Source organism: Lithobates pipiens, unplaced genomic scaffold (genome assembly GCF_037356315.1).
Source record: "Lithobates pipiens isolate NorthernLeopardFrog02 unplaced genomic scaffold, aLitPip1_a1.2 Scaffold_22, whole genome shotgun sequence".
Lineage (NCBI taxonomy): Eukaryota > Metazoa > Chordata > Amphibia > Anura > Ranidae > Lithobates > Lithobates pipiens.
This window is the reverse complement of record NW_027507784.1, coordinates 88,031,020-88,103,108: the sequence shown is the minus strand read 5'-3', so window position 1 is coordinate 88,103,108 and position 72,089 is coordinate 88,031,020. Positions and strand designations below refer to the sequence as shown.

General features: G+C 44.0%; 1 protein-coding gene across 2 annotated transcripts; it reads left to right on the top strand.

Moving 5' to 3' along the window:
- The first annotated feature begins 23,094 nt into the window (after nt 1–23,094).
- Nucleotides 23,095–69,934, top strand: DES (desmin). Of its 2 annotated transcripts, XM_077447847.1 has the most exons (10): nt 23,095–23,725; nt 46,972–47,032; nt 49,437–49,532; nt 50,378–50,539; nt 51,827–51,952; nt 52,038–52,258; nt 54,695–54,738; nt 55,169–55,254; nt 67,194–67,230; nt 69,607–69,934. In XM_077447847.1, exons 1-9 carry the CDS (start codon nt 23,190–23,192, stop codon nt 67,200–67,202), a joined length of 1,341 nt encoding a protein of 446 aa, XP_077303973.1. In that variant the 5' UTR covers nt 23,095–23,189; the 3' UTR covers nt 67,203–67,230; nt 69,607–69,934. The 2 variants fall into 2 exon arrangements, with proteins under 2 accessions (XP_077303973.1, XP_077303972.1); XM_077447846.1 differs by lacking the exon at nt 67,194–67,230 and having other exon boundaries at nt 23,096–23,725.
- The last annotated feature ends 2,155 nt before the right edge of the window (nt 69,935–72,089 follow it).

Below are 72,089 nucleotides of genomic sequence, written 5' to 3'. Positions count from 1 at the left end.
TGTTAATCTGTTGCCCCCCATTCCTGATGATCTGCAATCCTGACTTTTTCTCACTGAAATGGCAACCACACCAGACTGATGACCATGATTCTCCACCTTTCCCATACTGGGGATCTACAATTGACCCCTGGACTGTTAACCTTTGACCAAAAGGATTCCAAGACTGAACCTCTGACCACCAAATGACAACCATTCAATGAGCCCTCCCAAGTTTCCCTCAACCAACCCTAACCTAAGATAACAGCCCATGTCAACCAGTCCATCCAGCAACTGACAACCTGCAACCATTTGACCAAGCACATAAATCCTCCATCTTCCCCACCAAAAAGTCTTGTAGTGAGTAGATCCAAGAGTGTAAATGGAATAATTTCCATTGACATTGTGTTTACATATTCCACACTGCATTTTACTCAAGAGATGAATGTTATAAACACATTTGTAGGAAAGGAGCTTGCCATTAGTAAGACCACCCAATTAGGTCACTTTCATGGAGCTTTTACTGTGGAGATTGGGAGATAGAACATATTAGCTCACTTTTCTGGTATGCTTTGGCCATATAAAATCCATATTATATATCATCTGTTCTTTACCGTCTATAATTCTAGTTCCTTTCTTCTAAACACAGACACTTCAGTAAATTCCTTCCCATTTAAAGGCATACTGCTAACCCCTTACCATGCAATGGTCTATCAAACACTGGTTAGTATAGAAGAAATTTCACGTGCATACATTCTGTATTCTGGAAGGCTGATGCAACCTGGTTTGCTAAAAGGGATTATACATATTATGGAAGTCTGGAGTATTAGATCATGTATTAATATATCATGCATATATACGTATATACCCATATAAATAAAGTAAAGGTGGAAACACTATTCTTTAATTGTTCAAATGACTTTGCAAAGGGTTTACTAAGCCTTAATAGAGTACTAAAGTCATATTTATTACAGTACGTACTAAAGTGATTGTAAAGCTTTATTTTTTTTAAATAAAATAATAAACATTTCATACTTACCTTCTCTGTACAATGGGTTCGCACAGAGAGGCCCTATTCTTCTGGAGTCCCCAGTCAGCGATCCTGACTCTTTCTTATCGGCGATTTCCCCCATAGAAAGCTGCTTTGACATGCTGCATCTGACGGAAGGCGACAGTGGCAAGTAACAAGCTGCATATAGTGGCAGGCAATGGTGGCAAGTGGCACACTGCATCAGGTGGCAAGTGACAAGCTCAGGGTCCCCACTAATTCTGCATCATGGTGAGTTGAACAATTTCATTATATATTACAATGTAGTACAACACCAGCCATTCGCCCGACAAATCACCCCTGCTGCCGAATTCCCCGTCAAACCCAGAGACTACATTCCCCCAACCCCCCCATCTTTTTTTGGGAAGGGGGGTGTCCCTGAATGGCAGTTTGGAAATGTGGTCACCCTACATAGCGCCCCCCATTGATTTCACTGCGTTGCCCTATGCCCCACAAGCGTGACAAAGTAGCTCATGACGCGTTCCACTTTGTTTTATTTCCCACACATTTTGCCACATTTGTTGTATTGGGGTCTCACGTTTTGGGGGGACATTTACAATAAATGGCACTACAAGCGTGAGGCTCATATTTTTGCATGTTCCGGGATTGCGTGGAAACTTACATTTCTGTGCGCATTACGGGAACGCGCAGATGTGGCCGGAGACTGATATGGTGGAAAGTTGTCACCGCGGCATGCCGTGTTCCTCCATATTTCCATTTTGTATCGGCGACCACCATACAAAAATGTTTTTTTTAGAAGCGAGCAGACGTGTGTAAAGTGCACATGTTTTCTTTGGATGGAAATGTTGGAGGAAAGTTCTTTGTCTCCTTTACTCCGAAGTATGAAGAGCTGTATAATGTGCTGTGAATATGAGCAGACAGGGAATGTCTATGGCTCTGAACAATGAATACTGGACCTTCCTAAGATGAGCCCCCCGCAAACCACCAACCTTCCCAAGCTGCAGAAGACAGAACGAAAATGGGGGGAGGGGCACATTTTCTTAGAGGGGGCTCCCCACAACTTCTGGGTTATGGGGGCCTCAGTGTTGCTATGGAGATAAAGGGTCTCGCTGTGTAATTGGTGTCTCCACAGAGGGCCGTACAAGCCCAGAGGACCCCCGCCACCAACAAACCTGTCCAGGGGATTGGCAGGAAACCTGCAGGTATTGGCAACGGAGAAGAGGAGTCTGCAGAGCCAATCCAACAGGTAGGCCATGTGATAATGACCAGTCAGTAGAGGAGACAGTCAGTGGCGGCCCGCCCATAGGGGGCGCCCGGGCGCCGCCCCCCCTCTCCCTAGGTGTAAAAAAAAAAAAAGTTAAAAAAAACTGTGACAACTGGCGACTGTGACATCAACCCATGTGACCAACCCATGTGACATCAACCCATGTGACACCGCCCCATTGTCCCTATATAAGTAGCAGCGCAGCGCGTCCCTGGCATTCCGGCCAGGGAGATCGTCGAGGCAACATCTCCTGGAGAAGAAGAAGGAGAAGAAGAAGAAGAAGGAGAAGAAGAAGAAGAAGAAGAAGAAGAACGGGCGGCGGCGGCAGCAGAAGACCGGGCCACCGCCTCTAAAAGAGCTATAAGAAGGTGCGGTGGCCCGGCAGAAGAACCGAAGAGGGGGACAAGACCCCCGAAGTCGGGAGAAGAGGCCGGCGGCGAGGAAGAAAGCCGGACTCCTCCGCTAGCAAAAGAGCTACAAGAAGATAGCGGAGGAGTCCGGCGAGAAGACCCCCGAAGACGGAAGACCCCCGGAGCTGTGCAATAAAATATTTTAACCCTGTGTTGTGTTTTTTTTTTGTACTTTTTTTCACAGGTGAATGGGTAGGGGTACATTGTACCCCATACTCATTCACATAGGGTGGGGGGCCGGTATCCGGGGCCCCCTTATTAAAGGGGGCTCCCGGATTCCGATAAGCCCCCCGCCCGCAGACCCCGACAACCAACGGCCAGGGTTGTCGGGAAGAGGCCCTTGTCCTCATCAACATGGGGACAAGGTGCTTTGGGGTGGGGGGGCCGCACGCCCCCCCCTCCCCCAAGGCACCCCCCATGTTGAGGGCACGCGGCCTGGTACGGCTCAGGAGGGGGGGGGCGCCCGCTCGTCCCCACCCCCTTTCCTGGCCGGCCGGGTAGCGTGCTCGGATAAGGGTCTGGTGTGGATCTGGGGGGGACCCCCACGCCGTTTTTTCGGCGTAGGGGGTTCCCCTTGGAATCCATACCAGACCTAAGGGCCTGGTATGCTCTGGGAGGGGGAACCCACGTCAATTTTTTTTTCTGATTACATAAGGGGCGTGTTTTATGAGAAGTGGGAGGGGTCAAAATGGTGGGCGGGGTCATGATGGGCGGGGTCTGGCGCCCCCCCATCCAAAAACTTCACCAGCCGCCACTGGAGACAGTCATCTATTTCCATCCTGTATATTGTACAGTCACACCAGTCCCTGCCCCCAAGGAGCTTACAATCTAATCTCCCTAACTCACATTCATACACATACTTGGGCCAATGTAGCTCCCAGCATGTCTTTGTAGTGTGGGAGGAAACCAGAGTCCCTGGAGGAAACCCACGCAAGCACAGGGAGAACATGCAAACTCCAGCCAGGGGGCGCTGTGGTTGGGAATTGAAGCGACAACCCCGGTGCTGCCAGGCAGAAGAGCTAACCGCTTGAGGTGGGACTGCAGCTTCTTGTTGTATGTTTCTGTACAATGTAACAGCTCCTATGCTGCACTGCATGTGGATTATGCTGAACTCGTAGGAAGATCTTAGTCTGCCAAAGACAAGCAGTCACTCATTGGGCCATTTTATATTTAAATGTAATTTTATTAAAAAAACAAAAGAGAGAAATGAGAGTGAAAAGAGAATAGTTTGTATGGAGAGGGAGGATGGGGGGAGGAACGGCGGTGCTGGGGGAACTACTACCACCAAAACACTGATTTGGTGGTTTTTGGTGATAGAATAATGTGTGATTGGCCCAGAGGTCCTCAGGGTTCTGGTGGAGGGGCATTAGCACCATCACTGGCTGGGGAGCACTTTTTATATTGAATTTGAAGGATAAAAGCACGGGGGATGGGATGACGTTTGTGGGTGAACATTTTCAAGGACTGTTTTTTTTTTTTTTCACGTTTATAACAAATCTGGATATTGATTTCATCATGTAATGCACGGTGTTGTATCCCGTGTTTTATCTTCATATGTCTTTCACAAATGTGGATATTTATTTATGGTGGGGAATTATATGGAAATGACACAATTAGATATTGTTGGTAATATAGATCAGCAGTTAGTAGTGAGGAGGATCGGCGCCGACTTTATTTTGATTTTTTATTAATATAGTTATGCCGTCTATTTTACAGCTCAGGTTTGTAAACAAACCGGTTGCTATAACAACAGTGTTGTTTACATTTCTAGCTGATATATCTCATGCAGAGGCCCCCTATATTTCCTTCTAAATCTAAACAACCTTGTTGTCATAGCAACCAGTTTGTTTACTTGTTTACAAACCTAATAAATCCAGCGCGGTGCACGTCAGCAGATCGTTTCTCCACTCACTTCTGGGTCTCGCTGGCTTTGCCATTGGCTCCCAGTGCTGTCAATCAAAGCCAGTGACGACGGAGCTGGGGCAAAGCCGAGTCCCACTGTCTGTGTCAATGGACGCAGCAGAGGAACTCGGGTGCGAGCATGCACATGTGACCCCTTGGGAAGCGGCTTCTCATTGGGGCACTGGACAGAGAGGAGGGGCCAAGAGCGCCGGCGGGGAACCCAAAATAATAGGAGGTTCCTGGCCACTCTGTGTGATTCCATTGCACAGTGTAGGTAAGTATAGACATATTTGTTATTTAACCGCTTGGTGACCAGCCACCGCCCCGGAGCCAATGCGAGTGCCCAGCGGTCTCGATGACTGCGGGCTCCCGCGGTCGCTCATAACATGGCGAGAACCAGGATCTCTGTGTGTAAACACAGAGATCTCGGTTCTCTGACTGGAGAAGTGACAGATCGTCTGTTCATACAAAGTATGAACAGTGATCTGTCATCTCCCCTAGTCAGTCCCCTCCACCCCTTCAGTTAGAACACACATTAGGGAGCACAGTTAACACCTTGATCACCCCCTAGTGTCAACCCCTTCCCTGCCAGTGACCTTTTTACAGTAATCAATGCATTTTTATAGCACTGATCACTGTATTAATGCCAATGGTCCCAAAAATGTGTCAAAATTGTCCGATGTGTCTGCCATAATGTCCCAGTCATGATAAAATCTCAGATCACCGACACTGCTAGCAAAAAAAAAAAAAAAATTATAAAAATGCTATAAATCTATCCCCTATTTTGTAGACGCTATAGCTTATTGCGATTTTTTTTAAACCAAAAATATGTAGAAGAGTACATATCGGCCTAAACTGAGGAAAAATTCGTTTTTTAAAAAAGATGAGGATATTTATTATAGCAAAAAGTACAAAATATTGTGTTTTCTTCAACGCTCTTTTTTTGTTTATAGCGCAAAAAATAAAAGCCACATTATAAAATACAAAAGAAAGCTCTATTTGTGGGGGAAAAAAAGACATCAATTTTGTTTGGGTACAACGTCGCACGACCGCGCAATTGTCAGTTAAAATTATGCAATGCCAAATCGCAAAAAGTGATCTGGTCAGAAAGGGGGGTAAAATCTTCTGGGGCTGAAGCAGATAAAAAAAAAAAAAAAAAAAAGTACCTTTACAAACACTTTAATTACACTATTGTCCCAAATGACATTGCCAGTTGTCACTGAAGGGGGGGGGGGGGGGGCTCCATCAAAATGTTGCTATTACACAATTTGCACCAATGTGTCCCAACTACAGAGCCAGGTATCATAGCGTACCCTTGAGGATGGAAACCATTCTCAATTCTTTATCCAATGTCATGTCAACCTTAATATTTCCTGGGTCTATTTTTAGTGTAACCTTTGTCAGAGTGGGCAGTGACCGGACTAGAGGATTAACCCAATCAGTCTGCCGCCTATGTTGCTAATTTGAGCGCTTGTCTTTTTAAAAACACACAGACCTTTAGTTAAAAGACAGCAACAGTGCAGTGACTGTCTACAAATAAAATGCAGGTCCTATTACTGGCAGTGATCGACTTTTGAAAGTGTAAGTGGTTATTGTTAGCACACATCATTGCGCATTATACGGTTACAAACTCATACAGGAAGCAAACCCAAAATCCTGGTACTTTTTAAACTACTCAACTGCCAACTAAATTATTTAGATAAACAGAAAAGGAACATTTAGATGGCTTTTTTCATTAACCACGGAAGATTTGGCTGCTGCGATTTTTTTGCGATTTGGCACTGCGTCGCTTTAACTGACAATTGCGCAGTCGTGCGAAGTTGCACCCAAACAAAACTGATGTCCTTTTTTTTCCCACAAATAGAGCTTTCTTTTTGTGGTATTTGATCATCTCTGCGGTTTTTATTTTTTGCGCTATAAACAAAAAAACAGCGACAATTTTGAAAAAAACACAATATTTTGTACTTTTTGCTATAATAAATATCCCATTTTTTTTTTTTTTTTTTAAAGCAAAATTTTTCTCAGTTTATGTATTCTTCTAAATATTTTTAGTAATAAAAATCACAATTAGCGTATATTGATTGGTTTGCACAAAAGCTATAGCTAAAGAATAAGTAAAGTCGCGCTACGGAAAAATCACCCTAATTGTATAAAAAAAAAAACCTCAATGTGATGAAAAAATTGTGATAAGAGAAAATTGTGAAAAAAAGCTATAGCGTCTACAAAATAGGGGATAGATTTATAGCATTTTTATTATTATTATTATTTTTTAACTAGTAATGGCGGCGATCTGCGATTTTTATCATGACTGTGACATTATGGTGGACACCATCAGACAATTCTGACACATTTTTGGGACCACTGGCATTTATACAGCGATCAGTGCTATAAAAATGCATTGATTACTGTAAAAATGTCACTGGCAGTAAAAGGGTTAACACTAGAGGGTGATCAAGGGGTTAACTGTGTTCCTGTCAGGAAAGACATCTGCAAAGCGCAGCTGCTGTCTCCAGGCGCATACCTGTGGGCGTGCGCCAATCCAGAACAACCAGAACAAGCTGAAATTTCTCTGAAGATGCGCATGCGTGCGTGCACCTGTTGTCAGAACGGGCGCCAGTCGGCCTATTTAAACGGAGTTTCACCGCTGTACTGGTTGCTGCTTGGTCTACAGCAGGGATATGCAATTAGCGGACCTCCAGCTGTTGCAAAACTACAAGTCCCATCATGCCTCTGCCTCTGGGTGTCATTCTTATGGCTGTCAGAGTCTTGCTAGGCCTCATGGGACTTGAAGTTCTGCAACAGCTGGAGGTCCGCTAATTTCATATCCCTTCCCTAGACAGTCCCATCCCCCCTTCAGTTAGAACACACACTAGGGAACACAGTTAACCCCTTGATCGCCCCCTAGTGTTAACCCCTTCCCTGCCAGTGACATTTTTACAGTAATCAGTGCATTTTTATAGCACTGATCGCTGTATAATTATCAATGGTCCCAAAAAAGTGCAGCTGGAGGTCCGCTAATTGCATATCCCTGGTCTACAGCTTTTTTTCTGAATCCTGCTTCCTGTGTGTTTGATTCTGTTACCGATCCGGCTTGCTCCCGACTACTCCTGCGGGCCTCCAGCCCTGACCCCCTGCTTTCCACGATCTGACCTCCAGTCTCCAGTTCCTGTTACCTTGCTCTTGTTGATGAACCTGCCTGTGACCCGACTACGCTCCTGCCTCCTGTTCTGCCTGATTTGCCCGTCTGTTGATAATACCGGCCTGTGACCTGACTACGCCTTCCCTGATCCGCCTGTCTGCTGTCTACCCGGCTCGTCTGACCCTGCTCCTGGCCATCCAGCCTGCTAGAAGTTCCTGCTTCCTGTGGTGCACCTCTGCCTATCTGCTGCCAAGTCTGCCAGCCATCTGCCTTCTCACCTGCCTGCTATCTGCTGTGATCCGGCTTCCTGTTGTGAGTTCCGGCTTCCATTGGTACAAGACTTCTAGACTGATTGTAGGCACTCTTACCCCGCCACGCTCCTGAGCCCACTGTCTCACTATCAGTAGCTCACTAGCCGGAGCTGTACGAGAGGCCTTCCTCTACACGTCAGGCTCACCTACCAGGTACGTGACAGTTCCCTGCTACGTGTTCTAACTGATACATACTTTGTACATACTTTGCATGATCAGTCTATTCTCCTGTACACACAGAGATCCCGATTCTCGCCGAGTTACGAGCGATCGCGGGAGGCCAGCGGTCATCGCAACCGCTGAGTACTCGCATCAGCTCCGGGGGAGAGCAGAGCACGCGCGCCAAAGCGACGTAACATAACGGCGATTTGCGCAGCCGAGCCATGTTGCCACAGTGCAAGTGCGGTGGCTGGTCGGCAAGTGGTTAAAGGGTTCTTAGTTTTTAGGCACTTTAAAGTGATTGTAAGGGTTCATTTTTTATTTTCTATAGCAAGCAGCTTGTTGGGGGGGGGGGGCTCTCATGCGCGCTCGCTTCCACGCCCTGCTCTGTGTGTCCATAAGACACACAGAGTGTGGATCGGCGCCCCCTTTGTCACTGGCTCTGAAGGCTCCCGCTGCTGTATCTGAGCCAATGAGGAGCAAGAGAGCCGAGACAGCCTCTGCTCTGGTGCACATCGCTCCTGATGATGTCTAATTGCAATAAAACGCGTTGGGTGGAGCCTGGACGCTTGACGTCACTGCACATGAGGACTGCAGCGGTTGGAAAACTTACATTGGTTATTAATGACATGCTTGATTTGTTCATACAGCTTGTGAGTATATTGGAATTTTTAAAAATAAATATTTAAGAGCTCATACATACTACACCTTGAGGCAGTTTTTGTTCTACTTTTGACAAACATGTATGGTAATCTGAACTTTGGAGAGATGATTCTAGAGGGGGCATCAGAATTGGTCTACAATCTTGTGCTGCCTATTGGGAACCTGACCGTACTAGGTGGAGGACTGCGTGCTGTTAGACAACTTATAACTTGGTGGTCCATTTCTGAGAGTAAGAGGCCCAATGTGCTGTGATGTTGGTGAGGATCCTTTTACCACTTATAGAAGAACTCTTGATGTACACCAGGGGGGCTCTCCTTGGATTTATATTAATTACTTTGAAGGACATTTGTATATTTAGAAGCACTGAATTTTATTTTTATTATTTTGCTAACTAACTGTCACCAACAGTTTATGCTAGCTGCTTTTTCAGTGGAAATGCGGGCGATTTTTTTATATACACTAGTATTGGGACACCTGCCTTTACACGCATATGAACTTTAATGGCATCCCAGTCTTATGCCCCATACACACTATCAGTTTTTCTGCTGAGTTTTTCCTTCAGATTTACCAAAACCATATAATATGAGGTCAAACCTTAGGAGTTCCAATTTGTATGCAGGCCCTTGCACTACATGGTTTTGGTAAACCTGAAGGAAAAACTCAGCAGAAAAACGAATAGTGTGTATGGGGCTTTATTGCGTAGGGTTCAATATTGAGTTGGCCCACCCTTTGCAGCTATAACAGCTTCAATTATTCTGGGAGGGCTGTCCGCAAGATTTAGGATTTGGCTATGGGAATGTTTGGCCATTCTTCCAGAAGTGCATTTGTGAGGTCAGGCATTGATGTTGGAATAGAAGGCCTGGCTTGCAGGCCAGTCAAGTTCCTCCACCTCAAACTCGCTCATCCACACTATATTGCCAAAAGTATCAGGCAACCCCTCCAAATCATTTGGTGGAGGGAGGATTATGGTGTGGGGTTGTTTTTCACGGGTTGACCTTTGCCCCTTAGTTCCAGTGAAGGGAACTCCTAAGGCGCCAGCATACCAACACATTTTGGACAATTTATGGCTCCCAAATTTGTGGGAACAGTTTGAGGATGGCCCCTTCCTGTTCCAATGCACAAAGCAAGGTCCATAAAGACATGGATGAGCGAGTTTGGGGTGAAGGAACATGACTGGCCCGCACAAAGTCCTGACCTCAACCCAACTGAACATCTTTGGGATGAATTCGAGCGGAGACTGCAAGCGAGGCCTTCTCGTTCAATATCAGTGCCTGACCTCACAAATACTCTTTTGGAAAAATGGTCAAACATTCCCATAGACACACTCCTAAACCTTGTGGACAGCCTTCCCAGAAGAGTTGAAGCTGTTGTAGCTGCAAAGGATGGGCCAACTCGATATTGAACCCTACGGACTAAGACTGGGATGCCATTAAAGTTTATGTACTCTACATGTAAAGGCAGGATTCCCAATACTTTTGGCAATATAGTGTATCTTTGCCACTAGATTTATGGTCAGTGTAGAAGTGACTCATACATTGACAGTCAGTGTAGAAATTCTTACATTGGTGGTCAGTGTACAGTTGACATAACCCTTTACATTGGTGGTGAGTGTAGACATAACCCCTTACATTGGTGGTCAGTGTAGACATGACCCCTTACATTAGTGGTCGGTGTAGAAGTGACTCCTTACCTTAGAGGTCAGTGTAGCCAGGAGAACAATCTGCAACTGCTCTCTTCTCAAGGAACCTCTAGCAACCTCTGGAAGAAGCCCAGAGTTTCACCAATACCTGGTTGAGTAAGGCTACTTTAAAATGACTAGAGTTGGAAAATCCTTTTGTAAGCGAAAACGGGGCACTTATCAAATCCCCTAGTGCCCCTACTCTGAGAGACATCGGACCCCTCACCTCTCTATGTATCAGTCAACAGTGACATAGATACTTTAAGTCTACTCACACAGGTCACATTTTATGCCCCCCCCCCTATCGCCTTCCCATCCAGCTGACTCCTGTCAAAAAGATGGAGCTGAAGAACATAACAGGCCGGAATCTAAGATAAACATTCTGGAGTTTAATAAACTGTAAAGTCCAGCTGTTTGCAGAATTTGCTGGAAAAGTCAATGCTGGACTCTTTTAACCAACTCAGTGCTGGTGGAGAGTGAAGGCCATCGGCACAGTAGGGGGGGTGGAAGTGTCACCCTTTACTCCTACGCGCTGCTATTCTGGCATTGACCTATAAATACTGACACATGCTGTACTGAGACATTGGGATTCTTTGCCACTCCAGAAATGCCCGGGGGGTGTGTTGTCATGTGACATCTGGCAAGTCGGTACAGAAACGTGCGTTGACTCACACAAAAGCCTAATTTGTAATGCCAAGCATCACACCAAATATATTTGATTTGATTCACCATCATTGCTTACTTGTACCAAAAACCACCACATAAGGATAAAACCAGCAGCAGGTGGTATTGGTCATGTAATCTCTGAGGTGCTGGATGATCTTCGCCCAAAGCTGCTGATTCTAGCAGGATTGGTCAACCACTGTCACCTCCATGGACATAAGGGCGCTGATTCATCATCAGGCAGATATACTAGACATATTATTAATACAGCTCTTTATTGAATAATACATCATCAATCGCTTCAGCCCTGGAAGCTTTGGCTGCTGAATGACCAGAGCATTTTTTTGCGATTTGGCACTGCGTCACTTTAACTGACAATTGCGCGGTTGTGCGACGTGGTTCCGAAACAAAATCGACCCACAAATAGAGCTTTCTTTTGATGGTATTTGATTACCTCTGCGGTTTTTATTTTTTGCGCTATAAACAAAAAAAAACGTCCATTTTTAAAAAAACACAATTATTTATACTTTTTGCTATAATAAATACCCCCATTTTTTTTTTTTTAAAAGCACATTTTTTCTCAGTTTAGGCCGATATGTATTTTTCTACATATTTCTGGTAACAAAAATCGCAATAAGCGTATATTGTTTGGTTTGCGCAAATGTTATAGCGTCTACAAAATAGGGGATAATTTTATAGCATTTTTATTATAATTTTTTTACTAGTAATGGCGGTGATCTGCGATTTTTATGGGGACTGCGACATTATGGCGGACACATCAGACACTTTTGCACTTTTTTGGGACCATTGATAATTATACAGCGATCAGTGCTATAAAAATGCACTGATTACTGTAAAAATGTCACTGGCAGGGAAGGGGTTAACACTAGGGGGCGATCAAGGGGTTAACTGTGTTCCCTAGTGTGTGTTCTAACTGAAGGGGGGATGGGACTGTCTAGGGAAGGGATATGAAATTAGCGGACCTCCAGCTGTTGCAGAACTTCAAATCCCATGAGGCATAGCAAGACTCTGACAGCCACAAGCATGACACCCAGAGGCAGAGGCATGATGGGACTTGTAGTTTTGTAACATCTGGAGGTCCGCTAGTTGCAGATCCCTGGTCTTCTCTCCCCTCAGAGTTTACACGCACAGATCCCAGTTCTTGCTGTGTCGCGAGCGAACACAGGTCCCCATCGGTCATTCCACTTACCCCCACTCGCATCGGCTCTGGGGGTGAGCAGCGGGCGCGTGCCCCTAGAGGCCACAGGGTGAAGCGACATAAGGTTACGTCGTTTCGCCCAGCCATACCATTCTGCCGCAGTGAAACTGCGGTGGCTGGTCGGTAAGTAGTAAAATGCAAGCAGTTTAAATATCTGAATTTTGCATTAGGCTCTTGAAATCCTTGAACCAGTGCTGGGACAAGGGCATCTGGAGCCCAAGATGAACACGCCAAACTGCAAGATGTATGAACAGTATGTATCAGCAAAAATCCCTCCCCTCCCAAAAAAAAAACAAATCCTGAGCTCTAATCTGCATGCTTACCCGCTAAGTATAAATTCCCCCTCCTCCCAATACACCCTGCTGAAATCCCCCCTCCCAGCACAAATGTTTGCCTCCCAATCCCTCAAATCCCCCCAGCTCACCCCCCCCCCAAAAAAATCACCTCTCCTAGTGAAAATCCTATACCCCTAAAATTTCCCCTCCTAGTACACATATGCTATATTTTGGGGGTCAGCAACCTGTAGATAATGGACAGGTGATTGGTAGATCTCGGTCTGGGCTTGCTGACCCCACCATCCCAGAGCATCAAAAAGAGTGCAATCTAGAGGCACTACTTGTAAAGTTGGAGCTGCATTAGGGAGCAAGAGCCATATAAGACGTGTTTTTAACACCCCACCTCAACCGCACCCTCTTTAGCTGGAATGGCCAGGGGTGTACAAATGTTGCAGCCGCAGCAGGAGTTATACACCCCATCATCTAATGCGTAGAATGCATTAAGGTGAAAAAACGTAAGGCTTTAGAGCTACTTTAAAAACAATGAAAGAGTTTAAAAATAACGTACTGCTGTTTTTGGTGAAATTCGAGGAGAACATCCACTTACTCTTTATACATAAGGGCAGTGGGGTTGATTTACTAAAGGCAAATGTGCACTTTGCAAAGTGTAGTTGCTCCAGAGCTTAGAAAATGAGGAGAAGCTCTGCTGACTTCCATCATCTAATCATGTGCAAGCAAAAATGCATTTTTTTTTTTTACTTTCCTTGCATGTGTTTGGGTGTTCTTTGTGTAGCACTGACCCCCAAAGGAGCTGCTGGTTTTATTGGGCTTACTGTTACCTTCTTGATTGTTTCTCCGTCTAGGGTTTCCCGTGGTAAATGGCCCAAAGAAATGTAGAAACTGACACTGAATCTTCTTTTGGGTTATTTATTTGAAGTACAGAGTCTCTCAGTTTAGGGTAGAGGGTTAGGATTAAGTTCAGGTACTTTGGACTGCAAAAATGATAAGTCTCTTATAGAAGAAATCCAGAGAAAAAACATTTCACAGCTGGATTTTACAACCCCCGGATAGACCTCCTCTCACCAGGCCTAGCAGCCTGTGGGGTGCTAAGCAAAGTCTCTGCCGCAGACTTGAATGTAGAATACTTAAGAGAAAAAGTCTCTGCCACAGACTTGAGTGTATGGGGGATGTAGACAAATTTAAAGAGCTATCATACGGTATCAGTATCTCTCAGCCGGTCCGGCGATACCGTATGAGTGTAGATCCATGAAGTATCCTTCAACTGAGCCTCCAGGATCCTTCAGAGAAGCCAGCCTTGCGCGCAGCCTTCTCCTGAAGAGTCCTCCCCTGGATGCTTCTCCAGTTGCTGGGCCTCTCCATTAGACGAAATGGCACCGGACCACCTTTGAATAAATAAGACCCCGATGTCCATTCAGGCCTGTCCCTGGAGTTGCTTCGCCTCGGGCCAGCCAGCCCCCATGGCCCAGAAGGGCCATGGGGGCTGGTCAGGAGGACCAGAACCAAACAGACAGAAAAAAACCTCTCTGGACCGGAACCCCAGACCATGTGATGTCAATACCTTAAATACCACCTCCCAAAAGGCACAGCAGGAGAACACTCCCACTGGGCTGGTTCCAAGAGAGAAACGTGACATTCGATACACCCAGCTGGACTGCGTTCTCAAACTTGCCGGCGGTGACAGCGACACCTGCGAACCCAGTGCAACCCAGACTGGTACTGAAACCATAAATTTAGTAAAATCAGCCGCAAAACCCAACTGTGGTTTCAGGAGAATTAACTTTGAAAACATATAGCGCATGCTCGTCAGGAGCCACGCTATATTTGCAAATTGAATCTTTACCTCATTTGCGCAGTTCTGGATCAACTGCACTTGCATAGTGTAACTGCACTTTGCAAAGTCCAGAGTCTGTTTGCCTTTAGTAAATCAGCCCTAGTGACTAGGGTGGATTTATTAAATGCAAATAGACTGTGTACTCTACAAGTGCAGTTGCTCCAGAGCTTAGTAAATGAGCAGAAGCTCTGCTGACTTTCATCCAATCATGTGCAATCAAAAATGCATTTAAAAATAAAAACATTTTTTATTTCCTTGCATGTGATTGGGTATTTTTGGCAAAATGAAGCTTCACTGCTCTGGAGCAACTACACTTTGCAAGGTGCACAGTCTTTAGTAAATCAACCCCAATTTCTCAGTATTTGACTCCTAAGATCTGGACCATCTGCTTGTTGACCGCGTTAAGCCTACAACCAGCAACCCTTACAACCTACAGCTGTAAATAGGAGGAAGTGATAAGTATCTGGTTTCAGTGACCAGGGGTAACATGTTTTACAAGCCAATAAAATCAAACATTAGTGTCGAAACGCAAACAGTAACCTAAAGGGCACTTTCTCACACTGAGAGCGTTGGCGGTAAAACGCCACTAGTTTTTGCGGGGCTTTACCATCATTTTAGCATCGCTTTTCTGCATTTTACCCCCCCCCCGCGCGCTAGCGGCTATAGAGGGTGGTTAACTGAGCCGCTGCAAAGCGATTCGGCAGCGGTGCCCATTTATTTCAATGGGCAGAGGTGTTTTAGGAGCGGTGTATTCACAGCTCCTAAACCGCCCCAAAAATGCGGCTTGCAGGACTTTTTTTAACGTCCCGCAAGTGCACCGCATCAGTGTGAAAGCACATCGAACTTCACACTTCAAAGGAGAGGCGCTTTGCAGGCGCTTTTTTTTAGTGCTAAAACACCTGTAAAGCTCCTCAGTGTGAAAGCAGCCAAAACAAAGTATCAATGAACCAATTTTTGTGGGTGTTGAATGTTTGTCATTGTTAAAAACTACAAAAAAAGATCCTGTACTCTGTACATAGCTCACCTCTCAACATGGCTCTACTGCAGGTGGCATGACTAGTCATTTATTTCTGGGAGCCTGTCCTTAGGGATACTGCTCACATTGGACTCTGTGCCTACCTACCTGCACTCAGTTAACCTTCATAGTTGTGTTCTCTGTTCTGCTCATTGCTAATAGCAAGTTCTAGGAGTTTTCTGTCTATTGGTGGGTCCCCTCACCTCCCCAGTCCATGGTGTGCAGGCAGTGGGGAGATGTGCTGTACCTTCTAGCAACCAATCAGAAAGCAGAAATGATGTGCTGTAATCTAGCAACTAATCAGTGAGTCGTAATGTGTGCTGTAACCTCTAGCAACCAATAAGTTGTAATGATGCACAGTAACCTCTGGCAACCAACGAGTGAGCAGTAAGCATGTAACCAATCGATTAGCAGTAATGATGTGCAGTACCTTCTAGCAACCAATCAGCAAGCAGAAATGATGTGCTGTAATCTAGCAACTAATCAGTGAGTCGTAATGTGTTCTGTAACCTCTAGCATCCAGTCAGTGAGCGGTAATGATATGCTGTAGCCTCTGGCAACCAATCGCGATCACTGCTTGATCTGCTACAATAAACGGATTTTGAGTGGGGGGGGGGGGGGATTGCCCAGGGTCTAATCAATATTAAAGATGACCCTGATCAGGGCTGAAAGCTCTTGAAAGGAAAACTGAGCTGGGATGTTTTCAGGAAGATATATACAGCACCCTAGCGTCCCCTCCCACCAGGCATGATCTGCTTGCATTGCATAGAGTACTACAGAGACTCAGTGAGGATGTCAGTAGGTCCAAAACAAGGTGGACTCGGTGAATTCTTGCGGCTGGGCTGACATGTGGCTGCGGACAGCTGCGGTCACTCAACCTACATGCACACAGATGCTTTCAGGGTCAGACATTTGTCTCATAACTGCAGGTAGCCTTTTACTATGTGGATACATGCAGAGATCGGCAGACTGCTGTGGCTCCTGTGAGCTTATCATTGCTTTGCATAGGCTGAGCAATCACCTCAGCCATTTGCAACCACCTGTCTGTCGGCCACAGCAATCCGTGTCTGTTTGTCTGCTTGAAGGAGGCCTTATAACATATCATCATTCCTTTACTTGCAGATTGTAAAGTGTGAGCAGCTTTATACACTCTAGTGTACTGTGCAGGGGTCTCAAACTGGCGGCCCTCCAACTGTTGCAAAACTACAAGTCCCATCATGCCTCTGCCTGCGGAAGTCATGCTTGTAACAGTCAGCCTTGCAATGCCTCATGGGACTTGTTGTTTCACAACAGTTGGAGGGCCGCCAGTTTGAGACCCCTGCTCTAGAGTCAGTTTGCTTAGATAGCAGTGATCCGGCTAGTTTTGGATTGTGGAATTAAAGTGTTTGCAAACCACATACATTTGGCATCATAACTCGCTGTACATAGTTTTCCTAAGCAAATCCATTTTTTTGTGAATCTATTGCAAAGTTTCTTACCTGGAGATCCTTCTGATAACAACACTTCCTGCAGGCTGACAACACCAAGCCACTGCCATGCAATTCGTAGCAGCGTTGTCAACCTGCTACGTGCACAACTTAGGTTGGTCATTGGGCAATCTATTGGATAGGCAGCTCAATCGCCAGCTGAAAGAGCTAGCCCGGCAGTCCAGTTGGCACACATTGCAACAAAAAGTACCATTTACTATCTTTTTTTTCTAGCACTTGTCAATGCAGCACATTGAGATCCACTGAAACAATAGGGCAGAGCGTAAGACAAACCGACTTGTTGGGGCAATGATCCCTTACCGACCATTGAAATATCCCTTGTATGTAGATTGATCCTTTAAAGCGGAACTAAATTCTCAATGCTTACCTCTCCAATGGTCCTGCGCCGGCATCTTCTTCTGAGTCCCGGTCTTCTGGCCTCTTCATTAGTTGGCAGGGTGTGACCTCACTCTTGTGCATGCCCAGGAGGCTGTCTTTCCAGCACTTGAAGACCAGCCTGGCATTGTAAGTTCTGCTTACTGGGCATTTCAACCCCCTTTCTGCCTAGACCTATTTTCAGCGCTGTCACACTTCGAATGACAATAGTGCGGTCGTGCAACACTGTACCCATATTACATTTTTATCATTTTTTTTTAGACAGATAGAGCTTTCTTTTGATGGTATTTAGTCACTACTGGGTTTTTATATATATATATATATATATATATATATATATATATATATATATATATATATAGCTAAACAAACAATAAAATACAGAACATTTTGAAAAAAACAACTTTTCTTAGTCCCTTTTTTTTTTCTCCTTCACTGATGTGCAATGATGAGGCTACACTGATGGGCATTGATTTGCACTGATGAGGTGACGTTGATGGGCATTGATGAGGCTACACTGATATGGGGCACTGATAGGCAGCACTGATGAGGAGGCACTGATATACGGCACTGATGAGCACTGATAGGTGGTACTGATCCTGTTCCACCAGAGAGCCCAAGACTGAAACTAGCGGTTGGAGCAGCACACCATAGAGATGAAGGAGGAACTTTTTTTAGCTCCCTGATAATCTCTATGGTGTATGAAATCAGAAGCAATGAAGATTTTGTCACTTTCGATTTTGGTTTGCTCAGATACTTTTGAGGGCAGAGGAGAGATCTGGGGTTCCCCAGATTACCTGTTATTTCCCAATGCCATCACAAGGGATGTTGTTCATCCTCTGTGACAGCAATAAAGTTGATAAAAAAAGTACAGTGTAAAAAAAAAATTTTTTTTGATAAAGTAAATAAATAAAGTAAGTAAATAAATAAAGTGCCCCAGTCCCTCTGTGCTCATGCGCAAATGCGTACGCATACCTAGGTTCCGCTATGAACGTCATAGTGACAGCAATACATTCTAGCACCAGACCCCCCTCTGACGAAGTCACATGATTTGGGGACGTAACGCTCAGGGAGGAGGAACCGGGGACGTCACGCTGCAACCGGATGTGAGAGGAATACCATTTTGGGATAGGTGCACAGAGGCTGCACCTTAAAAGACAGACACAGGTGATTAATGTTTGCATAAATGCGAGTGGTAAATTTGCATTTAAAAAAAGTCATCAACACAGTGAGCACTATTAGCATTATTCTTTATTGGGTATATTACGTGAATTTTTGGTGGGATGGCCCAGGGTGGCAGTGGATTGAGTTTCCAGAATCCCTAACAGCTACTAAAGAGCATCCCAGGGGAACACAGAAACCCTATTTATAGGGAAAAATTGCAAAGTAGAAGGTGAGTGCAGTAATATGCTGTTCAAGCACCTTCATCAGGGGTATTTAACCACTTGCCGATCGCTGTCAGCACATATACGTCGGCAGAATGGCACGGCTGGGCAAAGTAACGTACCTTTACGTTACTTTGAATTTCCCGCCGTGCACGTGTGCGCGCCTGCCGCGAGCTCCATGACCGTGCCCGCAGGACCCGCGGACTCGATGTCTGCTGGGATACCCCCGATCATGTCACAGGGTTGAAGAACGGGGAGATGCCGATGTAAACAGCATCTCCCCCTTCTGCCTAGTGACAGGACACTGATCGTCTGTCTGCTCATCGGGAGCAGCGATCAATGTCGTGTCACTGCTAGCCCATCCCCCAGACAGTTAGAATCACTGCCCAGGACACACTTAACCCCTCCCCGGCCCCTAGTGGTTAACCCCTTCATTGCCAGTAAAATTTTTACAGTAATTAATGCAATTTTATGGCATTGATCGCTGTATTAATGGCAATGGTCCCAAAAATGTGTCAAAATTGTCCGATGTGTCCGCAATAATGTCGCAGTCACGATAAAAATCGCTGATCGCCGCCATTAGTAGTAAAAAAAAAAAATTTTTTAAATAAAAATGCCATAAAACTATGCCCTATTTTGTAGACGCTATAACTTTTGCGCAAACCAATCAATAAACGCTTATTTTTTTAATCAAAAATATGTAAAAGAATACATATCGGCCTAAACTGAGGAAAAAAAATGTTTTTTTATATATTTTTGGGGGGATATTTATTATAGCAAAAAGTTAAAAATAATGTTTTTTTTTCAAAATTGGCGCTCTTTTTTTGTTTATAGCTCAAAAAATAAAAACCGCAGAGGTGATCAAATACCACCAAAAGAAAGCTCTATTTATGGGGAAAAAAGGACATCAATTTTGTTTGGGAGCCATGTCGCACGACCGCGCAATTGTCAGTTAAAACTACGCAGTGCCGAATCGCAAAAAGTGCTCTGGTCAGGAAGGGGGTAAATCCTTCCGGGGCTGAAGTGGTTAATAAGAGTGTATGCAGTCATAATTTTGTCTTACTACAAAAAATAGAAAACACATATCAACTTGTTTACTCATTAGTTGGCAATTCGCCACGTATGATTTATTGTGATCATCAGGCAAATTCAGTAGGCAAGTCCTTTTTTCTTATATTTTGGTATACTATTGGTGCCCTTGGTGGGCATCCACTGATACCCCCCCGCTGGCAGTGCTTCATTCACTATTCCAAGTTGCATGGTGGAACATTTTGCATGGTAGATGTCGCTTACAACCACTGCTATTCATCTGTCCCCTATGGTTGTCAAATATCCATGTTCTCTATTGCTATGATATTTATTTTTTCTATTTTTTTGTAGTAAGGCCGCGTACACACGGGCGGACTGTCCGTCCAACTAAGTCTGTCAGACAATCCGACAGACAGTCCGTCCTACTTTTGAATGAACGGACTTGACCACACACGATGAACAGACAGTCCGCTGAAAGCTTGCGCGATGACGTGTACAGCACGTACGACGGGACTAGAAATACGACGTCCAATACACTGCAATGCAACCTTCCGCCGTGTAAATCCTTTCTGAGCATGCGCCATACTTAGTCCGCCCAACTTGCCTACACACGAGCGGACTGTTGGACGGACAATATTACGGAAATTCCGAAAGACTTAGTCCGCCAGACTGTCCGCTGAAAAAGTCAGCTGAAGCCCACACACGAGCGGACTGTCCGCTGAAACACGTTTCAGCGGACCAAGTCCGTCAGACAGTCCGCCCGTGTGTACGCGGCCTAAGAAAAAAGTATGACTGCACACACTCTTATTAAATACCCCTGATGAAGGTGCTTGAACCAGAAACGCGTCGGCTACCGGTTAATTCGAATTTCCGAAGAATATAAAATAGAATAGGAAATAAAGGACTAGAAATAGAAAATAATATAACAGAATATAATATAAAATAAAAGAATAGATTATAACAGAGTAAAACGGAACAGAATAGAAAACAAAATAATAGAAAGAAATAGAATATATATATATATATATATATATATATATATATATATATATATATATATATATATATATATATATAAACAAGGGACGGAATAGAAAATAAAAGAATATAGTAAAACAGAACAAAATAGAATATAAAATAAACAAGCAAAATAAAATAAAATAGAATATAAAATAAAGGAATAGAATAGAGTAAAAAATAGAAGAGAATACAAAAAAATAGAATACAACCATCTTCTGAAATTTGAGTTTTGAATAAAATAAATTCAAATTTGAATAGAACAGAAATACAAAATAAAATATTAGAATAGAAGGGAATAGAATAACCAATAGAAAAGAATAGTTGGAAATAGAAAGAGCAATATAACCGTTTTCAGAAATTCACATTTTAAATTAGAATTTCAAATAAAATAAATTAGATTTTGAATGGAATGTGATTTGACCTCATTACCGGGCACTGAAACACCTTCCTGCCCAGACCAATTTTGAGCTTTCATCGCTGTCGCAATTTGAATGACAATTGCGCGGTCATGCTACACTGTACCCAAATTAAATTTTTATCATTTTTTTCCCACAAATAGAGCTTTCTTTTAGTGGTATTTGATCACCTCTACGGTTTTTATTTTTTGCTAAACAAATAAAATAAGACTGAAAATTTTGAAAAAAAAAAATGTTTTTTTTTGTTTCAGTTTCAAAACTTTGTAAATAAGTATGTTTTCTCCTTCACTGATGGGCACTGATGGGGCTGCATTGATGGGCACTAATGGGCACTGATGAGGTGGCACCAATGAAGTGGCACTGATGAGGTGGCATTGATGGGCACTGATATGTGCACTGATAGGTACTGATAGGTGGCACTGATGGGCGACACGGATGGAAACTGATAGGTGGCACAAATTGGCACTGATAGGCATGGATAGGTGGCATGAATGGGCATGGATAGGCAGCACAGATGGGCATGGATAGGTGGCACAGACTGGCACGGATTGGCATGGATAGGTGGCATGAATGGGCATGGATAGGCAGCACAGATGGGCATGGATAGGCAGCACAGATGGGCATGGATTGGCACTGATAGGCGGCATGGATGGGCACTGATAGTTGGCACGGATGGGCACTGATAGGTGGCATGGATGGGCACTGATAGTTGGCACGGATGGGCACTGATAGGTGGCATGGATGGGCACTGATAGGCGGCATTGTATTGTATTGTTTTGTACTGATGGATGCCAAACAATAATGCATGCCAATCAGTGATGCCCATTGTGGGCACTGATTGGCATCCATTGTGGGCACTGATTGGCATCCATTGTGAGCACTGACTGGCATCCCTGGTGGTCTAGGGTGGCATGCCTATAGGGCGGGCGGCAAGTGGTTAAATGGAATTCCGAAAACAAATTAAACAAATTTAACTAAACAAATCGACACAAAACTAAACCAAACACATTTTTTCGTTCTGTGCACGTCTATTCAAAGCTTAATCGGTGACCTGTAAAGGCTTTTAAAGCGTCGCTTATGGAGATTTTTAATGTACCGTAGTTTGTCGCCATTCCACGGGAATGGAATTTTAAAAACATGACATGTCAGGTATCTATTTACCCGGCAAAACATCACCTTTTATGTTGTACCAAACAGTTGTGTTTTTGTGCACTGAAGTTCATCAGAGTGTATTTTTTTCCCAAAAATCTGCATTTGAAAAAACGTTGCGCAAAATACTGTGTGACATACAAAATGGCAACAGCAGAAATTTTATTTTTTTTTGCTTTGGGAAAATATATAATGCATTTTTTTACATGTACAGTATGTGAGAAGTGTCAGAATTTGCTTGGGCAGCAAGTGGTTAAATAGGTTCCTTCCCGTTACAGGACATTTGGCGAAGTATGCAAGCTGATATTTCGAGCTTCATGCTACATCTCACAGCCCATATTGTGCTACCTCCTCTTTCTTCGGGTCCTTCGTTAATATGCAAGCTTGGGAAGAATATTTATGGTTCCCATGAGATAAAAGTCGCTTATGTGACTTCATAGAAGGTTAAATAAAAGCGAAAGTAATTTTTTGGACTCTGACAAACTTTGATTCCTTGATCCTCAGCTCAAGACTGTTCCTTGTCCCAGAGACACTTCGCAGCTGTTCGAGAGACAATTGCACATGATCCTTACTGGCGTATGAGTGGGATGCATGGGATGGAGGGGGCAGGAGAGAGTTTCATGACAGAAGTTGGGCTTGTCACAGAGGGGAGGTATCTGACATCACTGGCCAGGACATACAAATAGACAAGTATCAGGGCTCTCGCTCTTGTCAATTCACACCACTTCCAGGATCTTCATCCCTCCAGAGCCAAACCTCCAGGCTCTCCACATCCAAAGCTAAAAGAGCAACCATGAGTCAGTCCTATTCATCTAACCAGCGGGTGTCTTCCTACCGCCGCACCTTCGGTGGGGCATCACCATCATACAGCAGGGCCTCCTTTGGGACCAAAGGAGGTTCAGCCAGCTCGGTCAGCTCTAGGGTCTACCAGGTTTCCCGTTCAGCGGCCGTCCCTAGTCTATCCAGCTTCAGAGCATCACGGATTACCCCGGTACGGAGCTATGCCACAGATGTGCTCGACTTCAGCCTCGCCGATGCCATGAACCAAGAGTTCCTGCAGACTCGCACCAATGAGAAGGTGGAACTGCAAGAGCTGAACGACAGGTTTGCCAACTACATCGAAAAAGTACGCTACCTTGAGCAACAGAATGCCATCCTGGTGGCTGAGGTGAACCGAATCAAGGGCAAGGAGCCAACCAGGATCAGCGAGCTGTATGAGGAAGAAATGAGGGAGCTGCGACACCAGGTAGACATTGTCACCAATCAAAGGTCACGAGTGGAAGTAGAAAGGGACAACTTGGCTGATGACCTGCAGAAACTGAAACAGAGGTGAGTAAGTAACACAGTAGAAGGAGAGATGGTCAAGTTTTATAAGGCTAGCAGAAGGGTGGGTTGGACTATAGGTAAAACTCTACATCTTTAGAAGGCAAAAAGGGTAGTCAGATAGGGAGGAAAATAAGGCCTAAGGAACAGCAGGGTACAAGGAGTATATAGATAAGGGGCAGTCAGATAAGGAGGTAAGTAAGGACCATGGAACAGCAGGGTATAGGGAGTATATCGATAAAGGGTAGTCATATAAGAAGGAACATAAGGACCAAGGAACAGCAGGGTATAGGTAGTATGTAGCTAAAGGGTAGTCAGATAGGGAGGAAAGTAAGGACCATGGAACAGCAGGGTACAAGTAGTATATAGATAAAGGACAGTCAGCTAAGGAGGTAAGTAAGGATCATGGAACAGCAGGGTATAGGGAGTATATCGATAAAGGGTAGTCATATAAGGAGGAACATAAGGACCAAGGAACAGCAGGGTATAGGTAGTATATAGCTAAAGAGTAGTCAGATAAGGAAGAAAGTAAGGACCAAGGAACAGCAGGGTACAGGGAGCATATAGCTAAAGGGTAGTCATATAAGGAAGAAAGTAAGGATTATGGAACAGAAGGGTATAGGGAGTATATAGGCAAAGGGTAGTCAGATGGGGAGAAACTTAATGACCATGGAACAGCATGGCACAGGAAGTATATAGGTAAAGTGTAGTCAGATACGGAGGAAAGTAAAGACCATGGAACAGCACAGAAAGTAAATTAAATGGAAAAAAAGTGCGTGGCCTTTAAGATTTCCTTTACAGGCTAATATATTTATTACAGGTACTTATATAGCACTGTCAATTAATGCAGAGCTTCACACATATATTGTACATTCACACCAGTTCCTGCCATCTAGGAGCTTACAAGGTCCCCTAACTCACATTCATACATACACATACTAAAGCCCCATACACACTATCAGATTTCCTGCTGAGTTTTTCCTTCAGATTTACCAAAACCATATAATATGAGGTAAAACCTTAGGAGTTTCAATGTGTATACAATCAGACAGGCCCTTGCACTACATGGTTTTGGTAAATCTGAAGGAAAAACTCAGCAAAAAATCTGATAGTGTGTATGGGGCTTAAGGCCGATTTAGACAGAAGCCAATTACCCTACCAAAACATCTTTGGAGTGTGGGAGGAAACCCACGCAGGCACAGGGAGAACATGCAAACTCCAGGCAGGCAGTGCTGTGGTTGGGATGCAAACCAACAACTCCAATGCTGCTAGGCATAAGTACTAACCACGTAGCCAATGTTGGAAGTTATGAAGGGTTAAACTTAGCCCTGGTGTAGTCTTAATAACCTCTGCTCTCTCTCATCCAAGCAGACACTGCATCTTAAATTCCCCCTCCCCTATAATCCATATCCCTGTGCTTGCCATATAAGGGGCTCATCCTTCCAGGAATGTGGGAGTGGATGCTCCCATCGGTGTCTTTGACTTCCCGTCCGTGACAATTCCCTGGAACTGGTGATTCTGCCCCTCCTAGGGTACTGTGTTAGGATAACCATCACCTTCTGCACAGAGTTATGTCATGTAATGTACTACTCCATGTGACATTTCAATATCCTCAAGATTTATAGATTTGTTCCACATGTCACACCGTTGATCTGTTTTACAAGTTGTTGCATACGGTATCACAAATAGTTTATATTTCCTTTTTTTCCAGTGCAGGTTAGACAATTACAAACATGAACAATGGCTACACATAATATTTAGATTTGTTGCCTCCAGTTTTCATAGATCATCCCTCTATTATCTCCAGAAGAACTGATTTTATAACTAATTTATTCAGCTGTTTAGTATATGTTTCTATATTTCTGCATTAACATGGTGTGGTGTTGCCAAACCATTGGGATAGATTTAACCATGTGCAAAAGTAACTGCCGAAGTCAATATGCCAGGATATTATTGCTTCATAGACTGGAAAGACAATTGAAGTATATGTTAGTTAGTTTTACTTTATTTCGAACATGTAAAAAAACAAACAAAAAAAAAATACAAAATAAAACAAGTGAATCATTCAGTAGTAGAAAATCACAACAACAAAAAAAAAATATATATAATTTTTTTTATATATACGAAGAGGAATGGTAAGAAGTACAAACTTATCTAAACCCGCCCCTTTTCCAGAATTATTAATAAACTATTCAATGTCCCATCACTATAAAGTCATACAGTAATTCATAATTCAAATATACTGTAATATACTAATTACCAATATAACTACACAAGCATACACATATATGTATACATACAACCCTACATGCATACATACACGTAAACCCTTGCCTTGTAAAAAAAAAAAAACATTCAATTTAAAATAGAAATAAAAGGCAAAACATTTGTGCATATATATATATATATATATATATATATATATATATATATATATATATATATATATATATGTGTGTTATCAATACCTTTTATTCCCTTTTTTTTATAAGTGAGAATGTTTTCTCTGTTCTCAGTTCCATAAGGAGGGGGAGGAGAAACAGCAGCACACTAGTCTTCCCAGTGAATGGCTGTGCAGGGGGGGGGGGGCATATCAGCACAAGTCTGATCAGTGGCGGCCCATCCATTAGGGGCGCCCGGGTTCCGCCCTCTCTCTCCATGCCACCCTCCTATATGCAATGGATATATTCATGCATAGGGGGGTTTATACTGTTTGCAGCCCCCCCCCAAAAATAATTCCACTGGCCGCCATTGAGTTTGATTATTGGAGGAGAGCAGGCTGTGTTCCTAACACAGCTAGAAAACATGCCTAGTAATAAGAAAGCAGAGGGACAGGCAGGAACACCAGCGATAGAGGACAGGTTACTTTTTCAGAACTTGTAAAACCACCCATTCAGTTTTAAATAAAAATGAAAGCCAAAATATTTTTGTATAGGTATAAAAAAAAAAAAAAAAAAAAAAAAAACATTCTAGATACCCTTTTCCCTTTTTTTTTCTAAGTGATCACATTCTCTCTGTTCTCAGCTGCATAGGAGCTGGGGGAGGAGAAGCAGCAGTACACTGAGCTTCCCAGTGAATGGCTGTGAAGCAGGGGCGTGTCAGGACAAGTCTGATCATTGGAGGAAAGTACACCAGCATAGCTAGAGAACTGACCACAATGTGCTCTCCTGCTTAGTGTGGTCAGTTTTTGTATACTAAACCAGAGGGAGTGGCAGGAACAGCAGGGATACTCACAGGTATTGATAACATATATATATATATATATATATATATATATATATATATATATATATATATATATATATATATATATATATATAAAATCTATGCACAAATGTTTTGCCTATTTCTATTTTAAACTGAATGTTTTTTTTTTTTTACAAGGCGAGGGTTTATGTGTATGTATGCATGTAGGGTTGTATGTATGCATATTTGTGTATGATTGTGTAGTTAGATTATTGGTAATTAGTATATTACAGTATATTTGATTATTAATTACTGTATGACTTTATAGTGATGGGACATTGAATAGTTTATTAATAATTATGGAAAAGGGGCGGGTTTAGATAAGCTTGTACATAAAGGAAGCAATACAAAGGGAACAGGAGACTTTCTCATACAAGTACATGGTACAGCAGGCACATATCAGGAAAATGAAGTGATGGCTTTACATATTCTTTGAAGTTGACCATACACTAATAGAATTTAGTTTGAAAATGTTCAGTTTGGGAATGTTCTTTGAGTTTTAAGATTAGTGGGGTAAAATGGATAATTGCTTTCGACTGTAGTGATGAGAAAATATGAAGAAGTATGGGACGGAAAAAAAAATTCTCAAACAAAATTCTCACTGTGGATGTGCTTTTTGTTAGTGAAAAATTGTACATAAAATATGTGCATGATCTAGGGACAAAAAACAAATGTTTATTATGCCAGGAACTCCATCCAAGTAACAGGTCTGGGTGAAAAATTTAAGGGACTAAATTAGTGGACTGGATTGGCAAGAACAAAAACTCAGAAGTAAGAATATTCAGAATTTCTGTATGAACATTCAAACAAAATTCTACTGGTGTATGGCCAGCTTTATTCTTCTTTAGCTGGATAGAGAGCCATCCATCAAACCATCTCTATGGTATTCTCACCGTCTAAGCTTGGACACTTGCCATCTTGGCCTCCGATGAAGTACAAGTGCAAATAGTCAAAGCAGCCTTAGCAGTCCTCCAAGACCACACCAAGTGCACCTGTTTCAGCTGATGGGATTCATTATACAGCAGATGGGTCTAAATGCCAGCTCCACTCTAATGAGAAATGAAAGGGCCGCTATCTCATAAAACATTGTATTCCGATACCTGCATTTGGTTATTACATATTATAATATTATTCAGTATATGATTTTTTTTTTTCGTGTTGTTCTCAACATTACTATGCAGATGCCCAGACAAACTGGCAATGACATGGAAAGTCTTCTGGAAAGTTTGAATGCTGCCAATAATTGTACCAACAGGTTTAACCACTGCTGCCCCAGAAGATTTGGCTGCTGAATGACCAGGCCATTTTGTGTGATTCAGCACTGCGTCGCTTTAACTGATAATTGCGTAGTTGTGTGACCAAACAAAATCTACGTCCTTTTTTTTCCCACAAAGAGAGCTTTCTTTTGGTGGTATTTGATCACCTCTGCGGTTTTAATTTAGTTTTCTGCATAGCATACGAGCTCATTATGAATAACTTACCTGAGAACGAAGCCCCTAAAGCGGTCCTCCGTCTTCATGTTCGCCGCTGCCATGTATCCCGGAGTGACTTCCGGGTCTTGCTGCTCCGGCACTGTGATTCGCTGGAGCCACGATGATGTCACTCCCGTGTATGCGCACGGGCGCCGACATGAGCGCCATATCGCGACGATCTGTGGCCTGCCCAGTGCGCCTGCGCACCGCTGTCTATGGCGCATGCGCCGTAGACAGCGGTGGCTGTCTTTTTGTAAATATCTCCTAAACCGTACAGGTTTATGAGATATTTCTTGGACCTACAGGTAAGCCTTAATCTAGGCTTACCTGTTGGTCAAAGTGGTTTGTAAGGGTTTAAAAGGCTTTAATAAAGCCAGTCCGGTCCAAGATAGGTTGATTCAGGCTGGTGAGGGTGTAGGCACTTAGCTCCCCATAATTAAATAGGTTATTATTATTATGTCTTTAGGTTGAATCAGGAATCTTAGTGATTACTGAATCCGAATAATCGGAGAATATTCCTTCTAAAGTTAGGACTTTTCTCTTTGCCCATAGCAACTAGACTCAGACCCATTCCTTTAATTTCCCAGTAAATATTCTGCCATTGTTAAAGGGGTTGTAAAGGTTTATTTTTTATTTTCTAAATAGGTTCCTTTAAGCTAGTGCATTGTTGGTTCACTTACCTCTTCCTTCAATTTCCCTTCTAAATGTTTTTTTCTTTGTTTTCTTTGTCTGAATTTCTCACTTCCTGTTCCTCCTCAGTAAGCTGTTCAGTAAGCTGTTCTGGCTGACTAAACACCGCTCGGATGATGGTGTGAAGTTTACTGAGGAGAAACAGGAAGTGAGAAATTCAGACAAAGAAAAAAAACATTTAGAAGGGAAATCGAAGGAAAATGTAAGTGAACCATCAATGCACTAGCTTAAAGGAACCTATTTAGAAAATAGAAAACAAAGCTTTACAACCCCTTTAATACTTATTTGTCAATTTACTATCTAAATGGGTTTCAAAAGATGAAATGGTGATTGTATAGTATGTGTGTCCTTACGGAAGTGGGGGGGGGGGGGGTTACTGATGCAAAATAGAACCCAATTTTGCAATAGGAAATTGTATTGTGACCCTTTTTTGAACATGTATGTCAATGAGTGCTTTAGTGCTGTTATAACCCTATGTAACCCCCAAATTAAGGTTGGCATTCACCCCAATTTGCTGGGGACAGTTCTCTGTTTTAGGGGTCTGTCCTGGAGGGTTCCGTGGCCCGGTCCACCAATAAGGGATACAACCAGTCCTCCCACACTGGCCCAGGCCCACCCGGCACAGTGCATCTTGTAATTGTTTAGCGGAATGACCTCCAATCAGGCAAATCACAGATCTGATCCAGCCAATGGAAAGACACTGTGGTTGCTATCATGCACTACCCCTAACATTTAAGGGTTACTTAAAGTTAAACATAACTGACAAGACTTATTTACATACCTGCTCAAAGAAGTATCAAAATACATTTTTCCAATGGGAATATCTGGTTCTATTTTGCATTAGACGGAACCCCCTATAAATATACACTATCTTGCCAAAAGTATTGGAACACCTGCCTTTACACGCACATGAACATTAATGGCATCCCAGTCTTAGTCCGTAGGGTTCAGTATTGAGTTGGCCCACCCTTAACAGCTTCAACTCTTCTGGGAAGGCTGTCCACAAGGTTTAGGAGTGTGTCTATGGGAATGTTTGACCATTCTTCCAGAAGCACATATGTGAAGTCAGGCACTAATGATGGACAAGAAGGCCTGGTCTCGCAGTCTCTGCTATAATTCATCCCAAAGGTGTTCTATCCAACATCAGTGCATGACCTCAAAAAAATGCGCTTCTTGAAGAATGGTCAAACATTCCCATAGCCCTAGGTCGGCAACCTGTCAATCGCGGGCTACCTGTTGACCGCCGACAGATAGACGCGAAGACATCCCTCAGTTGCAACCCATTTCTTGCTCTAGAGCGGCACATGTGCACGCTCACACAATCCAGGCTGCAGAGGCAGTCCCCGACCCTTGCATACATGCGGCTGCGGGGTGGGGAAAGCATCCAGAATAGCTCGGGCGGCTTTGGGCTCTTCTTCGAACACGCCGAGTGCTCCGTAGTGCTATTGCACAACCCACGCCACTGGCCCTCCTCCCTGATGCACGGATTGAATACCATGTGGGATGGTAAGAGAGGATTGCCGGGAGAAATCAGCACCGCTGCACATTCTCTGAGCCCTTCTGCATTAAGAATTTCTCTGCTCTCCAAGTCCTCCTGATACTCAAAGCCCTCCTGACACCCCCCCAATACCATACCTTCCTGGCACCCCCAATACCACACCCTTCCGACACCCCCAGCCCATTTGATCCCCCACCCCCAATACCATACCCTTCCGACACCCCAGCCCATCTGATCACCCCAATACCATACCCTTCTGACACCCCCCAATACCATACTCTCCTGACACTTTAGCCCTCCTGATCCCCCCCAATACCATACCCTTCTGAGAAGTCCTGATACCCCCAATACTATACCCTTCTGATACCCCCAGCCCATCTGATACCCCGCCAATACCATACCCTCCTGACACCCCCCAATACCATACTCTTCTGACATCTCAGCCCTTCTGATCCCCTCCAATACCATACTCTTCTGACACCCTCAGCCCATCTGATCCCCCCCATACCATACCTTCGTGACATCCCCCAATACAATACCCTTCTGATACCCCCAGCCCTCCTGATCACCCCCCCCCCCATACCATACCCTCCTGACACCCCAGCCCTCATTACCCCCCCCCCCCAATACTATACCCTCCTGACACCCCAGCCCTCCTGATTCCGTCTATACCATACCCTCCTGACACCCCAGTGCCTTGCCCTCTTGAGACCTCAACCCTCCTGATTCCCCTGTACTGTGCCCTTCATATCTCCAGTACCATACTCTCCTGACCCCCTATACTTTGCCCTCCTGACCTCCCTGTACCATACCCTCCTGACCCCTACCATACATACTACTGACCTCTGTACGCTGCCCTACATCCTACTGACCTCTGTACACTGCCCTACATATTACTGACCCCTGTACACTGCCCTACATACTACTGCCCCCTGTACACTGCCCTACATACTACTTCCTCCTGTACACTGCTCTACATACTACTGATCCCTGTACACTGCTCTACATACTACTGATATCTGTACACTGTCCTACCTACTGCTGACCTCTGTAAACTGCCCTACCTACTACTGACCTCTGGACACTGCCCTACATCCTACTGACCTCTGTAAACTGCCCTACCTACTACTGACCTCTGGACACTGCCCTACATCCTACTGACCTCTGTAAACTGCCCTACATACTACTGACCTCAGTAAACTGCCCTACCCACTACTGACCTCTGGACACTGCCCTACATCCTACTGACCTCTGTACACTGCCCTACAAATTACTGACCTCTGTACACTGCCCTACATACTACTGACCTCTGTACACTGCCCTACATACTACTGACCTCTGTACACTGCCCTACAAATTACTGACCTCTGTACACTGCCCTACATACTACTGACCTCTGTACACTGCCCTACAAATTACTTGCACTGGCCAGAAATCAGAGCAGATAGCCAGACCTGAAATTAGTCAAGAAAATCAGCCTGCTGTACCAGATGTTCTGCTTTCATGATTAACTCTGGCATCAGACTTGTGGGGGTGACCAATTACTCCCCAGGCATGAATAAAAATGTGAGTGAAAGTGAATTACAAGTTTTTCACTATAACTAACTTTTAAGGTAGGCTAAGTTTAGATTTTTACAGTGACATTAGCTATATTGTTTTTTTTTTTTTTATTGCTGTCTTTACTTTTTATTGGGGGTTGCTAGTTAATTTCTTTAAAAAAAGAGGCGCTGCACCCCGGTGGTCTTTGATCTCTTTAATGTTGTCCAGGTAGACCTCCATCTCTCAAAGATTGCCTACCCCTGCCCTAGACACACTCCTAAACCTTGTGGACGGCCTTCCTAGAAGAGTTGAAGCTGTTATAGCTGCAAAGGGTGGGCCAACCCAATATTGAACTCTACGGACTAAGACTGGGATGCAATTAAAGTTCATGTGCGTACAAAGGCAGGCTTCCCAATACTTTTGACAATATAGTGTAGCTGTCTCATTGGGACATAGGAGTTCAAAGAGAACATGGAATGAGTTCTATGTGAGGACATCTATGCTATACAATCTCCGTAGGATCTTTTGGAGACCCATACAATGATGGCACATTGACATTTATGGATCAAGGATGTCAAAAGGTTGGATTGTTGCCCTACAAAATCTTTTGGTGTATTTAAATTTTAGGGCCAGCATTGCTTTCATCTGTGCACAGTTCCACAGATTTGAAACTCACATAAACATTTCATCGCCTGACCGTCACGTTAGACATGCAGAGGTGACATTTAGGACCTATGCTTTGTAACGTGACCATCATGCGATGAGATGTATATGTGAGTCTCTAATCTGTGGAAATGTGAGTAGCAACTGTGCACAGATGAAAGCCATATAGCCAATGGGATAAGCTTAAAGTGTAAATGCACCAAAGGCTTTGTAGGGCCCCCAACCCTCTGTAAGGCTTTATACAGCAAACTCTTGGCTACCACACAACCACTTGTCAGAATGATACTTATAGCACCCTCTACCATAGGTTAGTGCTAGCATAGGATTTTTGCTAGGGAAACTGTCAGTACAGGCACATTTAGGCAGGCCTATGTTTCAGGCTAGGCCTGTCTGTTTTGATCTGGGGGCAGGGAGTGGTTAGTGTAGCAGTGGGTGTGACCACCTGTACTTTGGTTCTGAGGTGCCCTCCCTGCTTCCAGGGAGAATGTTCTGGAAGAGGGGCAGGGTCTAGTACTGGAGTGGCAGGCAGCTCATGTGGGGAGCCCTGACCAATTCCCAACTGGAATTGGCAGGGGGCGGGCCTCCCATATAAGCTGAGGTAACAGGCCACGGGGGGGGGGGGGGAGTTGTTGGCCAGGAGAAGAGGAGAATGGAATACTAGACAGCAGCAGGAAGGTACCCCCATCTGGGGAGGGGGGGGGGGGGGCAATTGCAGGAGGAGGCCCATGGGAACTGTGAGGGAACTTCACCTTTACACGGTCATTGGTAAAGTCTTCATCACGGTCATTGATGAGGAATTCCTGGAGCAGAGGGGCAGATGAAGCTGAAGGAACTTACGGTCCGGTTAAGTTCTCCATCATGGACTCAGGGCAGAGAGGTCGGTGAGTGTACCACAGTGGAGGGCTGGATGTGGAGACATGCCAGGAAGTCTGTGAGGGAACTTCACCTTTACACGGTCATTGGTGAAGTCCTCATCATTACACAGTCATTGATGAGGAGTCCTGGATCAGAGGAGAGACTGTGGGGAATAGTGTCAAATTGATGTAGCCCAAGGGCACAGGATTTGCAAGCTGGGCTAGCTGGGAACAGTAGTCCACCGTTCAGCACATGCTAGTAAACTACTAAGACTCCGGGCCTAGTAGGGCCTCTGGCCCAGCAACTGATCAGAGCAGTCATTCCTTCAGGCTGAGCCGAAGTTCTAATCTATAAAATCTATAAATAAATATGATGGCAAAGCATTTTGACCTATGGGCATCCCATATACCCCTTTCCCCAACCAAGTTATACTCCCCAATAAACAAAAACAAAACAAAGCAAATGACTGTACATTGTCTCAGAGGTGATATACGAAGGCCGGGCAGCAGGGTGATATGGTGGATGTTAGTTAATATACTGTAGTCTGCCTGAACTTTACGTCTCCCTCTCCATATCACTGGTGCATGAAGTGGTCATTGGACACTATAAATGCCCACCCCCCACCCCCCCCCCCCCCCCGGCTCTTTGCAGCAAATGCAGCATAGCAGAGACATTACAATTAGCAAGTAACAAATGTGATCTGGTGTCAGAACAACAGCTGGCAACTATTTATACCAATAAGCCATCATGTGCTGTATTTCATCTGAGATATCAGAAGGACAAATATACATGGTGACTGTCCTACACCAAGAGCAAGGACCAGCAGACATGGAAAGCGACAGAACGCAGAGATCAATCCGCCATGATTCTTCATTCTGACTTTTGCTAAACTGATTAATTCTGATTAGTAGTTACAGTATTCAGTGCCAGGCGCATTGTTCTCTTATGCCGCGTACACACGACCGGACTTTCCGGCAGACTAAGTCCTACGGTCTTCCCGACGGACCTTCGTTGGAGTTCCAACTTTCCGAACAAACGGACTTGCCCACAAACAAACGGACTAAGTCTGTTCATTTTGAACGTGATGACGTAAGACAGGACTAAAAAAGGAAGTTCAATAGCCAGTAGCCAATAGCTTCCCTTACGTCGCACAGAGAAGCCCAGATCCTCTTCTGGGATGCCCCATCTGCACTCTTGGCTCCTCCTCTTCATCGGGTGCCCACAGCGGAGACCCGCATTTCCCGGGGACAACCTTGCGGGCGCGCTCACGAGTCCCGCTCCTGCTTTCATTGGCACAGACACCAGGACTCGCAAAACCCCCCACTGTGTCACTGGATTGGAATAGCTTCCTCTGCTATCAATCTATCCAATGAGGATGGAGACAGCGGCTGGGCTCGTGCTCAGTGCTGGAACAATCGCATAGCTTCCAACTGTCCCTGATTTTGAGGGACTGTCCCTAATTTGGAGCGATGTCCCTCTGTCCCTCTTTCCTCTTGATTTGTCCCTCATTTTGATCTGATCTATATAGTTGTATATAAAATGCACTTTTTATCTATCAAAAATTGTTTTCCAGCGCTAAACCTTTCATCTGATTTCTAAATTGCTGCATTTGGAAATTTCAAGTGCCAATATAAAGGAATCGAAGTGGTTAAAAAAAAAAAGCATTTGTGCTTTTTTTGTACAATTCTCCTTTAAGGGGGCGTGGAAGGGGGGTGTTCCCTCTGACTGCATACTTTTGCTGATAGGTGTCAATCATTCCCTTCTCAAAAAGTTCAGAGATATGCAATCGGGCTCAGGTAAAAAAAAAAAAAAAGGGGGCTCTGGGGGGCAGCTGCAGCACAGAAGGTTTTTCACCTTAATGCATAGAATGCATTAAGGTGAAAATCCTTGAGACTTTACAACCTCTTTAAACCATGCCTATGGGACAGTGGCTAAGTGCTTAGATTCTGCCTAGCAGTACTGAGCTTGTATGTTCAAATCCCAACCACAGCACTACATGCCTGAAGTCTCCATGTTCCCCCCCATGCTTGCTTGGGATTCACCCACACGCCAAAGACTATGCTGGAAGGTGATTTAGCCCTAGTATATTTATGAATGTGAGTTAACCTGCCCATACATTATAAAATCTTCTTATTCAATTTCCTTTAGATTTACCTTCAACTATATAGTACAAGGTCCTGCCTGATTGCATACAAATTGGAAGTGTTTAGTTGTGATCTCATATTATATGGTTTTGGTAAATCTAAAGGTAAATTGTACAAGAAAATTGTATAATGTGTGGCCAGCCTTAGGGACCTTAGTTTGTAAACTCTTTGAGGGCAGGGACTAATGTGAATGTAGAATATCCTGTATATGTAAAGCACTGCGTACAATAACGGTGCTATATAAGTACCTGTAATGCCACATACACACGGCCGGACTTTCCGGCAGACTAGGTCCGACGGTCTTCCCAACTGACTTTTCAGCGGAGTTCCAACAGACTTTCCGAATGAACGAACTTGGCCACACACAATCACACCAAAGTCCAAAGTCCGATGGATTTGAACGTGATGATGTACGACCGAACTAGAATAAGGAAGTTCATAGCCAGTAGCCAATAGCTGCCCTAGCGTCGGTTTTCATCCGTCGGACTAGCATACAGACAAACTGATTTTTCTACTGGACTCGAGTCAGTGGGAAAGATTTGAAGCATGTTTTAAAGCAATGGTCCGATGAAGCCCACACGCAATGTAATTGTCCGGCGGATTTGTTCCGTCGGACCTTTGCTGTCGAAAAGTCCGGTTGTGTGTACATGGCATTAAAAATAAAAAAACAACGTATATGATGCAGTCTGTCAGCCAGTGTTAATTTCGTCTACTAAAACGACTAAAAACATTTTAGTCGACTAGAATACGACTAAAACTAAAACAACTGAGGTGACAAAAATACGACTAAAACTAAAATGGCATTTTAGTCAAAAGACTAAGATTAAAACTAAATTACAATTTGACTTTAAAATGAACATTGGTCTGTAGTGCATGTTCATACCTCAATACCATAATAAATAACATATTAGATTTTTCACTCCCGCAGTATAAATGGGTTTGAAAATTGTAGTGAAATGTTAACTAATGCATTACAATTTAATTACACCTATTAGATTTTAGACAACTAAAGTGAGTTTTAGTCAACTAAAATGTACTGGAGATTTAGTCGACTAAATACGAAACAAAAACAATTGCAGAAGACTAAAATGGGACTAAAACTAAAATGCCACTTTAGTCCTAAGACTAAAATTAAATCGAAATTTGCTGCTGAAATTAAATAGGGTAACACTGCTATTCATTTTGCTTAGCAGCATTGTCACCCTGTGGACAGGATAGTCTTAGCCCTCGTACACACGGTCGGAGAATCCGTCGGAATGTGTCCTATCGGACCGTGTCGTCGGATAATCCGACTGTGTGTGGTATGCATCGGACTGATTCCGTCGGAATATCCGTCGGACCCAATTTTCCAACATGTTGGAAATATTTTCCGACCAACTGGTTCGATTGGACATACTCCGATCATGTGTAGAGAATTTTGATCGGACCAAGTGCCACGCATGCTCAGATCAAATTCCTACATCAAAGCTATTGGCTACTAGCCTGAATGTAGTCCCATCGTAACGAAATTACGTCATCATGTTCTGAAAGAACTGATTTTTTCGCCAACTTTGTCCGACCGTGTGTATGCAACAGTTTCGGACAAGATCCGACGGGCAAAATCCGACGGGTTTTGGTTGTGGAAATCTCCGACTGTGTGTACAGGGGCTTAGATGAACACATAGCCAATGACATACAAATGAATGGACAACTCCTGCTAAAACTTTGAAGCAGTGGCAGCAACAGGTTTTGTAACCCTTTATAAATTCATTGTGTCATAGCAGAGGCATAACTAGAACCTTCAGGGCGCCGGTGCAAGAAACCGTGAAGGGCCCCCCTGACCCCCAGCTGGGACCCTTCCCTCTGGGCCCGGGGGCCCTTCTCGCTGATCCAGAGGCCCTTTACTCCTGTCACAGGGCCCTTTTTTACTGTCCCGTAGTGGGATCCTTTCACACCTTCTGCAGTGGCCCCCCTTCTTGCTGTCTTAAAGCCGCCCCACGGTGGCAGAACACCAAGGCCCAGTGGACAGGGGTGACATTTCCTGCCCTGGCAGTTCTGCCACTGGTGTCAGTGTTTTTTATTTTTGTTATTTTATCTAGGGACAGAGGATCCTAGGTCCGTCATAATAGGTGGTTGGGTGTAATTAATACTTTGTTGACCCTCATGGGCTCCTCTTCCCCTCCCCCCCCCATCAGGGACTCGTAGTTCAGCCTTCTCTGGATCCCCTTTCCCTTATGACTGGTGTATGGCTCAGCAAAAGTTCCTGAGGCAGGGGCATGGCGAGCTAGAAACTGCGCATAGACCTGGCTGCAGGGCCTGGATAGGATGGGCGGCGGGGTTAACATACAGAGGAACTGTCACCCCCACTGCCCCTCCTATCTAGGTGCACAGAGGCGGTGCATGAGCCCCCTGGAGCATGGGGCAGGGTCACAATTGAGACCCCCGAGACCCCCCATAGCTACGCCCCTGTGTCATAGGCTTTCTATCCTAAAGAGTGAAGGGTTTATGACTGCTTTAAGGCTTATGAATAAATTCAATTTTTTGTAAGTACAGTAAGAATAATAATAACGGTTCTACTGGCAGGATATTGGGGGGGGGGGGGGGGGGAGAACCGCTGTGTAATATGGTTTTTACCAACTCTGTAGCTGCTACTTCTGCTAGGCTTGGCTCTTTACAGGACATAGAACAATAGCAGATCTACTGGCGGGATCAACAGGTAATACAACTCAAATACAAATGTTAAAGGGGGACTCAGAAAAACAAAAACCCTTGGGGTAATGTCAGCGACAGACTGCACCATATATGTTATTTTTTTAATGTTGCTAATAGTTACGATGGAAAGCAAAGATTTGTCTATTCAAGTCAAAGCAACCTGTTTTATATAATCCACCCACCCATAGCCAGCATCATATCTTTGCCACCCACCCATAGCCAGCATCATATCTTTGCCACCCACCCATAGCCAGCATCATATCTTTGCTTTTCTTCACTCTCCCATTTCTCGTCTGAGAATAAACAGAGAAAAAAAGAGGATAACCAGTCCTTGTAAATATGAGGAAGCATGTCATTCACTCCATGTGACAGCGGTGAGTCAATCCCATTGAATGATTGAGCAAAAGACAGGTTCACTTTAAACAGAAACAGAGAGACATACCTGGGCCGGAATTGCTGACCTCTCCTTCTGGAATTGCCAGTTGACCATCATGTTGGTTCAGTGGATTCAAGATTTATTAAAGCCGTCTGGTTCTGCAGAATTTCAACCTGTCTATGGTCAGGCTGGTTGCACAACAAGTCAACAACCAGAAAACCAGCCTGACGTTTTTTTTTGCCCAACCACTGCCGGCGGCTATAGCTATCAGGGACGTGCGGTGAGGTCAGTGTCTGGTGAGGCACTAGCAAGTATGAGAGCCAGATACACACAGGTTACATACGCCGTTAGAGTGAGAGCAATAATTCTAGCACAGACCTCCTCTTTAACTCTAAACGTGTAATCTGTAAACATTTTAAAGTGTCACCTATGGCGATTTTTAAGTACCGAATTTTAGCGCCATTCCAAGAGTATGCGCAATTTTACAGTGTGACATGTTAGGTATCTATTTACTCAGCGTAACATCATCTTTTACATTATACAAATAAATCGGGCTAACTTTAGTGTTTTTACATTTTTTTTTTTATTCATGAAACCCAAAAAAATGTGTTTGAAAAATTGCTGCGCAAATGCCGTGTAACATAAAAAGTTGCAACGACCGCCATTTTATTCCCTAAGGCCACTTTCACACCGAGGCGCTTCTAAACTGCTAGTAAAAACACTGAGCGCTTTTGAAGAGCTTTTCAGGTGCTTTTGAAGAGCTTCCCATTAATCTCAATGGAGAGGGGAGTTTTTCACAGCCCTGCCAACATACTGCCCTACTGTGAAAACATTCATTGATTTTAATGGAAATACGTTTTTGTGAGCTTTTTAGGCACTGTTTTTAGCGTGAAAGCGCCTGAAAAGCGCCTCAGTGTGAAAGTGGTCTAAGGTGTCTGCTAAAAAAATCTATATATAATGTTTGGGGGGTTCTGAGTCATTTTTTAGCAAAAAAATTATAATTTTTACATGTAGGAGAGAAGTGTCAGAATTGGCCTGGGTGGCAAGGGGTAAATGAACATAAATAAGTCATATACAAATATTTATTGTATATTGTTTTTAAGGTAATTTACTATCATTTTTAAAACTGTACTCAAGCAGGGGGCTTATCGGACAAATTACTGAAGTTTGAAGCTATAAATTCCAACCAGTAATTTTACAGTAAATAGATAAATAATAAATTACAGGCCCCCCAGCCCCCCCATTTTACTTACCTGAGCCCTGGAACTTGAGCCGCCGGGGACGCGCCCTCTCTCTGCCTGGGGTTCTTGGCTCTTGATTGGATAGATTGATAGCAGCGCAGCCATTGGCTCCCGCTGCTGTCAATCAAATCCAATGACGCGGGGGCGGGGCCAAGTCATACATTCAGCTAACCCCCTTAGGGGAAGCACTTTTCCTAGGGGGTTATCTGATGCGGGGTGGAACCACGGGAGCTGCCGGGGGACCCCAGAAGAGCAGGTTCGGGGCCACTCTGTGCAAAACAAGCTGCACAGTGGAGGTAAGTATGATATGTTTGTTATAAAAAAATAAAAAAAAACTAACCCTTATTACAATCACTTTAAATCGGATTTCCAATAAAAAAAAAAATTGTAAAAGTCAGCAGCTACAAATACTGCAGCTGCTGACTTTTAATAATTGGACACTTACCTGTCCCAGGGTCCAGCGATGTGTGGGAACGAAGCCCCGCTCATCTCTCTCTCCTGTCTGCGGCACCGGCCTTGTCACTGTGGTTGTTCACAGCAGGGCACGCACTGTGCATGCGCGAGCCGCGCTACGCGCTGTGGATTATCTGGGACATGTGACGTGTCCCAGATGATTGCCGAGAGGGAGGGGTGAGAGGTAAACTTACTTCCGGCGCCGCGGTGCCCCAGGAGGAAGTGGGAGCTAGGACCCACTAAAAAGAAAAAAAATTGCCATGCCGAATGTGGCATGTCAGGGGGTCACCTTCCCTTAAAGCAGAAGTTCCATTGCTGGGTGGAATTTCGCTTTAACATTGTGAGAAAAACATGGGATTATGGGTAAATCGTTTACCCATAAACCCATGTTTTTTCCTTGTAGTTAAGAGGGCTGGAAGGGAGCATGTGTCTTTTAGACACATGCCCCCTTCTATGACACTGCGGTGAGAGGAGAGCAGGGGCGGACTGACCATTTGGCCACTCGGGCACTGCCCGAGGGCCCCGGGCCACTAGGGGGCCCATTCAGGGTTGCCAGCCTCTGTAAAACCAGGGACAGTATGTAAAAATCTGTTTTTTTTTTACATCTGTCTCTGAAATGTCACTTACCGACATCCCTTTGGTCTAAAAATCCAGAGATTATAGTTGCCCCACCTCTCCAGTACCGTCTCAGCCAATAGATACATGTCTCTGTATACTGTGTGTACATGTATGTGTATACTGTGTAATTGTATACTATGTGTGTGTATACTGTGTAATTGTATACTGTGTGTGTGTATACTGTGTGGCCCCATAATCTCTGATTGCCTGGGGGCCCCATAATCTCCTATTGCCTGGGGGCCCCATGAGTGGTCAATCCGCCCCTGGAGGAGAGCCTCCACTGCAGCATTTTTTTTGCACTCATTTTCTTGTTTACATAAGAGCTCCTGTGTGTAATGTAACCCCTGACACTTGCTGGTTTTTGTCAGGCCGCCTGATTATACATCTGCTACCAGTTGGACATGGAGAAGACCGGCCTGGTGGCACAGTTGGCGAAACCTGAGAGCTCGGCACATCACGGGGGTCACCAGGACTGGGGAGAACATACAGATAGATGTACATATCCTTGGCTGGGTGTCCAGCAGGACATAAAGAGCAGCTGGAACTGCCAGATTCCTATATAAGAGGCTCTGCAAGAATGAATTATAGAAACCGCACCAAAAGAAAAAAAAAAAACTTTAGTGATGTTGCCATAGCAACCAATTATGTACCTTTTCACATGACAAGTATGGAGGAAACCATTGCTGAGCACCTTCTGAAAATCTTTCCATGCTCTGAGCCCGTGACCTTCAACTGGTGAGGTCTGTTTGTAGTCTAAAGGCTCGGAAAATGAGGTGAACATTTTCATCCGAGGAGCGATCGTGCGATTTTCTGATAGTGTCTACACAACTTTCCACAGCCGGTTTCCGACCTTCCGAATAAAAATTTCCGAAGGGTGAAACTCCAAAAATTTTCTTGTACAGGAACAGAACAAACTATTTTAGAAGAAGGGAAAAAAGGACCACTAGGTCAGACTTTAAAGGCAGATTGGACCACAATATTTATAAAAAACAAAAAATCTAAATTTTAGATATAGACAAAAAGATATAAAATCAAGAAATATACATAGAAAAGTGCTATTTAAAAACATGTATTCACACATTATATATATATATATATATATATATATATATATATATATATATATATAATATGGGAAACAAGGGCCCAATATTATATGATATCAGGTAAGTGAGCCCCTGTGTGTCAACGCGTTTCGCTGATCTGCTTCCTCAGGACACACAAAAGGGAATGAGGGAGAAACAGGTCTCAATGTACAAACAAACATTTGTTTTACATACATGAAAGTCATATTTCATTGCATATATTTAGACATGCAACGACCAATATGCATTGTAAATGCATCAAGTGTAGTATACATCATGACCAAATACATTTATATTCACCTTGTCTGGATATGAATACGCAACCCTTAGAATAACACTGGAGCATTGTTTCAAGTTACATGTATGGATGTGGCAAGGGAGTGATTCTTGTAGTTGAACCAATGATTGCATATGCATACATACATTTTCTAGTAGGTGTCACTCATTTTAATTTCAAAATGTTGGGAGGTATGCCCATAGCAGCCATTCATGTGTCACTATTACTCATAGCAACCTAGTGTAACTATCGCCCATAGCAACCAACCAAGTGTAAATATCACAAAAAGCAACCAACCAAGTGTTTCTGTTGCCCATAACAATCATCCATCGAATGTACAAAGGATTGCACTGCCTGTTGTAGGCTTTGGTTCTGTTTTCTGACCGTGTTCCTGGCAGACAGATCCAGTTCTGACATTAGTACCGAGCAAGTGAAATGATCCCCCTGAAATGAGTCGGTGACCACTTGTTCACAGCAGCAGCTGGGACACGAGTCTTCCATCTTCCCGTGGGCCAGGCCAGTCTCTGCACCGCCCGCTCACACCACCATTATTGGGAGGCCTGTGAGCTCCATAACATGACAGTGAGGAAGAGCAGAGTCCTCACAATGTAAATCTCCCTGGGCCTGTGCTCCCTACATGGCCAGCCGGGGGGGACATTTTCCCACCAGGAATATAAAACATTCGTCAGGATGAGCTCATTCCCATTCCTAACATAAGGAGGAAGCTGCCATCACCATAATAGGAGAACAGTAGCAGATATGTCTTTAGTGATAGTGCTGACATCACCCCCACGGTCTCGTCTACCATGTTAAAGTAGATAGAAACCCAATCAGTAAAATGTTAGTCCAATCCTTGCATTTCATTTTTTTAAATCTGCAGCTTTCATAAAAATAAAATTAAAAAAATACACGGTGATCCTGACATAACTATCCTTCCTGTTATAGGGTGACAACTCTCTTTCTATTGTATGTCGGTATTGTCACCCCGTCACATGGCCTTCTGGTGGAGGCGTTGATGTACATTGTGCAGGCGGCAGGCATGGTCCACCGTTGTCACCATGAAGAAGCCGGCCCAGGGCAATGATGTGCAGATGATGACTTTAGACAATATGGGGGGGGGGGGGGGCTCTGATTTGATAGGGGACCCCATCTTAGACTGGGGCGCCTCAAAATTTGTAATACTTTCAAAGGGTGCTGTGAATGAAAAAAAATTGGGAAACACTCTTATAAGGCACTGCTAGGTTTATCTGCACAGAAATACCGGTATCAAGAAGAATCCTGACCCCTTATGTACCTACACAATGTTGTCAAAACTATTGGGACGCCTGCCTTTACACATACATGAACTTTAACCACATGCCGACCTGGCCATAGCCGAAAGATGGCTACAGCACGGTCGAGTTTTTCTGGGTGGACGTTCATGGACGTCCTTCCAGATTCTTGCTCCCGCACGCCACCTGGGGCGCGCACCTGAGAACATCCCGGATCACGGTAAACAGCCGCTGATAGCGGCTGTTTACCACTTGATCACTCCATCAAATGACGGAGCGATCACTTGTAAACAAACCGGCGATAAACCGGCTGATAGCGGCTGTTTACCACTTGATCACTCCATCAAATGACGGAGCGATCACTTGTAAACAAACCGGCGATAAACCGGCTGATAGCGGCTGTTTACCACTTGATCACTCCATCAAATGATGGAGCGATCACTTGTAAACAAACCGGCGTCACGTCATGATGCCGGTTCCTCCCTCCCCTCTCTGTACCGATCGGTACAGTGAGAAAGGGAGAGGGTGAGAAATGGCAGCAGCACTGTGGGCTGGATGTGTAGTGCCCACAGCGCTGCTCAGTGACAATAATCTGCAGTACTCTGCCCCTACTCTGCAACACTGTGCAATACTCTGCCAATACTCTGCAACACTGTGCAATACTCTGCCAATACTCTGCAACACTGTGCAATACTCTGCCAATAATCTGCAACACTGTGTAATACTCTGCCAATACTTGGCAAAACACTGCAATACTCTGCAATACTGTGCAATAATCTGCCAATACTCTGCAACATGGTGCAATACTCTGCCAATACTCTGCAACATGGTGCAATACTCTGCCAATACTTGGCAAAACACTGCAATACTCTGCAATACTCTTCAATAATCTGCCAATACTCTGCAACATGGTGCAATACTCTGCCAATACTTGGCAAAACACTGCAATACTCTGCAATAATATGCCAATACTCACCAATACTAAATTTTAAAAGAAACAAAGAATTGTTTTATTTTTTTTAACCGAATTTTCAGTCCTTTTTGATTAATAGCACACAAAATAAAAAACCCAGCGGTGATTAAATACCACCAAAAGAAAGCTCTATTTGTGTGAAAAAAAGGACAAAAACAAAAAATTCATTTGGGTACAGTGTTGCATGATTGAGTAATTGTCATTCAAAGTGTGAGAGCACCCAAGGCTGAAAATTGGTCTGGATATAAATAATAGAGATCAGTTCAGATCTCATGCACCTTCTTGGACTTAATTCATAGAGATTGATTTACTAAGATTGAAGAGTGCAAAGTATGCGCATGGTAGCCAAAAAAAGAAAAAGGAAACAGATTTTTTTTTTTGGCCAGATTTTGCACTTTGCAGTTTTAGTAAATCAAAACTTACGTGTTTGTGTATTGTTATGCCATGTACACACGGTCGGACTTTCCAACAGCCAATGTGAGATCGGAGCTTGTCAGAAATTCCGAGCATGTGTGGGCTCCATTGGACAGTTTCCATCGCACAAAATTTGAGATCTGGTTCTCAAATTTTCCATGAACAAAATCCGTTCGCGTAAATTCCGATTGTGTGTACACAATTCCGATGCATAAAGTTCCACGCATGCTCGGAATCAAGCAGAAGAGTCGCACAGGCTATTGAACACAAATAGAGCTTTCTTTTGGTGGTATTTGATCACCTCTGCGGTTTTTATTTTTTGTGCTATAAAGAAAAGAGCGACAATTTTGAAAAAAAATGCGTTATTGTTTACTTTTTGCTATAATAAATATCCCCCAAAAAATATAAAAAAAATAATTTTTCCTCAGTTTAGGCTGATACGTATTCTTCTACATATTTTATGGGGAAAAAAAATTGCAACAAGCGTATATTGATTGGTTTGCGCAAAAGTTATAGAGTCTACAAAATAGGGGATAGTTTTATGGCATTTTATTATAATTTTTTTTTATTAGTAATAGTGGCGATTTTTATCGTGACTGTAACATTATGGTGGACACATCGGACACTTTTGACGCTATTTTGAGATAATTTTCATTTATACAGCGATCAGTGCTATAAAAATGCACTGATTACTGTGTAAATGACACTGGCATGGAAGGGGTTAAACGCTAGGTGGCGATGAAGGGGTTAAGTGTGTCCTAGGGAGTTATTCTAACTGTGGGGGGATGGGCTACTAGTCACATGACAGCGATCACTGCTCTCAATGACAGGGAGCAGTGATCTCTGTCATTTCACTAGGCAGAACGGGGAAATGCCTTGTTTACGCCGGGAGACAGCGAGCCTGCTAGCCCCTCGGATTAAAGGGGACCTACAGGTACGCCCATTTGCCCACTGCTGCCATTGTCCCGACGTATATTGGCGTGCAGCAGTTGGCAAGTGGTTAAAGCTGTTGTAAACCCCAGACATGAAATATGAACAAAGCATATCCCTCTATAGTGTGTACTTGTCTCAATCCGGAGCAGTGTCATTTCTGTCTGCTGCTTCATTCACTGCTATCAGCACGAATCACTTCTGACAAGTTTTCTTGACACCAAGAGAAAAATGGTGACAAGGGAGGGATCTCCAGCACACAGACTTCGATTGACAGCCTCAGTTCTGTTCCTGTGTGCTTTGTGGAGAGGGGTGTGTCTCTTTCCTCCAATCAGCTCTCAAAGCTCCCCTCACTGAGGCTCTGCAGTGTGTAATTTCAGTTCTTCGGACCCTTTTTTTCTGACAGCTCAGACAAGCTTTATAAATTCTAGACCTTGAATGGCTGCAGAGAAGAGAAGACGGCAGATAGACAGGTACAACCATTGTAGGAGAATTTGTATCATCCAGGTGTATTATTTGAGCCAATCACTTCACTGGGTACATGTACGGGTTTACAACTACTTTTCAGAACACGAGGGAGTGAATGGGCACCTTTGGGAATTTCCAGAGCACTGGGTTATGATGGTGATAGGAGTGGTGGCACCCTTCAGAATTCAATAGATATACTTAGCAGGTCAGCCTTGGTTGAGAGGGGGTCCTAGACTGAGGCAGATGATTACTCTTCCAAGCTGCCACATTGAGCATGTGCATTGGATTATGTCATGTGATATATGCATATCTTTACACGAACACTTACCAACCCCTTCCTTCTCCTAGGTTGCAAGAAGAGATTCAGCTTAAAGAAGATGCAGAGAATAACCTGTCAGCCTTCAGAGCGGTAAGTTATCCTTCCACATCCAGCAGGTCATTCAAATGTTCACACGTGGTAACAAAATTGTGCTTTGCAGCTTCACAAAGCTCTTGTAACTATAGCCTAATATAAGTATTATACCCATGCCTACCAACATTTTGAGATGGGAATGTGGGACACCTACTAACAAATATATGTAGGCATAAGACACGCCCCCTGCCCTACCCCCTTAAAGGAGAATTAACCCAAAAAAAAAAGATTAATTAAATCCACAAGGGCTTTTTTTTTTTACCACTACTATTCCTTTATATTGGCTTTTAAAATGTACTAATGCAGCAATTTAGAATTTGGATGAAAGGTTTAGCGCTGGGAAACACTTTTTGAAAGATAAAAAGTGCATTTTATATACAACTATATAGATCAGATCACAATGAGAAGGAAAGAGGGACAGAGAGACATTGCTCCAAATCAGGGACAGTCCCTCCAAATCAGGGACAGATGGGAGCTATGCATACCTGCCTGATGTATATTGTTTATTGTATCTGTCCACAATCCATACCTCCCAACTTTCTGAAATGGGAATGAGGGACATCTATTAGGCTCCATGCACACTGCAGTTTATTGGAGTTTGGGCGTTTTTTTTAAAAGCCTATAAACTCCACTCTATGTTAGCCTATGTGTCCATGCACACATGGATGTTTTTTAGCTTTAATGAGCAGTGGAGTTTATGGGCTTTTTTCTGAACGCCAGAAATTTGCGTTCAAAGTGCCGTTTTTCACCCCCAAAAAAACGACAAGCGATGATAAACACTCAAAAATGCTCATAAACACGCGTTAAAGCGGTTCTGCACTCATAATAAAACATTTGCCCATTCTGTTGCCTCTAGACCATATATTTGATAATGCCACCTGTTTTTTTTTTTTGATTCATCTACCTTTTGTAATCCGTAGTAGTTTATTTTCATCCCCTGCGGCGATGGGCGGTCTCTTGCGGGGATCAGCATAATTTCCTGCTGAAGCCCGCACTGTCTCCTGGGATCTCGTTCAAGTAATCCCAGGAGACATTGCGGCTAATGCACCCGACATCTCGCGTGATTTCGGCTAATACAGCTGTAATAGCCGAAATCACGCGAGATGTCGGGTGCATTAGCCGCAATGTCTCCTGGGATTACTTGAACGAGATCCCAGGAGACATTGCGGGCTTCAGCAGGAAATGATGCTGATCCCCGCAAGAGACCGCCCATCGCCGCAGGGGATGAAAATAAACTACTACGGATTACAAAAGGTAGATGAATCAAAAAAAAAAAACAGGTGGCATTATCAAATATATGGTCTAGAGGCAACAGAATGGGCAAATGTTTTATTATGAGTGCAGAACCGCTTTAATTAGTGTTCGGCATTCTATTTTTTCAATGCACTGTGGGATTTTTGGAGTGTCCTCTAACTGTGTATTTTTATTGAAAACGCCCATAAACGCTAGTACAAAACGCTGTTAAAAGCACATTTTTTTCAACCATCGTTTTTTTGCCAGCAATTTGGCGTCCAGAAAAGGCTTTTTTGAGCTTCAGTGTGCATGGAGCCTTAGCAAAAGTATGTAGGCATAGCACACACACCTTGCCCCGCCCCCTTAAAGGAGAATTGTAACAGGTGTACCAGCGGCATGTGATAGGTCATGTGACTGCATCCAGAGGACAGGTGTGTGTAGAACAGTCAGCACTCCTCCTAATATATGGGGGGGGGGGGGGGCGGGGGGATAATAAATGCCACTAACAATCGCTTCTACAATGGAAGAAAGCAACCTGATCTCCAGGAATCACTACAGCCAGACATCCCATAATAAACACGGATTGGAATCCCAAAGTCAATACAATCCTTAGAAAAACTAGGAAGCCTAGAGGACAGAACTCAGCTCACCCAACCATATCTCCACCCCCCCGCGAGGAGATCACACCTGGTCCGGTACAGTAATGGCCCCTCTAGGAGTCCCCGCCCTCCCAAGTAGGTGCAGTGCCACCTCCTCTCTCACCTGTGCTCCCCCCGCCCCAAACATAGACTCTGGAACGCGGTGCAGCTTTGAGCGCAGCGTCAGGTGCGATGACATCACTGGACGAGCCGCGACTCATTTCCGAGCATGGGCACTTGCTGGTCAGTGTGCGCTCCTTTGTTCGGTTCGGGGTAGCGATCCGGCTACTTAGCTTGCATGCCCACAGAAAGGGCTCTGCGTGCCAGCTGTGGCACACGTACCATAGGCTCGCCATTCGCTGCTCTAGAGTGTGGCAAGAGAATGTAAATAAAAAGTGTCCAGTAGAAAGTATTCTGCATGTAAAAACAACTACAAGTTTAGCTGTGTGTTTTGTAAACCGTGTTTAACTGTTTGATTGGAGTTTCATGTGTTGCCATCTAAAGACTTGCCAATTTCCTGACTTTTTCAGGATGTAGATGCTGCTACCCTGGCCCGTATTGATCTGGAGAGACGCATCGAGTCTCTGCAGGAGGAGATTGCATTCCTAAAGAAGATTCACGAAGAGGTAAGACTTTGCATAGAATGGAATGGTTGGAACTTCTTCATATGCCCCTTCGAGGGACACGGATAGGGGATTATGGGGGTACAAGCAGTATTCCCATACCGGGCCCAAGCTCTGATGGTTCAGTTGGGGGTCTGGGCCCGGCAGGGGATGTCTCTGGGTGTCCTCCCTGCTATCAATTTTTGCGTAGCACCAGTACAGTCAGCCATAAAGGCTCTGCTTGACTTGTTAGCACTCTGTGGGTCTCATAAGCACAGAAAACCAAACTGGGACAATGGCATGGGTAACGATGACAGCTTGACATCACCCATACCCACAAAATTGTCTCTAAGCTGTTCTTCTCTGCCTCTGAGTCCTGAACATTGACGGTCACACTTGTTGGCTGGGGGTTGGTGGTTAGGGGGCCCAGTCAGAAAGGCTATATGGGGCCCCTATGATTTTCAATGGTGGCCCTGATCCCCATGGAGGGGATTCCTGTTCTGGCTGACACCCGTTATCAGGATAGAAAATGAGGGGAACGCAGATAGCAATAAAATCCAGACAAACTGCTTTAGTCCACTAGAAAATATTTTTAACGCAGAGTTCCTCCTGGAGGGATTCGCCCTCTCTTCCTCTCACATCAAACAGATGGGAGAGAGGACAGATCCCCCAAATCGGGGTACAGAAAGCTATAAAAAGTTGACCTCTACCACTAACCTTTCCCGCCTCAATCTAAAAAAACTTGGCTAGAGTTGGAATGCGCCAACAAGACTTGAGGCTTTTTTTGCCAATTCAAACCATGGACCTTGCATAGAACTTTTCAGGTTCTGTAAAGCATGTTCAGAGTAACATCTCTTGTTTCTTCACAGGAAATCCGCGATCTTCAGGCACAACTTCAAGAGCAGCACGTGCAGGTAGAGCTGGATATTGCCAAGCCAGACTTAACAGCAGCTCTCAGAGATATCCGCGCACAGTATGAGAACATTGCCGCCAAGAACGTCTCTGAGGCTGAAGAATGGTACAAATCCAAGGTATGAAAATGTAGCGGTTGTGGTACCCCTGAAGGGGCCGCTGATGGATGGTGATGAAACTTGATAAAAGCATGCTCACTGTACTTCTCCTGATAACAGCAACACAGGTGATGATGATGACCAGAATTATTTTCCGGATTATCTTGGAGACAGTATAGGACAGGGATATTCAATTAGCGGACCTCCAGCTGTTGCAGAACTACAATTCCCAGGAGGCATAGCAAGACACTTAGAACCACAAGCATGACAGCCAGAGGACGAGGCATGATGGGACTTGTAGTTTAGCAACAGCGGGAGGTCCTCTAATTGCATATCCCCGGTCTAGGAGATGTCTTTTTTAGGTTTTAATGCTGATAAAATGTGTAACTGGGGAGGGGTGTAGGGCATGGGATACTCCGATAAGTGTTCTAAAGTTCCAAAGAGGACATTAACTTCACTGTCCTATAGATAGAGCTTTTTGATCCCTGAGGTTAGAGGGAATGGTCAAATCAGGGACACTGTAAAGTCTGTACCCTGTAAAGCTACACTGGCCCTTATACTCTTAAAGCACCAACGTCATCTGGATCAGCAAATAGTCTTTTACTCACAAGGCCATCGAATAGCTGTCCAGCCTTAGCTTCCTGTTGTCTTCTAGTAAAGTGTTAGTAGACTAGATCAGGGTTTCCCAACCAGGGTCCTCCAGAGGTTGCTAGGGGTTCCTTGAACAATGAGCAATTTCTGCCTCTCAGATAAGTTCCTACTGAATCCATTGATCTTTTTAGCTATCAGTAAGGGGGCAATTCTTCCCACTGACCATCACACTAATGTATCATGAGTTTAAGATATAGTCATTTAGTAGATGTAGATCGGCAGCAAGGCCTTCAGAGATGGCAGCTTTCCTAGCTGGTGAATCTCTTATGCCGCGTACACAGGAGCGGATTTTCCGTCGGAAAACCAACCAAGATTATTCAGACGGAATTCTGCTAAAGCTTGGCTTAATCACATCTGAATTAGTGTGACTCGGTATTGTTCTCCCACCCAATCTATATTGTTCTTCCACCCAATCTGTATTGTTCTTCTACCCAATCTGTATTGTTCTTCCACCCAATCTGTATTGTTCTTCCACCCAATCTGTATTGTTCTTCCACCCAATCCGTATTGTTCTTCCACCCAATCCGTATTGTTCTTTCACCCAATCTGTATTGTTCTTCCACCCAATCTGTATAGTTCTTTCACCCAATCTGTATTGTTCTTCCACCCAATATGTATTGCTCTTTCGCCCAATCTCACAGCAGTTTCTAATTACAGGTAACGGACCTCAACCAAGCTGCACAGAAAAATAACGATGCTTTGCGCCAGTCCAAGCAAGAACTCATGGAATATCGCCACCAGATTCAGTCCTACACCTGTGAAATTGACTCCCTTAAAGGCACAGTAAGTTCTATACCCAATGTTGGCCGTTACCGATCCTGAGTTTATGGCTTCCCCTCAGGCTAAAACAGGGTTTCTTTATTCTCAGAATGACTCCCTGTTGCGCCAGATGCGGGACCTGGAGGAGAGGTTCTCAGGAGAGGCAGCTGGCTACCAGGATTCCATCTCAAGGCTAGAGGAAGAAATCCGCAATCTCAAGGATGAGATGGCAAGGCACCTCAGGGAATACCAGGATCTGCTGAATGTTAAGATGGCACTGGACGTCGAGATTGCCACATACCGTAAACTGTTGGAAGGAGAGGAGAGCAGGTAAAATGCGCTTACATTGTGACGTTAGAATTATACTGTATAAACATAAGGTCGACTGTTCAGAATTGGGTCTCAAGAGTCTGAAAAGAAGAGTTAACCCCTACACCCCCTGTCTGTAACCCTGATGGGGACCACTGAAGAGAAATATTCCAATGGGGACACCTAGACTGGTGTCAGGCCTATTTTGGAGAGATTTGCCCTCCCTTTTTCCCCAAAGAAGTTCTCAAAATTGTAAAAATGACAGGAGACAGTTTGGGACAAGTCTTTTTAAAAAGAAAAAAAAACTGTCCTGCGATGTCCATTTATCTTCGATCACAGCATCCGAGAATAGAAAAAAAACTGAAAAAAACTCTGCCGCCATGGGAGGCTCCAGCTGACTGCAGGCTTTCTGCATTGACAGCTATTATATAGCTGAGGGCGGGGCTACCTGGTGACGTAAATAGGTGACCCCCACCCCCTCTGATGTTACGACCCCCACCCTCAGCTTTATAGCTGCTGTCAATGCAGAAACCCTGCAGTCAGCGGGATCCTCCCATTAAGGTGGAGTTTTTTCCATTTATTTTTTTCCTCAGGTCGTCGGACGCTGTGATCGAAGATGAATGGACATTGAGGGACACTTTTTATTTTTGAATGAAGGATTGGCCCAAATTGTTTACCATTTTGACACTTTTTTTGGTGAATGTCTAAGGGTACAATGTACCCGATACCCATTCACATGGGGGGGCGGGATCTGAGGGTCCCCTTGTTAAAGATCCAGATTCCGACAAGGTTCTTTGGGGGGACCCCAAAGCAAACTTCCCATGTTGAGGGCATGTGGCCATTTTCCTGTGGCCTGCCAGGTTGCATGCTTGGATAAGGGTCTGGTATGGATTTTGGGGGGACCCCGTGCCATGTTTTAATGACATGGGGTCAAGGTTCCTCTTAATATCCATACCAGTCCTGAAGGGTCTGGTATAAATTTTGGGGGGACCCCCACGCAATATGTTTTTTAAAATTTTGGTGCAGGGTTCCCCTTAATATTCATACCAGACCCAAAGGGCAAGGTAATGGACTGGGGGGGAGGGGCCCATGCCGTTTTTTTTTTCATTGATTTTTATCTATATTGCTGGGATCTGACAATTCATTACAGCCGCAAGCAGTTTTAAATGACATTTTATCCTTGTTCGCATGTTCTGTAATTCTATAATTTTTTTATCATAGGTGTATTTTAGATGATAGAAACAGAATTACAACCAAAAATCCAGAAAAAACCCATGATTCAAATGTTATACATTGAGTTGCAGTTCAATAAGTAAAATAAGTATTTGATCCCCAAGCAAAACATGACTTAGTACTTGGTGGAGAAACCCTTGTTGGCAAGCACAGCGGTAAGACGTTTCTTGTAGTTGGTGATCAGGTTTGCACACATCTCAGGAGGGATTTTGGTCCACTCTTCATTACAAATCTTCTCTAAATCCTTAAGGTTTCTTGGCTGTCGTTTGGCAACTCAAAATTTTAACTCCCTCCATAAATTTTCTATAGTATTATGGTCTGAAGACTGGCTAGGCCACTCCATGACCTAATGTGTTTCTTTTTGAGCCACTCCTTTGTTGCCATTGTTTTGAGTCATTGTCATACCGGAAGACCCATCCACCACCCATCTTCAGTGTTCTGGCTGAGGGAAGAAGGTTCTCATCCAAGATTTTAGAATACGTGGCCCCGTCCATTGGCCCCTCAATGTGGCAAAGTCAGCCTGCACCTTTAGTAGAGAAATGGCCCCAAAGCATAATGTTTTTACCTCCGTGCTTGACTGTAGGGATGGTGTTCTTAGGGTCATTAGCATTTTTTTCCTCCAAACACAGTGAGTCAAGTTAATGCCAAGGAGCTCAATTTTGGTCTCATCTGACCACAGCACTTTCTCCAAATTCTTCTCTGAATCATTTAGATGTTCATTGGCAAACTTCAGACAGGCCTGTACATCTGCCGTCTTAAGGAGCAGGACCTTGCGGGCGCTGCAGGATCCATGGCAGAGTATTGTGTTACCAATGGTTTGTTTGGTGACTGTGGTCCCAACTGCCTTGAGATCATTCACAATCTCCTCCCGTGTAGTTCTGGGCTGATCCCTCACTTTTCTCATGATTATCCTCACCCCATGAGGCGAAACTTTGCATGGCGCTCCAGACTGAGGGTGATTGATGGTTATTTTGTATTTGTGAATAATCTCTCTGAATTTCTGAATAACGAAAAGTTTGTCCAAATATCGATTCAGAATGAAACAAGCCGCACATGTCTAGAAATAAGCATACTTACCAATGTAACTTTGCAATAAAATCCAAACTGTACCAATGTAACTTTGCAATAAATTTCATACCTAAACGTCAGCTAAAGATAATGTTTTCCAATAGTTTTTGACTAATGTATAAAGAAATTTAAGCCTCTGCCAATTCTGTGTTTTAGGATCAGTCTTCCTATCCAGTCATATTCTACACTGAGCTTCAGAGGTAAGTGTAAGAAGATACAACTATTATTAGTGTAAATGTCATGAACAATAAAAAACAAAACACAGATGAGTACTAAAGCGATATTAATCCCAAAACCAAAAAAGGTAATATATTGCAGCTTACCAATCATTAGATGTGGTGGCTGCATTTGTTTTCTTTTCTTAGGCTTTTTCCTTCTGTTTTCACCTGGTGATCCAGGCAGTAACACACCTCCTATGTACCGTATCTTCTTTCTGGCTACATATCAGGAAAAATGGCAAAATAGCAACACCATTTCCTTTGCGAAAGTTGTATAAAACTGGGTGGCCAACAAGAGTTGTAAATCTTCCTTATGACCTTTGTGTTTTTTATCCACTACTATTAATACAGACTGCCTGTGAGTGCAAATATTGTTTCATGCTAACACCATATTTAATGTGCGTTATTCCAGAGACCAGCCCAGAGCAGAGATCATCATCTGAAGTTCACACCAAAAAAACAGTCATGATCAAAACTATTGAGACCCGAGATGGAGAGGTGAGACAAACCCAAATGAAATGATCATAATTCTCCCAACTTTAAGCCCTTGTACACACGGTCGGACATTCCAACAACAAAATCCGTCGGATTTTGTCCGACGGATTTTGTCCGACGGATTTTGTCTGAAACTTGTGTTGCATACACACGGTCGGACAAAGTTGTCGGAAAATCCGATCGTACGTAATGTGATGACGTTATTTCGTTACGACGGGACTACGTTCAGGCTAGTAGCCAATAGCTTTGGTCTAGGAATTTGATCTGAGCATGTGTGGCACTTTGTCCGATTGGAATTCTCTACACACAATCCGTCGGATATTCCGATGGAAAAAGTCAGATGGAGCCCACACACAGTCGGATTATCCGACAACACGGTCCAATCGGACATTTTCCGTTGGAATGTCCGACCGTGTGTACAAGGGCTAAACTCTGCTTGTTATATGTGGCAAAACATTTTATTTTAATTATTAATTTATTGTATAGAATCAGCTTCATCCATTTGTATAGTCCCTATCTGGGAGACCCTTTGGAGTTGATTCATTAAAGGCAAATAGACTGTGAACTTTGCAAGTGCAGTTGCACCAGAGCTTAGTAATTGAATAAAAGCTCTGCTGACTTCCATCATCCAATCATGTGCAAGCAAAATTACAGTTTTTTTATTTTCCTTACATGTGATTGGGTATTCTTTGTAAAGTGACGCTTTACCTAATTTGCTAAGCTCTGGAGTCTGTTTGTCTTTAGTTAATCAATCCCCACTGTGAATTGGTCGACTATAAAGCAGTACTCTTAAAACTGCTTTATATATTTCAGTTTTTGGCAGATGCTTGAGAGTTAAAGGACAACTCCACTTTTACAATGTCCTAATGTTAGCCTTTAAAGCACTCCACCAACCCCCTTAATGTAGCTGAGATATCTCAGTACTTATATTCAGCCCTGCTCTGGAGATCTGGGCCCTAAAGCCTTTCTAGAAAAAAGTCCTGAACCTATTGAGCACGTGCAACACTTGTCATACCCGTCTTATGGATGGGACTATCCCATGTATTCTCAAACAGGGTTCCTCCAGAAGTTGATAGGGGTTCCTTGAGCAATGGGCTGCTTCTTAGATGAGTACCACTGACACCAATGATCTTGTTGAGCTTTGAAAGGGTGGGAATCTTTCTACTGACCACAAATGTAAGGAAAATTCTTCGTAGTGAGCATCACGATAATGTACCATGACCTATAGATATAGTAATTATTAGCAGGGGCTCCCTGAGCTTGGAAGGTTTTTTCAAGGGTTCCTTCATATGGAAAAGGTTGAGAATGATGGTCTATACCAGTGGTCTCCAAAATGCGGCCCTTTGCTTGCTTTTTAGGCTCTTGGGGCACTATTTCATCCACTAATACCAACAATGGGGCATAATTCCCCCACTGAATCTAATGAAGGGGCACAATTCCTTCAAATGGCAATAATGTTGGGGTACAATTCCTCCCAATGACACCAACAATGGGACACAGTTTAACCCTATCACATCAACGATGGCGCCCAATGACACCAATGATGGGGCACAATTCCTCCCACTGACACCAAAGATGGGGCATTGCTTTTTCCCACTGACACTGGGACCTTTTCTACTCTCAATGGCCACAGTCCAGCACCCTTAAGGTCTGAAGGGCAGTAAATTGGCCCTTTGTTTAGAAAGTTTGGAGACCCCTGCTCTTTATTATAGGTGACCACCGTGATCACGGACCCAGCCAAAGGGCTCAGGAGGCAGATGGTACTTCCAACCACAATACACACACATATATATATATATATATATATATATATATATATATATATATATATATATGTATGTTGAGGCTTGCAAGTGGTTTACCGGGGTTATAGCTGAAGCCTTCAGACATAACCCAGGTATTTCTTTTTTCAGCCGGAGCCTAGCTTTCTCATGAAAGTGGTGCGAGCGGATAATTTGCCACTGGATAGCTTTAAGAAGCAGTGGGAGGGGTCTCCACCTCCCCTCCCCCTCCCACCAATCGCCAGTGTTTCTTGGGCTTACCATTTTTACCGGCATGCCTGGGAAAAGATCTGACGGCCCGCGTGGCTGGCCATAAAGCTTACCAGAGACCAGATCACCTCTATGGTGTTGGAGGACTGGAGTTTTTTAAAAAAAATTTAAAGGTAGAGGAGAGATTTGGGGTCTTATTGACCCCAGATCTGTGCATAAAGAGGACCTGTCATCCCTTATTTCTATTACAAGGGATGTTTACTGCAGCTGCTGACTTTTAATAATCGGAAACACTTACATGTCCCAGGGTCCAGTGATGCGGGGGAACTAAGCCCCCCCTCGTTCCCCGCTCTGCTCGCGGCGCCAGCATTCTTACTGTGGGCGTGAGGAGAAAAAAAGCCAATCACCGACTTATGTTAAAGGGACATCGGCCCCCGAAGAGGAAGGAGGCAATTATGCCTCATGTGTGCCACCTATCAGTGCCCACAGGTGCCACCTATCAATACCCACCAGTGGTGCCAATCAGTGCCACCTAGCAGTGCTGCATATCAGTGTAACCGATCAGTGCCCATCACTGCCACCTCTCAGTGCCCATCACTGAAACCTCATCAGCGTACATCAATGAAGGAGAAAAATTACCTGTTTTAAAATTTTATAACAAAATATAAAAAAAGAATATTTTTCAAAAAGTCGGTCTTTTTACATTTTTTTAACAAAAAATAAAAACCGCAGAGGTGATCAAGTACCACCAAAAAAAGCTCTATTTGTGGGAAAAATATTATAAAAATGTAATTTGGGTACAGTGTTGTATCAGCGCTGAAAGCTGAAAATTTGTCTGGATAGGAGGGGGATTTAAAGAGGAAGTAAACCCTGATGAGTTTACTTCCTTTTTCATTCCCTGCAAAGGCAAAGCATAATGGACTACTATGCATCGCATCGCATAGCAGTCCATTATGTGTCACTTACCTGACACAGGAGCCAGCGATGTCACCGATGTCCCCTGTAGTCCGGCACATCCATCTTCTCGGTGGGTTTCGCCGCTGTCATTCGGCAAAGCCGCGATGACGTCACTCCCGCGCATGCGCACGGGAGCCGTCGACGATGCCGCGCTCAGTGCGCCTGCGCGCCGCTGTCTACGGCGCATGCGCCGTAGACAGCGGTGCCTGTCTTCGGGCAAATATTTCCTAAACCTGTACGGTTCTTTCTTGGACCTACAGGTAAGCCTTAATCTAGGCTTACCTGTAGGTCAAAGTGTGTTGTAAGGGTTTACAACCATTTTAAGTGCCCGGTAAGCAAGTGGTTAATCAGTAGCAGTGAACACATGGTCTGGGCGGGTGGGCTGTAACTCTTGAAAACTGCTGCTGGAAACTTGGCGGAGCACTACAAATAAATGACGTAAAAGGCCACATGCTTAGCATTCAATTCCTGCTGCTAACTAACCTAGAAAGGAATGAATAAGCCCAGTAATGCCGGGTATGTGTCCCTTCTACACAGGGCTGTATTTAGACATCATGCTGCCCCGGGCACACACCTATATGATGATGTTCTTTTATACCAGCTTCACCCTTCATGTTGAGTAATTATATTAGAAAACTTATGCTAGATGTTCTAATGGAGGAAGCTTAGGGCCTGATTTATAGTAATTTCTCCATTTCTCCATTCTAAAATTTTAAACGAATGATGATTTTATATTTATTGAAGTATAGTAATTTTTTTTGTTTTGTTTTTTCTTACCCCCCATTATGTTGCTCAATTCAGCCACAAAAATTCAGAAGTGGGCAAAAATTTAAAAAAGTAAGAATGACTTTTGTATAATGTAAAGCTTGTTGCTGCCCCCGGCCTCATTCACATGGCTGACCAAAGCCATACACTGCCAAGAATTAGTGTACAGCTGCGGCCGGGAGCACAGGTGTTATTCACATGTAAACTGACATCCGAGATGTTACATGTGATGAGGGATGAAATGTCATTGCATGTAACACCTTTAGTGTCCCTTTACATGTGAACAGCTGTCTTGCCCACGGCTGATTGCAAACGCCCATGAACCCTTCCGTGACTATATGCTGATTCTTGGTAGCCTAGATTGGCCATGTGGATGAGGCCTACTTCTGTCCCAGGCACCGGCACATAGACTTCTGATTCTTCTTTACAGGATATAGATTAACGCGCAGCCTATTGACGTGGCACCACATCCCATACATTCATAAAATGTAACCACTTCCATATGGGGCCTATTCTGGCACTTCTCTCCTACATGTAAAAAATCATAATTTTTTTTGCTAGAAAGTTACTCAGAACCCCCAAACATTATATATGTTTTTTTTTTTTAGCAGACACCCTAGAGAATAAAATGGCGGTCATTGCAATGTTTTATCTTGCATGGTATTTGCGCAATCATTTTTCAAACTCCTTTTTTTTTGGAAAAAAAAACGGTTTCATGAATTAAAAAATAACAAAACAGTGAAGTTAGCCCAATTTTTTTGTATAATGTGAAAGATGATTTTATACCGAGTAAATAGATACCTAACATGTCACGCTTTAAAATTGCGCATGCTCATGGAATGGCGCCAAGCTTCGGTACTTAAAAATCTCCATAGGCGAAGCTTTGAAAATTTTTACAGGTTACCAGTTTAGAGTTACAGACGAGGTCTAGTGCTAGAATTGTTGCACATGCGCTAACGCGGTGATACCTCACCTGTGTCGATTGAGCGGCGTTTACATATATGGGCAGGACTTACATGTGCGTTTCGCTTCTGAATGCGAGCTACCGGAAGAGGGGCGTTTTAATTTTTTTTTTTTTTAATAGGAAATTTTTTCTATTTTTGCACTTTTTATTTATTTATTTATTTTTATCACTTTTATTCCTATTACAAGGAATATAAACATCCCTTGTAATAGGAATCACCCCCATCAAATCATTCTCTGCAGCTATTACCTTTTGTACCACCACCCCCTCCCTTTAGAATGTAAGCTCTACGGGCAGGGCCCTCCTGTACCTTTTGTATTGTACTGTAATTGTGTTGTCCCCCCTATACATTGTAAAGCGCTGCATAAACTGTTGGCGCTATATAAATCGTGAATAATAATAATAATATTGTGACGGGTCCTCTTTATGGAGAGATGTGGAGTCAATAAGACCCCACATCTCTCCTTCAAGCTGGAAAGCATGAGATTGAGAAAAAAATTCACTGATCTCATGCTGACAGCCGCGGTCGCGGCTTTGCTTACTTCTGGGAAGCCGGGCGTGTCGTCATAACGCCGAGCCCGGAACTCCGACGGTCATAGAGATGACTGGTGACCATCTGCTCCCCGGATATCTCTCTATCGGCATCCAGCACCGGCTGATTCTTTCTCCGGGCCCCCGATGGCACGGGAGAGCCCGGAGAAGCACCGGATGGTGGCCAGGAGGGGGGGGCATGTTCCCTCCCGTCGCCTATAAGAACGATCAAGCAGCAGAACTGCCACTATGATCATTCTTATCGTGCACAGAATCGCTAGCTGCAAAGAATGATATCTGAATGATGCCTGTAGCTGCAGGCATCATTCAGATATCCCCACTCAAATTTAAGGACCTCATATGAGATCCTAAGTATTGAAGTGGTTTTAAACAAAAACAAAGAAAAGAAAGGACTTTGTAGGGCGCCACATACACTATACTACCAAAAGTATTGGGACACCTGCCTTTACACGCACATGAACTTTAATGACATCTCAGTCTTAGTCCGTAGGGTTCAATATTGAGTTGGCCCGCCCTTTGCAGCTATAACAGCTTCACCTCTTCTGGGAAGGCCGTCCACAAGGTTTAGGAGTGTGTCTATGGGAATGTTTGACCATTCTTCCAGAAGCGCCTAGGCAAAAGAAAATCAGGAAGTGGGTGACCACTAAATTAAATATAGGAGGAAAAAAAAAACCACATTTAAGTTTCATAAACTTTTAACATATTCATTGAGTTTGTAAGGTAGAGAAGGGAGGAAGGACATCATGGAAAGTTGAGTTTCAGCAGAGAGGACCACTTTAGGTTTCTTCATCTGTGATATGAGTCAGTCCAGGGGAGATGAGTTTTATGCCTTCTGTTGAGTCATTCACAGCAGCTCAATTTCATTTCTTCATCAAGCTTTTTATAGTGACTGCTGAACACACAGTGCTAAACGCACGGCGCACACTCCGACACAACGCCCACTGAGGTAGAGGGGATCAAGGAGCAGCTGTTGCATGAGAGTTTCTAAAAGTATAAATACAACAGCTGCATACTAGTAAGAGATGGACAGGTACAACGGGGGACAAGTAACTGGATGCTTGTTCAAATAATTCTGATAGTTTCCAGGACATGCGTGAGATGACATGTCAGCATGTAAAGGTCTACTACATACACTGTACTGGATAGCCAGGAGCTTGTGGCCACCCTATTCCAAAATCATTAACATTCATTGACCGCCCCTTTTGTGGCTATAACAGCCTCCACTCTTCTAGGAAGACTTTCCACAAGATTTTGGAGAGTGCCTGTAGGTATTTGGGCCTATTCAACCAAAATAACTTTTGTGAAGTCAGGTACTGATGTTGGATGAGAAGAGCTGGCTCCCAGTCACCATTCCAATCAGTGGCGGTGCGTCCATAAAGGCCCCATGCCACTCCCTCTATCACCAATAGATATATTCATGCAATGTATGACTCTATCTATGGCTGCCGCTACCACCCCCTATTCAGATGTCCGGCCCCTTTTCGGGCGCAAGGCCTGAATTACAGCGGGGGGGGGGGGGTTTGAAGCACCTGATTAGAGCCGTAGGCTCTAATAGGCATCAAAAAAGGCGATCTGCGAGCGCCATGCTGGGCGCTCACAGGTCACTCAGCTGTGTTAGAAAAGCGAATGAATATTCGCTTTCCTAACACTAAAACGCCTCTCCGCCAATCAGGTGCTCAGATCTGTTACCCACCACCTGATTGGCTGAAACGACAGGCGCTGTGATAGGACGCCAGTCGTCCAATCATAGCAGAGGATGGGAAGAGAGGACGGGAGAAGACATTGAAGAGCTGTCCCACCGAGACAGGTAAGGGTAGGCGGCGGGCTGGCGGGGGACACACTGGCAGCATTTGATATGGCACAGTGGCTGCATTTGATGGGGCACAGTGGGAGCAATTGATGGGCACAGTGGTGTCAATTGATGGGCACAGTGGTGTCAATTGATGGGCATAGTGGGAGCAATTGATGGGCACAGTGGCGGCAATTGATGGGCATAGTGGTGGCAATTGATGGGCACAGTGGCTGCGTTTGATGGCACAGTGGCACCAATTGATGGGCACAGTGGCTGCATTTTATGGGGCACAGTGGCTGCATTTGAAAGCACAGTGGCGGCAATTGATGGGCACAATGGCTGCGTTTGATGGGCACAGTAGCTGTGTTTAATGGCACAGTGGCGGCAATTGATGAGCACAGTGGCTGCGATTGGTGGTACAGTGAGGCTGCAATTGATGGGGTTTTTTTCAGAATTGTTCAGTTTGTTTGCGGCCCCCAATAATTTTGAGAACCAGCTGCCACTGATTCCAATATACCCCATAGGTGTTCAGTAGGGTTGAGCTGGCTTTGTGTACAGGGGTCACACTCATGTTGGAACAGAAAAGGGTCTCTGCAAGGTTGGAAGCTCACAGTTGTCTACAATGTCTTTGTATGATGTGCTATTACCAGTACCCTGGTACACTGGAAACATTTGAACTCAGTGATCTGGAAGGGTAACTACATAGTTTTGGCCATATAATATATATGTTAATTATTGTGTTTGTAATATTAAGTTGGATAGAGTGGGGAAGGTTTAGAAGCTCTATCAGTTTTCTTATTGTTCCTTGTGACCCCCCCAATAAGGAGATATACACTAGAGCTGCATGGTTAAACGTTAAAGAATCGAGATCGCAATTCAAACCCCCTACCGATCCTAAAACAACATTTCCTCGATTCAGTGCAGAGCCGTTCTCTGCTCACAGCTCATAGCTGTCAAAAAAAACAAAAGAAAAAAACACAGGCAGCCTGCCAAGTTTATCACAACATCTCTTATGCTGAGATAAAGAGAAACATTGTAACATTTAGTTCTTTTGGATCAAAGGGATGAACTTCAGTCTGTAAATGAGGTTAGTTTAAAGCGGAATTCCAGCTGGACTCACACAAAAAGTGTAGCGGCTGACTGTTAATAAACACACTTACCTGTCCCACGGTCCAGCGATGCGTCTGCCTGAAGCCTCTGTTCTCTCCCCCGTCTGTCCGTGGCGCCGGCATTGCAAGTGTGGGCACCCAGCTGTGACAGCTTGTGATTTCAGAGCCGGGCGTGCACTGCGCATGCGCGAGTCATGCCGTGCGTCCTGAATGGCCGGGCTTTCTTCTGGGACCTGTGACGTGTCAAAGAAGATTGCAAGGTAGGGAGAGGGAGAGGAGGAGTCGCCTAGGTGGCGCAGGCAGAAGTGGGAGCTGGGTACCGGCAAAAACTAGGTGCCCGCCCCCCCCCCCCCCCCCAAAAAAAATGGGCATGTCAGGGGGTCTGGATACCTTAAAGCGGAAGTTCCAATTTTGGGTGGAACTCTGCTTTAACCACTTAAAGACTAAACTCTTTTCTGACATTTGTTGCTTAAAAGTTATTAGTATTTCTTGTTAGAAAATGACTTGGAGCCCCCAAACATTATATATATATATTTTTTTAGTAGAGACCCCTAGAGAATAAAATGGCAATTGCTGCAATATTTTATGTCACAATATATTTGCGCAGAGGTCTTTCAAATGGAATTTCTTTGGAAAAAATACACTTTAAGGAATGAAAAAAACAAAACAACTAAACAATAAAGTTAGCCCAATCTTTATATAATGTGAAAGGTGATGTTACACTGCGAGAATCGTGATCTTTATTCTAAGCAAAAAAAATTGTGATTCTCATTTTAGACAGAATCGTGCAGCTCTAATATACACCCTTTTCAGCAAACTGTGCAATGAAAAATAGGGATTTTTAGTTCAATACATGCAGGCGTGCTGCAAGTGAGGGTGAACATGCCATCAATGACGGCTCCCGCGCGCATGCGCCAGAGTGACATCATCGCGGCTCCTGCCAATCACAGCGCCAGAGCCACGGCGAGACCCGGAAATCACTTCAGGATACATGGCAGCGGTGGAGATGAAGGAGGACCGCTTCGCTGGCTTCGATCTCAGGTAAGTTATTTATAATGAGCTAGTATGCTATGCATACTAGCTCGTTATCCTTTGCCTTGCAGGGTTTATTTTTATTTTTTATTTTGTTCAGGGTTAATGTCCTCTTAAAGCTGGCCAGCTGCATGTACAGTGGAACCTTGGTTTACGAGTAACGCGCGTTTTGAAAGACGAGCAGCTTTTTTAATTCTGACTCGGTTTGCTGTCTTGCAAAACAAGCATAATTCAAGCTAATGGGGTGTGCAGTACCACATTTGGCCAGAGGTGCGAGGGCGCCGGTGACACTCGGAATGGTTCGGAGCCGTTCAGAAATACTAGGAATCACTAAGTATTTCCGAGTGTTTCTGAGCCTTTCCGAGTTCAGCCGAGCTGTCCTGAATATTTCCGAGGCTCTCCGGCAACCCCCCCCCCCCCCCACCTCTGGCCATATGTGGTATTGCATGCAATAGAAGTCAATGCGGAACGAATTATCTTTGTTTCCATTGACTTCTACGGAGAAACTCGCTTTGATATGTGAGTGCTTTGGATTACAAGCATTCTACGGGAACGGATTATGCTCGTAATCCAAGGCTCCCCTGTATTGCAATAAGTGTAAACTAAGAATCCCTATTTTTCATTGCATAGCTTGCTGGAAAGCATATATGGCAGGGTGGAGAGGGTCCATCCTGGATTTGTAATGTTAATGTTAATCTGTAGTCACCTGACATTTTAAATACATGTACAAGCTATTGGGATTTGAGCACAGGTACATACCCCCCCCCCGCCCCCCCACACTTCCTGTGCTAGTGACAGAACTGGAAGTGATTATAGCCTCACTCCGGTAATAATAATCTTGCCCAGGTTATAGCAGTTAAATATTAATTTGTCTTAAAGTGCTTGTAAAGTCTGAAGTTTTTTTTTTTTTTTTTAACCTTTATGTATTCTATGCATGAAGGTAAAAAAACCTTCTGTGTGCTGTTCCCCCCACAGCCCCCCCAATACACACCTGACCTCCCTCTCAATTCTGCGATATGCATGGGAGCCTCTACTGTCCCGGGACTCCCTCTCCTTATTGGCTGAGACAGCAGCACATGCCATTGACTCCCACTGCTGTCAATCACAGCCAGTGAGCCATTGAGAAGAGCGCAGGGGCGGGGCGGGGCGGAACCACGGCCCTATGTGTCTTACGGAAGCATGGAGCAGGGCTCAGGAACGAGCATGAACCAGTGCCCTTATAGCAATCGGCTTGCTATGTGGGGGGGGGGGGGCACTAGTCGAGGGGGAGGAGCCAGGAGCGCCATCAGGGGGACCCGAGAATCAGAGGATTGGGACTGCTTTGTGCAAAACCATTACACGGAGCAGGTAAGTATAACTTGTTTGTTAATAATTTTTTTCTTTTAAGCCTTTAATACCACGTAAAATCAGTTTTTTTTCTGTTTTCTGTCATATCTTTTCATGCTGGGATAAGTAGAGCTCTCACTGTACTCCTAAACACTATAGTCGTGTCTCCGCCTCCTGTCTTCCGGGCCATTCAGAAATTATGCAGCCACAGACTTCATTTTGTGAATGGCCTGGAGGAGAGAAGAAAAAAACACAACCTTTGTGCTGGGGCCTATGAGACCTGCGGGGCTTACATTCAAGCAGCCCAGAGGTACAGCAGGAGCTCTACAAATCCCAGGTGCAAACAAGTAGAATTGACAAATGTAGAACAGGGGTCTCCAAACTATGTAAACAAAGGGCCAGTTTATGGTGCTTCAGAATTAAGGGGGGCCGGACTGTGGCCAATGGGAGTAAAAAATTGACATAGCATTCCTGTGGTTAGGAGGAGGAGGAATAATGCCCAATCATTGGTACTAGTGGGAGGAATAGTGTCCCCTATCGGTGTCGGTGAAAGGAATTAGTGCCCAATCTTTGCTTTCAGTGGAAGAATTTATGCTCCATCATTGGTGTCAGTGGGAGGAATAATACCCCATTGTTGATAGTGTTTCAAGGGCCGGATAAGGGCAAGCAAAGGCCGCATCTGACTCCCAGGCCACAGTTTTGAGACCACTGATGTAGAAGAAAGCCTGCATTATGTGAAGTTGCTTTTGAGGCAAAGGAATCTTTTACTGCTTTAACCCAGGTAAGGTTATTGTGCTTAGAGTTGGGCTTTAAAATATCTCCTCCAAAGGAACAGAGACAAAAATGAAAATATATTTTAGTTCTCTGGATGAAGATTTGAACATCTATTTTTGTTACTATGTCTCCCTTGGGGGGGATTTCTTCTCACCAGTGTCATCAGAACAGGAAGTCAAGGGAAATCCCCCCAGTAGGGAGACAGACAACAGTAAAAACCTCCAGAATTGGGATGGTAGAGTGTTGGATTGGGCAGGAATTCCTCTACTGAGCGAGCTTCATACACTTATTTACAAAGAACTATAATTCAAGATTACCCAACTTTAATCCTAAACCCAGATGAAGGAGGATTTGGGCATTAAACCTTGAAATGTCTTGGTTGTCAACTTTTGAAAGACCGTTGGATAGAACTTTTATCTCCATACTAGCAGTAATAACCTGACACAAGTTCTTTCCCTTCCCCGCTCTATCCAGAACTCTTGGATGGAGTAGGACCTCAGTAACTAGTTCTATACAGTAGGTCCAAAGTGGCTTTCACTTGTTTATCACATTCCTCATTGAAATGTTCTTGTGGATGGAAATGACGGACCTGTGAAAGAGACACGTTCTTGGTCCACCATTTCCATGTAAGATGATGAAGGCCACCTCATAACACCTGCACATACTTGTCATTGTCCCAGGAGAACTAAGCACCCCCCACACTTCTCTGGAACACTGGTAAGTTGTGTCTTGACCCTTTACTTGGTTCCATCACTCTTTCACCGCCTTGGCACGTCGTACCATTTTAAGGCTGAGCTTTGCAACAATTCCCATGTCTGGCTGCTTCTACTGGGCCATTTTCACAGAAAAGTTTAAATAATGATTTGTAGCACCCAAATGCTGCCTGTTAGCACCCTAATGCAAGCCAATTGGTGGAGGCTAGGTGAAAGTTGGCCATAAGATTCCCTATGCATTTGTATGCTCCAGGTCTAATGAACCTGATTGGATGTTATGGGCAGCGTGCTGTCCTAATTCCTACAACAGAGCCCCACAATGCACCACTGCTGCTAATTGTTTGCACACTGTGTTCGTGATCTGTTCACCTCTGCCTTCCCCCTGCAACATAAGCACAGATTCCTAATTTTGTCCCTACTACTAACTATTGCCATGTCCCATTCACACACATTGGCTTCACTGATGTATAATGTGTATTAAGGAAGTTCTTGCAATTCTTCCTGGGAAATGTATGCAAATTAGAGGTCCAGAAGGCCATTCTCCTACTATATCTGTGCACTGGGTAACTATCCATACTCCTGTTTTCAATAAAATTACCATCCTTTGCATGCCTCCTGAGATATTTATTTAGATGGGGGTTGATTTACTAAAGGCAAAAAGACTCTGCAAGCACAATTTCTCCAAAGCTTAATAAATGAGATGAAGGTTCACTTTGCAAAGAATACCCAATCACATGCAAGGAAAATAAAAAAAAAGAGCATTTTTTACTCGCACATGATTGGATGATGGAGGCCTGCAGAGCTCCCCCTCATTTACTAAGCTCTGGCGCAACTGCACTTGTAGAGTGCAACAGCATTTTGCAAAGTGTACAGTATTTTCCTTTAGTAAATCAACCCTAAAGTGGTATTGGCTGCTGATAAATAAAGGGCCAGGGTAGGGAAAAGTTAAGTAATATATCTGCATTCCCTCCAATCTGCAGTTCTAAAGTCTCGTTTACACCTGTGAAGAAAAATCCACAGGAGATTGCTTTTTATAGGGCAATCAAAGGAGCCGGCAACTTGGAAAGGTAAAATCCAATCGTCTTTCTTCAAACTATGAAGAGGGGGTAAAAATTCCTGGAACAAACATATTGACGCATTTCAGCCTATGCAGGCCTTAGTCATAAATTGGTTTTATGACTAAGGCCTGCATAGGCTGAAATGTGTCAATACTTTTGTTCCTGTAATTTTCACATGCTCATCATATATTAAATAAAGAAGACTGGATTGTACCTTTCCAAGTTTCCTACTCTTTTGATCACTTTCTATATGAACGGCTTTCAGAGGCTTAGAACAGGGCATCAGCATGGAATTTCATCTCATCTAACTAGGTTATACAGGATGTTGTCAGTTTTGCTATAGATTTTTAGAGGGAAAAAGCTATGTTGTCTCTTCACTACCCAATTTAACCCTTAAAAGTCTGCACCATGTGGTTGCATGTGGTTGTGGCACGACTCCATTTACTTAATGGGTCGTGTTCGGCGGGCAGTACTGCTTGCCAAACACGACAAAGGGATAATTTTTGCCACGTCACACTGCAATGCATCCCAACTGTGGCATGTATATACTCCCATATGGCTGCCTTTGCCTCTTGGGGTCAGTAAAAATGTGGATCAAACACTGTTTTGTTATACTGTTGCCCTCCAACCACAAGTGTAAACTAGGCCTTATGGTAACATAAAACTTGCAGATGGTACATGGGCACTCAAGCATAGTTCAGCCATATGTCAGTAGTCAGAGTTGGGCTTTAATAATTAATATATCAATACATGTATTTTTTTTAATGCCAGCAGGGTAAGTACCTGAATGTGACCTGGTATCAGCCTCTTCCAGCCCCTGCACAGCAGAGCTGGAGTGTGAGAGGAAGAAGCAGCACAACGAGTCAATCAGTTCATGTGCGGATATAACACATGCCGATAGAAGGAGAGGGTAGAATGACAGAGAAATGAGCACAATGCAGTGCTGCTTCTCCTTTCACTGTCCAGTCAAAGGCTGGGGACCAGTCCATGATAACCTGGGCTCAGAGGAAGTGGGTTAAGTGATGCTGGTCAACAGACTGAGGACATCTAGTGGTAGATAATACTGTGGGCAAAATCTCTCGATTGAAGGTGAAAATTGCAGCATAAGCTTGTTTTAATATTTTATCTTTTATTGGTCTATTCATTTTTTATCTTGTGGTTTTGGCTGGCATTCTACTTTAAACACGTGAAGTCTAATCTTGAGAATCAAATATGAATGGGGGGCACTAAAAATACCAGGGATGGGCTGCAAATAAGATCTTATGATTCCAGGGAACTCCCATGGTAAGCTGACTTGCCTTCTTTTTTTTTTTCACCTGCAGGTTGTTAGTGAGGCTTCCCAACAGCATCAAGAGGTCCTGTGAGCGGGCAAATCAAGACAGACGCAGCACAGGAGCACCGATTGACCACAGTGCACGCCCTGAGCGCAACCCTGCTGGACAAAATGCCACCTCATGCTGTCCCCTCACCACTCAACTTCTGCACCCGTCACCGCTACTCCCCAAGATAAGGACTGCCAGGGGGGCTGATTCATGTTAGAGCACCCCGTTTTTTTTGAGAAAACAATGCCAAGTACCCTCTTGGAGGATTCTCATCACTACAGGAGAGAATGCAATGAAACCAGAAATAAAGTAACAACACTTTCACAAACCATTGCATTCCCAATCATTTCAAAGGGAGCAAAGAGGCTGTATACCATTGTCCTCATTTCATTACAGACCGCACTGTAGTCTAGATGGCCGATATGTCATCTCCCGCTATGTCATTTCCTGCTGTGCCATCTCCCGCTATGCCATCTCCCGCTATGCCATCTCCCGCTATGCCATCTCCCGCTATGTCATGTCCCGCTATGTCATGTCCCGCTATGCTATATCCCTCTATGTAATGTCCCGCTATGCTATATCCTGCTATGTCATGTCCCGCTATGCTATATCCTGCTATGTAATGTCCTGCTATGGTATATCCCACTATGTAATGTCCCGCTATGCTATATCCTGCTATGTAATGTCCCACTATGCTATGCTTTGCCATGTCCCGCTATGTCATGTCCCGCTATGTCATGTCCCACTATGCTATATCCCTCTATGTAATGTCCTGCTATGCTATATCTCATTATGTAATGTCCCGCTAGGCAATATCCCACTATGTAATGTCCAGCTATGCTATATCCCACTATGTAATGTCCCGCTATGTAATGTCCCACTATGTAATGTCCCGCTAGGCAATGTCCCGCTAGGCAATGTCCCGCTATGCAATGTCCCGCTAGGCAATATCCCGCTATGCAATGTCCCGCTAGGCAATATCCCGCTATGCAATGTCCAGCTAGGAAATATCCAGCTATGTAATTTCCCGCTATGAAATTAGAGCAATCATAATTCTTTTCAATATGGAAGCTTTTCTTTACTGTCAGTTTCCATTGGAAAATCTCTTCAATATTTCATAGATTGTGGATGGAGGGAACCAGGGTTTGAATAATGGACCTTAGTGGGGTGACCTACCCTATACCTGGTTAGCCATGGCAGTCACAGATCTGCTGAAAGCTGGATTTCCTGGTTCCCCCTCTCATTTGCACTCTCCGTATATTCCTCTACAGCAGTTCTCCCCAACCTTAGTGAGACCAGGACTGGGTTAGTTCTTCCAAAACCCTCCATGTTCAGTAAAAAAAAAAAAAAAAAAAAAAAAGGGTTTTACCCATACAATAAAAGTATGGAAATGCTAAATATGTAATTAAAATGTATTAAAAAGGGTGGAATAGACCCAATATATCGTAAGTCAAGTGGAAGATGTTCATACCCAATATGTCAATGATTACCAGGGGGTCATCATCCCCAAAATACTGTGTGGATGAACACCTGGTATATATAAACAGAAGATAAGCAGTATAAAAAATATAATTTTCTCAAAAAAAATATTTTTTTAAGACATTTGTTGTCATTTTGGTCCTAAATAGTCAACATGGTTCGTGGACGATGCATTTCTTTAGGACTACATTTTTTAGCATAGACGTTTATTAAATAGAAGTATCCATGCATCCGTATTTCTAGTCTAGATAATCTATGTCTATCCTAAAAATATAGCCCTGAAGTGGTGGATTGTCCTCAAAATGCGTTGACTATTTAGGACAAAAATGACAACAAATGTTTTAAAAAAAATGATTATTGATTATTGTGATATTTTTATTATGATTTTTGTAATACAATTATATTTTGTATACTACTTATCTTCGGTGTATATTTGCCAAGATAGTAGACCCAAATCATTGGTGTCAGTGGGTTTGTGGCCCCTTGGAGAGAATTGCCCCTCCAATCATTGGTTTTAGTGAGTTTGTGGCCCCTAGGAGAGAATTACCCCTCCAATCATTGTTTTTAATGAGTTTGTGGCCCCTAGGAGAGAATTACCCCTCCAATCAATGGTGTCAGTGGAGTTGTGGCCCCTAGGGGAGAATAGCCCCTCAAATCATTGGTATCGGTAAGATTGGAGCCCCCAGAGGTGAAAAGCCCCTCAAATGATTGGTGTCGGTGGGATAGTGACTCCCTGAAGATAATATCTCCCAAATATTTAGTATCAATGGGATAGTGGCCCTCAGGACCTCAGTTGGCCCTCAGTTGGATGGCGGTCCCCAGGGTAGAATAGCTCTTCAAATCATTGGTTTCAATGGGGTCGTGGCCCCTTGGGGAGAATAGCCCCTCAAATCATTGGCATTAATGAGACTGGAGCCCCCAGAGTTGAAAAGCCCCTCAATTGATTGGTGTCAGTGGGATAGTGACCACCTGAAGGTAATATCCCCCAAATTATTGGTGTCAAT

Excerpts from the sequence above, each read along its gene's own strand:
- DES (XM_077447846.1), top strand. The coding sequence starts at position 23,190 with ATGAGTCAGTCCTATTCATCTAACCAGCGGGTGTCTTCCTACCGCCGC. Across the intron at positions 23,726-46,971 it reads CTGCAGAAACTGAAACAGAG|GTTGCAAGAAGAGATTCAGC; the intron begins GTGAGTAAGTAA and ends TCCTTCTCCTAG. Across the intron at positions 50,540-51,826 it reads AAGAATGGTACAAATCCAAG|GTAACGGACCTCAACCAAGC; the intron begins GTATGAAAATGT and ends TTCTAATTACAG.